General features: G+C 33.8%; 5 protein-coding genes across 10 annotated transcripts; all 5 read left to right on the top strand.

The window, feature by feature from the left end:
- The first annotated feature begins 780 nt into the window (after positions 1-780).
- Positions 781-5,963, top strand: LOC120251790. 3 transcript variants are annotated; one of them, XM_039260438.1, is made up of 13 exons: positions 781-918; positions 1,018-1,073; positions 1,165-1,212; positions 1,709-1,790; positions 2,133-2,203; positions 2,556-2,657; positions 3,367-3,456; positions 3,806-3,880; positions 3,979-4,011; positions 4,258-4,335; positions 4,580-4,642; positions 4,901-5,000; positions 5,730-5,963. In XM_039260438.1, the coding sequence occupies exons 1-13, from the start codon at positions 864-866 to the stop codon at positions 5,741-5,743; spliced, it is 867 nt and encodes a 288-aa protein (XP_039116372.1). In that variant the 5' UTR covers positions 781-863; the 3' UTR covers positions 5,744-5,963. The 3 variants fall into 3 exon arrangements, with proteins under 3 accessions (XP_039116372.1, XP_039116370.1, XP_039116371.1); XM_039260436.1 differs by having other exon boundaries at positions 4,568-4,642; XM_039260437.1 differs by having other exon boundaries at positions 4,568-4,642; positions 4,901-5,012.
- A 24,488-nt stretch (positions 5,964-30,451) lies between these two features.
- On the top strand, positions 30,452-42,662 carry LOC120251252 (DNA-directed RNA polymerase IV subunit 1). 3 transcript variants are annotated; one of them, XM_039259803.1, is made up of 20 exons: positions 30,452-30,518; positions 32,227-32,340; positions 32,455-32,575; positions 32,660-32,784; positions 33,349-33,531; positions 33,989-34,033; positions 34,168-34,395; positions 35,468-35,620; positions 35,750-35,887; positions 36,228-38,009; positions 38,533-38,702; positions 38,798-38,864; positions 38,964-39,082; positions 39,641-39,777; positions 40,518-40,765; positions 40,943-41,101; positions 41,181-41,318; positions 41,427-41,674; positions 41,894-42,005; positions 42,095-42,662. In XM_039259803.1, the coding sequence occupies exons 2-20, from the start codon at positions 32,248-32,250 to the stop codon at positions 42,296-42,298; spliced, it is 4,470 nt and encodes a 1,489-aa protein (XP_039115737.1). In that variant the 5' UTR covers positions 30,452-30,518; positions 32,227-32,247; the 3' UTR covers positions 42,299-42,662. The 3 variants fall into 3 exon arrangements, with proteins under 3 accessions (XP_039115737.1, XP_039115736.1, XP_039115738.1); XM_039259802.1 differs by lacking the exon at positions 30,452-30,518 and adding an exon at positions 30,543-30,691; XM_039259804.1 differs by lacking the exons at positions 30,452-30,518; positions 32,227-32,340 and having other exon boundaries at positions 32,660-32,789.
- Positions 42,663-44,946: 2,284 nt separating this feature from the next.
- LOC120251925 (plant cysteine oxidase 2-like) lies at positions 44,947-47,761 on the top strand. Its single transcript, XM_039260573.1, has 5 exons — positions 44,947-45,472; positions 46,355-46,473; positions 46,577-46,736; positions 46,822-47,040; positions 47,283-47,761. Exons 1-5 carry the CDS (start codon positions 45,277-45,279, stop codon positions 47,402-47,404), a joined length of 816 nt encoding a protein of 271 aa, XP_039116507.1. The 5' UTR covers positions 44,947-45,276; the 3' UTR covers positions 47,405-47,761.
- Positions 47,762-56,563: 8,802 nt separating this feature from the next.
- LOC120251738 (probable WRKY transcription factor 72) lies at positions 56,564-58,487 on the top strand. Of its 2 annotated transcripts, none has more exons than XM_039260376.1 (6): positions 56,564-56,604; positions 56,700-56,856; positions 56,949-56,990; positions 57,093-57,386; positions 57,489-57,602; positions 57,701-58,487. In XM_039260376.1, exons 2-6 carry the CDS (start codon positions 56,830-56,832, stop codon positions 58,277-58,279), a joined length of 1,056 nt encoding a protein of 351 aa, XP_039116310.1. In that variant the 5' UTR covers positions 56,564-56,604; positions 56,700-56,829; the 3' UTR covers positions 58,280-58,487. The 2 variants fall into 2 exon arrangements, with proteins under 2 accessions (XP_039116310.1, XP_039116309.1); XM_039260375.1 differs by having other exon boundaries at positions 57,078-57,386; positions 57,701-58,486.
- An 8,546-nt stretch (positions 58,488-67,033) lies between these two features.
- LOC120251407 (receptor kinase-like protein Xa21) lies at positions 67,034-70,508 on the top strand. Its single transcript, XM_039259933.1, has 2 exons — positions 67,034-69,699; positions 69,780-70,508. Exons 1-2 carry the CDS (start codon positions 67,053-67,055, stop codon positions 70,154-70,156), a joined length of 3,024 nt encoding a protein of 1,007 aa, XP_039115867.1. The 5' UTR covers positions 67,034-67,052; the 3' UTR covers positions 70,157-70,508.
- Positions 70,509-71,604: the final 1,096 nt, after the last annotated feature.

Raw genomic sequence — 71,604 nt, 5'->3', positions numbered from 1 at the left:
TTTATAAAAAAAAAGTATCAAATATATACTTTCAATGAATGTACCATGTGTGTAATTTAATCCACTCCTGCTAGAAATTAAGAGTTTGGCTCTTCTTGTGGCTTGTTACTTAACAGTTTTGAGAATGCGCACAGATAATTATCAAACCATGTTTATCTAAAGAATACAATTTGGGTTTGCACTAGAATCCCCTCAATTTTTTTAAAATATAAATAAATCATAATCCTCAAAAATTGTTGTAGAGATAAACTCTCAACTCTCATTAAAATTCTTTCAACTTTCTGATTAAGTCTAACTTATCTTTGAACCGCTCCACTTGAATAGTTCTATATTGAGTAGAACATGATTTATAAGAATTATGCATCCTTTATTGTTCATATATTTCAGTAAAAATCACTTAAAAGTCTCTATAAAAAACAAACCATATTTTTACAGTCGTATTCCATCAAATGCCAAATAATAATAATAAAAAAAAAATTGCTTTATATTTTTATAAAAACTGTCAACTAATTTTGATTATAAATAAATAAATAAAATTATAAGAGCATATAAGCAAAACTAGTTTGTATAAGACTATAAATAAATAATTTTTAAAATTTTCCATTAAATTATAATACTGTTCCGGATAAGTTTGGATTAACGGGTTGGGTTGAAGAATTAACGGGTAAGGATCCGGCCCGATTAGAGCCACAGCACTCTTTTGAGACTTCGGGTTCCCGCCTCCACTTAACGGGTCGAGTTTTTATACCACGAAGAACCTCATCGTGGATCCGATTTCGACTCTTCTCGGCCGCGGGTTTCATCGTCCCACTCTGAAGAAGAAGACGAAGAAGAGCAGCTAGGGTTTCTTCAAGCTCGATTCAATGGCCACACAAGTTGGGATGGGGCTCTCCAGGGCCCTGATCTTGATCGGAGCTGGTGAATTCCCAACCTTAATGCCTGTGTATTCTTTGATTTGTTCCCTATCTTGTTTCGATCTCCTTTCTTTCTAATTCATTGGTTTTTCTGGATTTCTAGGTTTTACTGGCTCACTTGTCTTCCGTAATGGCCGTGAATTTTTTGCTGATATCCAGGTTTTAATTGTTTCTGATAATTCCAATCTAGTTTTGGTTTTGTGTGAGGCTTTGGAAGGTTTTGATTTAGAGATGAGTTTTTGGTATGCAGGAGAAATCTGGAGATAAGTCGGGTGATTCTGATGTTATTGTTGCCCAGGTAATTAACATACTCTTTAATGGCGTGCTAGATTGAATATAAAACCAATTTTTAATTTTTCCAGCATAAACCATTAGTATGTTTTCATGATCCATACTGACAAATTTATAACCTTGAAGCTCTTCTCTCTGAATGGTTAGATCCAATTTAATAATTTAATGGTTTAGTTTAGTAACCAAACTTGCTTTTTGTGTGTCCCACTGTCCCCTATTAATTGTCCAAGCACCTGGGGATAAGGTAAGTGAGGAATTTACAAGTTGCTATGTGAGGTCCTATCTGTATCCCTGGTCCAACTCATAGAGGAAGTCAGAGCTATGCAATATGCATATGATTGCTTGGTTCAACGTGATTTTTCAATTCGTATGTTCTCTGCTTATTTATTTGTTGGATAATAATGATGAGTACTCTTGGAGGGAGCTGTCAAAGAACATGCTTGCTACATAAATTGTCTTTACTATTAATTGTACTGATATGTTTCTTTGGTGTGAGTTTATAGATGCGTCGGTTGGCTCAGGAGATCAGCGTGCTTGCTTCTTCTCATCCAGTAACTATTCTGAATGGAAATTCTGGCCAAGATGGTATTTCTTGTGACAATTCTTAAATTGTATTTTATAGCACAAACAGTGTTAGTTTGATATTCTCACATCACAGAAATTCTATTTGATTGTGCTTTATTGAATTTCAAAATGGAATCAATATCATCTTTTGCGGTTAACCTGCTCAAACATTATATGGACACTTGTGATTTGTGTATGACCTCATAATTACCAGATCTAGCACTGTCTGATCTTCTGTAGTAAATTAGCAGATTATAGTAATATGTTTTACAGAAAAGATGTTTGGCTATCTAATTGCTTCTTTTTATAACCATGTAAGTTTTTTTTGCACACAAATGACTTTTTCTTTTGATTTTCTATCAGGAAGCATAGCAGCACTCATTGTGCCAGCAGCAACTGTGGGGGCAGTAGGCTATGGGTACATGTGGTGGAAAGTAAGATTTTATAAGCAATAGCTGCCACATAGTTGTACAACTGTTTGATGCTCTTATTCTTCCTCTTCTTATTCTTTATTTTTTATTATTTTTATTTTTTTGAATTGCAGATGTTTTCTTTTTTCTTTCGGCATGCTTAATATTTACTAGCACGAAGTCTAGTTGTCAGTCTATCATCATTTTTTTTACAAGTCCTTTTGTTTATTTTATCTCTAAATAATTAAAATTTTGCAGAGAACTTGGTAGCTTTCATGAGTTATCCTCCTATCTGTATCTATTATATGTATTGTGATAATTGATGCAGAATTTTCTGGGGTACTCACGTTTCTATTGTAATCTTTCAAATGGTTAGGGCGTTTCCTTCTCTGATATGATGTATGTCACAAAGTGTAATATGGCCAATGCTGTTTCAAGCATGGCAAATCATTTGGAGAAAGTCTCTGCTGCTTTAGCTGTAAGCCTCACTCACTCAGTTTCTTCCATCACTTAATTTTGATCGTTTTTCACTCTGATTGTAAAAAAGTATTTAGCTGGATATCCTTCCACCTCCCATGATGCTGATATTGGCTGATTGGTTGTTGAAACTTGAAACTATGCAATTCTATGCATTTATCCTTGAGATTCTCATGGATTTGAAGTTTCCTGTTGTGAATGTTAAATAGATCAATCTTAATTTCTGAAAGCATGGTCATGATGTGCCCCTTAGCCAGTATTGTTGACAGGCTGCAGAGTACGAGAATATCAATTGTACATGCTAAGCATATCATTTCTCCTTTTGTACATTATAAAAAAGAGGAAAACAGATACACTGTATCTCTTGAACTAATGGTCTACTTGTTGCGACATAGGTGTAACTAAATAACAGGATTGTTTTGGATATTCATCACACGATGTTAAGTTATACGTGATCGCTATAAAATTGTTTCGTACTTATCCTTAGTATTCTTCCAGAGTGAGTGATTTTAGCCAATGCCACTACATGTAGATTTGAATTGAATTCTTGACCTAGCTTGTCTGTTATGTATCCACATTCTACCACTGGCCAACAAGTTGGAAATAAGCTCCCTTATACTTGTTTCATTTGATATTGATAAGGAAATTATTATTATTATTATTATTTTTATTATTATTTTTTTTTTTAATTTTATTTTTTGAATGTTTAGGCGACCAAAAAGCATCTGACACAGCGAATTCAGCTCTTGGATGACAAGTTGGATGAGCAAAAAGAGATGTCAACAGGAATAAAGCATGAGGTAACTTACAATTTCTTTTCTTTTTGTCTCTGGCTATTGAACCTCTGTTCAATATAGTTTTTAAAAAGGCAACCATTTAATCAGGTAGCTAAGCCAGGTAACATTACCCTACTGCAATTCCTAGACCAAGCTAATGTCAAAAACATTTCTGTGCTTCTTACTTAACTTCTTTACCTACTGCCATGAAGAATTTCTTGCAGCTTGGCAAATTTAAAAGTGAAGTGTCACTTTTTTGTTCATCGCAAGATAACTATATATTCAATTTTGATCATATGCAATTGGCATGCTTATTATATTAACAATGTGTGGAATTGATCTCCTAGAGTTTTTTGTCCTATTATCCAACCAGGTTTCTGATGCTTGCAGTAAATTAGAAACTATTGATTGTGAACTGAATACACTCCAGCAGCTTGTTCGGGGTCTGGTAAATATCTCATTCATAGTCTGTTATGTCTCCTTTGTGCTCTTCTAGGCACTTGAATTTACAGCCCCCTCATTTTGTTCTCCTTTCCACCAATGCAGAATGGAAAGGTGGACGCAATAGAGGACAAACAGGTCTGCTTTAGTCGCAATGAGTTTTAAATTATTTTTAAAATCTGTGTTACTGGACTATTTTGTCTGTGGATACTTCCAAAGTTGGATATCTTTTTCCGCTTTTAAACTCAATATTGCATAGTATAATGCAGAAAGAAATGGATGTTGAGCAACCCACAGCCACATGTTAAATAATTGATATATAGATTCAAAAATAACTTTTTTTAAGTTTCATTATTTAATTTCCTGACAAGGTTATGATCACAGGAATTTGCTAGTGCTGGAATCTCATATATCTGCAACTTCATAAGCCAAAGAGGAGCAAAATTGCCCGATTACCTTCAGGTCTGCATTCTTATTGAGTCATATCCTTTCTTCAAATGATAACATCAAAGAAATTATCAGGACTAATTAATAATGATGGTGGGTTCTCATAATTTCTTTTTGCATGAATGGGGGATTAAAGCATTCCCTGAGAATTCATGCAGAGAGATATTCTTTCACCTGTTTGTAACTTTGTATTTAGAGTTTAGCCGTTTCTGTCCTTTGCTTCGGCTTACCTATGACACAAATTTAGCTGATACTGCAGGATATGCCCAAGCCTAGTGGAAGGCGTTTTTACTTGAATTGTGTGGAGAGTGGAGGTTTGAAGGTCAGATATTAATTTGCAAATGCAAATTATAAGAAACATTTGCATAACTCATTCTTTTTAGAACGGACTGTTTTTATTGTCTTGCCATGCATAATTTCTTGGTAATTTAGAACCCTTTCATTTCCATGTTTTGCTTGATGAGATGTTCATGGTGTTTTTTGGACAGTCTTGAAATCTGAATGCTCATACCATTGGTTGCAAATCTTCGTTTGATGAGAAGTTCATAACTATAATAACCTATTCATGGCATTTTGACAGGGTCTGCAGTACGCAGCAGAAAGTGTGGTTTCAAGAAATCTGGATGGGCTCAAAACAGACACAACTTTGCAAGTTGTTCCAATTCCACAAACTATTGCACGTGTGTGACCAGGTTTCAACATTCCTTAATTCAATAAGATTGTCAAGCATGCATGTTAGATTATGAATGGGCAGTTTACACCATCATTATGCTTTGCTAATTTATACTGTGATGCAATGCATGATTGGTTAATCATTCACTTATCATGCTCAATCAAAATTTTATGATACAACTCGAAAGGTGGCTGTTGTGTTGCATGATAATGAACTTTTGAATCACTAACCAAGATCTCCATACCCTACAAATGAAAATCACAACTAGAGAAGATTCTGTTGCTTTAAAAAGGGACTTGGATTACAATTGTCAGGAATCTAATGTCCATGGTGTAAATACTGACATGTGTCACAACATCTTTAAAATAGCTTTACTTATTACACATTAAACATTTAAATAGGTTATCAACTAGTGACAAAGGATGGACTTCGCTTTCTCAGTTGTTTCCCATTTTTGTTTTGTTATTTTTTGTTTTTTGTTATTATTACTGAGATTTGCTTCGCCTCCAGTGACTGTGTTTTACCTCGTGTCTATTTTCTATTCTGTCTGTTCTTTAGTTTTTGTTGTTCTTCGTCTTTTTTGTTTGTTCTGTTTGTTCCATTTATCTTTTTATAATAATTCAGTAATTTATCTATTTTATTAAAAAAAAAACTTGTGAGGTTTCACTTCAGTAAAACTAGATACATTACCTTGATCTGTATCTCATTTGTTGATATGTTATATATTCACTTGCAGGGCTACCGTATTAGATGATGATTTGGTGATATAGAATCACAAGCTTAAACAAGCATGAAGATCATCCTTCTCCTCTCTCAATGTTTTGGGCAAGAATTACTTTTTTTTTTTTTTTGGGTAGTCTGTCATTATTTAACTGTTACTATAATTAATATGCTCAACCGAGTTGCTTGTAGGATTGAAATACCAAATAACTAGAGTGATTGAAAAGTCACTATTATGCAGCACTCTAATTTCTGACGCAGCTAATAACAGTCCACAGTAAATGAAAAACATATTTTATAATAAAAATTGAGATTTTTATTTTATTTTTTTTAATTTTATTTATCAAATATGGATAAATTAAATATTAGAGATGTGTACAAATATAAAATTAATATGTTAATGTATTTATATTTTTATATAAGATGGTTCAAACCTATCTTTTCCCGTGGAATATAAAAGATTTTTTTTTAAAAAAATACAAATAAAATAATGAAAAAGTATGAAAAAAAAAAAGTTTAAAAGGCATTCATTGCTGATCTTTATAGTTCTCAATTCTCAAGGCACACTTTTTGTTTGCATATCTCTACAGCAGTTGCTAGCACACGGCATATGTCATAACTGAAATGACCCACAGCCTGATGCTTTCCTTTTTTCTTACTTTTCTTGATTTTATCCTGCCAGTTTTCACATGAAAAAGTTTATTTTGACATCATTTCAGCAGGGGTGAAATGGTCACTTTCTTACTAAAATAATCCTTTTAGATCACGGTAATTTTAAAAGTCTCATCATCAGTTTTTTAATAATACTTTTTAAAGTCTAAAAATCATAAAGATCTCTCAATAATTACTTATTATAATATGTTTGTTATAAACAAATATTTTAATGGATGCCTAATGTAGCAATTTCACTGTAGCAGACGACATTATTATAGCAACTGCTAGAGATTACTGTATCAGTCACAACACTGTAGCAGCCGCCGGTACTGTTACTATTCTACCAACCAGGGTATTTTGGACCGTCGGATCGAATCGATCCTGGCCGTTCATTCAACTCTTGTATCCCTATAAATACCCCCTCATTTTGTATACTTTGGGATATAGAGAAGAGAAGGAAAAGAGAGAAATAAAAGAAGAAAGAAGAAGAAGAAGTTAATTCTTCAGGGTTTTTCGGTTTTTGGTAAATACTCTGGCTCTCTATTCTTATTACTATCTTTACATTTATAACATATATTCTTAACAATGTTAAGATTTTAAAAATTTTCCTTTTATGCTTATCAACGTTATATAATTTCAATAATTTTTTTATTTAGAATAAAAAAATTAAAAAAATAAATATTTTAATTAATCTTTTAAGTAATTCCACATAGTTCCTCAATTAAAATGTATTGGTCAAAAGTAAAAAAAAAGGGTTCATTCTTTAGGCCTTGTTTGGGTTGGCTTCTCAAAAAAGCACTTTTTTTTAGTTTAGTAGAAGTGCTTCTGGAAAAAGTGCTTTTCCATAATAAGTTAAGCATTTTTTTTATATTTTGTGTTTGTATTAGCTTTTCTGTAAAAGCAGAAGCTGTAAAAATAAGCTAAAAAACAGTTTTTTTTTAGAAGCTGCTCATGACTAGCTTCTGAAAAAAACTGTTTTTCAGCTTTTTTTTACAGCTTCTGCTTTTGCAGAAAAGCCAATACAAACAACTTTTTTTGAACCCAGAAGTGCTTAACTTATAAAAAAGCACTTCTGGGTTTTCCAAAAGCTCATCCAAACAAGCCCTTATTTAAATAATCAAATTTTACCGATAGAAAAAAAAATTAAAGGTTATTTGATAAACCTCATATATATATATATAGTATAATTTATCAATTATATTCTTAATATAAACTAAGATTATATAACAAATTAAAAAATAAAGGGTATTATAGGTTTTAAAAAAAAAATTATAATTTTTTCTTGGATGTTTTCTCCCTCCATGGCACCCCAAATCAATGAGGTTTTTGACTAATCCTATCTCCCTCTATTAAATAAAAAAAATTATTCAAAAAAAAAAACAATTATCTAGACCCTTTTAACTCTCTTTTACTTAACCTTACCATCTTTCTAAACCTTTAGGGGCCGTTTGATTCGCGGTAATATAGAAAGATTACCACATGTTACGTGATAATCTGAAAATATTACCACGTTTGGCATTGCACTAGTGGTAATGTGGATGGTAATATCACATTACCAACTTATAAATATTACCAAGAAAGTGGTAATTCTATTACCACTAAATTTGGTGTCTATCTTGGATTACCATGGTAATCTTATAACTTTTTATATTTTAACAAATTGATTACCATGACAACCAAACACAGTAATGAACTATTCCCGGTAATAAGAGTTCCCAACCAAACATGGTTATATTAAATTACCGCAATATTCCCAACCATATAACATTCCCACTCATATTACGATGGTAATCTCATTACGTGCTAATATGTCATTACCACGAACCAAACGACCCCTTAATCTTAACACACTATTGGGTTCCCAATTTATCTCTTTTATCTAAGGGCCCGTTTGGAAGGGGGTAATGGAGACCTAGGTATAGAAAACATTACCCCCATCCATCTAAACCCATGTTTGGGTACCTCTAGCCATGTTCAGAATTCCAAGGAGAAGGGTATGTGATGGGGGTCAATTAGTTCTTGTCATTACCCTGCAAATTGGGGTAATGCTTGGATTGAGGTGGGAATCGACATTTTTGGCCTTCTTGCTTTATCATCAAATCTCCTGTCTGGTTTGCTTCATCCCTCCTCAACTCGCCCTTTGCGCCTACCTCGACGTCGTCGACCTCCACTCCAACCTCCTCACTGGCCCCATCCTCGACCAACTCGGTCTCCTCATCCGCCTCTCCACCTTCAACGTCTCCAACAATCGTCTCCAAGGGCCAGCTCTTTCATCGGAAACCAAGGCCTTTACGGTTTCACTTTACCACCCTTGAGAAACCGAGGCCTTTCCGTGCTCGCCATCGTCGAAATTGGCCTTGGCTGCGGCTTGCTGAGCTTGGTTCTTAGCTTAACCGCCGTTTGCATTTGGCTTTGGGTCAATGAGAAGGAAGGGATGATGCCTGGTGAGGATGGTAAGATCTCTCATCTCATGCCTGCCTATTGATTTCCATCCCTTCTCTCCTAAAAATCTCATCTTTCTTCTTCTTCTCCTCCTCTAACAATTTCTACTTTTTTTTTCAGGTTTTTAAAACAAGCTTCTTATTAATGCATATGTATACCAACTACAATGAAAGCTAATCCAGTTGCTTGGTTTGTGATTTTCAGAGCTTCTTATTGAGTTCTTGTTCTTTGATTTTTCTTTCCTATTTCTTCTTTTTTTTTCTTAAATATTCATCTTTGCGGAGCATCAAGGCAGTCATCAGCCAATCGAAACATACCAAAATTGAGGACCAATAACCCTGGGAGGAGAACTGCCATATCGGGAGAAACAGATCTGGTAAATCTTCTTCACCATTTCCTTTCTTCATGATTTTGCAAATCAATTTACATCGTCTCACACCCTTCATTAGAAGCCAACCTAACAAATGGTCATCGGAGAAAAAATGATACCGAGGAAGAAGCAGATCTGGTTGAAAAAGTTTAGGTATGTGCTCTTTATCCATTTCATCTCATCGTCTCATCTTTTCTCTTTTTTTCCCTTCTCCATTTATCTGTTGATTTTTTATTTTTTCATGCTATTCACATTATTCATGTTTTATCTTTTCTAGATTGCTAAAACAGATATGTATGTTTGTTGAAATTTTGTGCTTGGTTGTTCATCTGATTAGGAAAGAAGAAGATAATATATTTATCAGTTGACAATTCTAGTTGGACAAACAAAATTAATTTAATAAAATGTCTTTTGCCATAGAGTTGTTCTTTTTGCCATCTCTATAAACAAGATAGGATAGTCACTATTGACTGTGTTTCATGTCTTTGCACATTAGTAGTAGGGAGTGTGTTTCATGTTTTTATACATTTTCCATAATCTTATTGTGTTCTTTTTTTTAAAAAAAAAACATATACTCATAGCTTATATGGACAATATGGAAGGACTCAGACTATATTATTTAATATCCATATGTTATATTTTCCTACTGAACGTCATGATTGCTGTATATGCAATAAAATGGAGCAATATACGAAATAGTATGGTATAACACGAGATTGAGGCCCTGTTTGGATGGTCCTACATTGCACAGGAATAGTGTTCATTCCTATGAAATTTAATATTACATAGGAATTTATAGTAATGGGTGTTTGGACATTGTTTTCATAGGGCAAAATTACTATGTAAACATAGAATTCCATAGGAATATTTTAAAGTGGTGAGACCAAAATATTTTGTCCCTTTGTTTTTCGAGTTGAGGTTTGGGGCTGCTACCTTGCTGCTTGGGCCATCGACTTTGGAAAAGGGTAGGGCTGGCCGGTACGTCTTCGATCCGGTGACGACGCTTCCAGTCCGGTGACGACGCCTCCAGTCCGGTGACGACACCTCCGGCCCGGTCACCGCTCACCAGGCTGTTCTTTTGCCTCCTTGGATTAGGGCTTGCATCCCCACTCCCTTGCTCCGATCATTGGCGACGATCTCTCTATCTCCTCTTCAATTTAATTCAGGGCCTTTGGTACTTCTCTTTCCTCCTCTCTCTAGAGTTTTTATGCTGGGAATTCCATGTTATAGTGTTGTGATTTTGTTTTGATTTGAGTTTCTCTACATATCTACTTTCTTTGGTTTGGACTTTGTTAAGATGGGTGTGTTCAGGATTACGTCTGTGCCATTCATGATTTATGTTAATTATATTTGTTGAACCCCTGCGAATGAAGGAAAGTAGAGAAAAAGTGAAATTTGCTTGATGGAGTTTTTTTCATATGTCATATCGCCTTTTTAGGAGTGTGCATAGTTTGGATAAGCCAAGCTAAGCAAATGAACTATGATCAAATTTAGCTACTACTAGTAAGGTTTATTTATTTATTTATCCATATATATTTTTGTGTTACTTTTTATCGAAAAACCGCTTATTCCATTTAGTTGTCTGCTTTTAGCATATTAAAAAACCAATCAAATAATGAGACAAACAATATAGCTACATGTGTTATGCCTTATCTATGTATAACAGACAATTATATTTCTAGATTAATTGTGCTTATGAATTTGGCACATTAGTCAGAATTTGTTAAAAGTTATAGTTTAGATTTAATTTGGCTAACAGAGATTACTAATTCAACCAAAAATTTAATAAGCCAGCCTCTCACACAACCAAATAACATGCCTTATTATTGATTAGTTGAATACCTGAGGAATGACAATAGCAAGTAACTTAACACCCCAATATCCAATCCTGCAAAACAGTGAATGTCATGTCAAGACAAAATAGTGTGTTTGGATGAACAGTATATGCATGTTCAGTGAATGCAATTTCATTTTATTAATCAAAAACTAATTTTTTTTGTAAAAAAACAGAGAATTTAAGTAATATTCTGATCAATTATCATGCATGGAGTGTGAGTAATGTAATAGATTTTGTCATACTATTATCTGCAAATATTCTTTATTATTTAGCATAAAGAATAACTTATCTTCTTCTGGGAATAGCCTCTAGTCTTAGTTGAACTGGTCTATCTCATTCCAACCATCAACATCACAACTTCCATCTTAGAGAATGTTTTAAAAATATTTTTTTATCGTTATGTAATTTTTTAATCTAGAATGTTGTGAGCTTACACTTTAATGAGTTGTGTATTTAAATACAGAAATTATAGAGGCTTTCTTTTCAATGGAAGAAGGAGACGCTTTAAGTACAAAGATCATTGATCCATTCATAATAATACCCAATTAGGTCAAACAGATAGCATGACTACCTCGTCGGGAAAACTTTTGAAAGAAATGTAGCATATACTCATTCAGTCTGAAGATCAGGAGAACCATCATTCATACTTTAATTAATAGTCAGTGCAAAACTTTTGAAAGAAATGTAGCATATACTTAACCTGAGTACTAGAACAAAATACATGATCAACCTTGGCACATGTAACTGATGTAAACCTTTAAAGAGAAGACCACAAAACATTCTCTAACTTATTTTTATTTTATTTTACTAATCAAATTCTTATTATTTGTATTGCTTTGTATAGATGGCAAATCAAGAGAAGACCGACACAAGGGCCAAATGGAATGAAAATCATAGGGCTCATCTAGTGAAATTATTAGGTGATTATAATGTTCCCGCATACCGCTCACAAAATGGATGGACTAAAGAGGCATGGAATAGAATATTGCGTGACATGCTAACGAAATTCCCTAATTTAAAATGCACTGTTGTACAAGTTAAAACACTAGAGCAAGAGTTGAAAAAAATTTACAAGCTTCTAAAGGGTTTTACCGAATTGAGTGGCTTTGGATGGGATTATGAAAAAAATATGGTCGAAGCCACTGAAGAAGTTTGGGCACCACTACTTGAGGTATATATTTTTATTACATAATTTATAAACTTTGTGCAATAATTTATTTTAATCAAAATCACCAAAATATACAGAGAAATAAAGAAGCTAGAAGATGGCATCAAAAACCCTTTCCATATTTCACGGCCCTGCAGGAGATTTATGAGGGTAAGAAAGTGTTGTTTATTAATGTTCGCTTTAAAGATTTGTTCATATATTTTATAATAATTTATACATTTATTACACAAGGAGATATGCAGAAGGAAGACGTTCTCGTGATGTAGACTATTATGCAAATATGCCAATGGACACTCCATCTCCAAGCATTCCGGCTCCAAATGATCCCATCCAATCATTGTCTACACCCGAAATAGAGATAGAGGATCCTGATTTTGCACAAGTGGAGCCTCCATGCAGTCAACCAAATATTTCACAACCCCAAAACTCATGTAGTGCTAGCCGGCAAAGGTTAGGGGATGAAGTGCAAAGAAGGAAAAAGGACCGAAAGCGAAAAAATGTTCAAGAGTCATTCCTAGAACAATATATAGATATGCGTCGAGCTGAGACGGATAGATATATTGATGCTATAAAAATGAACCGAGTAGAGGAGAAGTACACCATTGGAGAATGCATGGCGGCATTTAATGTGTTGTGTGATCAATTTCCAGATGAAGATTTTGTTAAAATTACAACATTGTTTAAAGATAAGGATAATCGTGAAATCTTCTTGAGTCTCATCAATGAAGAACGGAAAGTATTGTGGATTCGGCAAATGATTAATTAAAAATAATGTTATGTTTTATGTTTTTAATATTTAGTTACATGTAAAAACATTATGTTTTATGTAAGACGTTATGTTTAAATGACTTGCATCTTTTTATCTAAGACATTATGTTTATGACATGTATTTATTTATTTGAGATATACTTGCTTATTTGTCGATAGGTAAATGAATTATTTGTGGCTATCCTATCCCTTTATAACAAGAAAGAGGATTTTTATAAATAATGCAACATTGATAAAGTTACATCACGATAATTGCGACTCTAAAAATAAAACAACATCGATAAACTTACACATCAATTAAGTTACATTTCTACGATAGTTCAGATGAATCATTCCACATTTGCATTGCTATTTCATCTCTTTTTGCGAGCACTCATGTACGATCGTAGTTCAAGATGCCGACATCATTTTTGATATATATCATCTCCATTTGGAACAAGAATCTCGTCAACTGCATTATCGATTTCTTCGATTTCATCCGTGCCATTGTGTATACGTATGAAATTATGCAAGACACATGCAAAGCAACTACTATATCGGTTTGGGGAATCTATTGGATGAAAGGTCGCAACTTTAAGTATAGGAATTCTCATCTTCAAGACACCAATAATGCGTTCAACATGATTTCTCAATGAAGCATGTCGCAAATTAAATAGTTCTTTGTAATTACTTGGTCTACATCCCCTGCCTGTCCTTGCTCCCCATGAAGTGATAACGCACACCCTCGGTATGGAGCAATAAAAACTTGAGTATTTGCATATCCTACATCTACTAGGTAATATTTATTGGGGGGGGACATGGAAGCCTTGGTCAATTGAATACTGAAGTACTCTAGCATCAGAAGCAGAACCTTCCCAACCAGCCCGAACATATACAAAACGTAGGTTAAAATCGCATGCAACCATGACATTCTGGGATAATGTTTGTTTTCTATTTCTATAAGGATCTTGCAAAGCCAAAGAAATAGTGATTGGAACATGTGTTCCATCAATAGCACCAATACAATCCTAAAATAAAAAAACCCATAAGATTTGTTAAAAGAATATATAAAAAACGTAAATAATAAATAAAAAGTATGTGTAAAGATTTCTAACCTTGAAATATGGAAAAAAATGTCTATTATTCTGGATAACTGGTGATGTAGTTGTTGGTGGCAATTCTATATATGTAGTCGCAAGAGTAATAATAGCTTCAAGCACTTTTTTAAAATAACGGCTAACTGTTTCTGCTGAATGTTGAAAACGTTCTTGCACGTCACGATTACTAGCGTTGTGAGCAAGAGTGTACATGAACATTGCTAGTTGTTCCTTGATTGTAACCCTTTTCGAGCTTCGAAGAAGAAATCTTTCTCTTAAACAATTAGCAAGTGCTTGAAATATACGAGGCTCCATACGAAATTCACGCTTACAACGTACCTCGTGACCTTGAAGAATTTCTTGAACATATGTATCGTCTGTTAATATTGATGTATGACAAGGCCTACTTTCTGAACTTACAGAAAATAAACTTGGTAAAATGGTGAACATGAATTCGTCATCATCTTCATTAAGCTTTTTCCATTGATCCAGATCCATATTGAAACAAAAGAGTTTTAGACGTAAAATTTAAGATGAAGAGAGATAAGTTTACAAATGGCATAAGAGTGTTGGCTTTAAATAGAGAGATTGGTAACGGCTAGTTTTCAAAAAACTCCAACGCTAGTTTTTCAAAAAATCCAACGGCTAGTTTTTTTTTAAAAAACTCTAACGGATAGTTTTATTTTCAAAATTAAAAATTCATATAGAAAAATTCCTTCACACATCCAAACACTGATTCTATAGGAATTTTTCCTGCAATAAATTGCGTAGGAATCATTTCTGAATCCTGTGAAATAAAATTCCTACAGAAAAATTTACTATGCATCCAAACAGGTCCTGAGACAAACCTCTGCTAGGCGACGCAAACAATATGAATACTTTCATCGTGTGGTATATGAAAGTGATATTTAGTGTATAAATAAACTACGCATGGATCACCATTGTTTCCATAGTTATGCCAATTGCTGATCATTACTAGTGGTTTGTGTAGTACAAGAAATGTTTTGTAGGGATTGTTGAGAAAGCTAGGTTTGTATGTTTAGTGTCAGTATTTCTTTAATTATACTAGATGCATTTGCACTACCAATGCTTGCAACTTCCTGCTAACAAATAATTGTATTGTTCTATTAATTTGAATACAATTTTGCTGTTTATGACATACTTTTTAAAAAATAAATAAATTGTGACTTACTTTTTTTTTCCTTTATTATTAATCAAAGCTATTTTCATGGACCATGATGGATAGTAATATTCATGTTTTTTGATAAATTGAGACATGAAGATTGGACTGAATAATGTCTACATAGCATTTTTTAATCCTGAGGACTGTAATCAGTTTATTATGATTTTTTTTAATATTGGATTAACATTTTTTATTATGATTTGTTAATGCATGCAGTGGGCATTTTCATACTTTATTGTTTTCAGGCTTTTCAAGGATGGATATTGGAGAATCACAACATAGGGGAAGAGGATAAAACAAACATTATTAGACTACAGAAGAAGATAAGGCCCTAATTGACGCCTTCGTTGAGCTATCCACAGATGCTTTGTGGTGGAGTGAGAATGGATTTCGAAATGGGTACTTATTTCAGTTGGAGAGAATGATTAAGGCAAAAATTCCACGGACTACACTGAAGGCCATGCCAGACATTGAGTCTCGAGCGAAACTATTAAGGAGACATACTACAGCTATTGTCGATCTTTTATGCATTAGTGGCTTTGTTTAGAACCACGAAAATAGCACAATTGTGTGTGAGAAAAGCTCATATGACGAATATGCCAAGGTAATTAGAATTAAATTTCATATTAAGTAAAGGCCTTTATTTGTTACTTTTGATGTTAACTTTCTTTATTATTGTAATGTAGAATCACAAAGAAGCTGCTAGGCTTTATGGGAAATCTTTTCCTTTTTTCGATGAACTTGCCCCGGTCTTCACAAAAGATCGAGCGCATGGTAATGCAAGGGGTGACTTGGGGGATGGTGCAACTCACTATATGCATGAAAACACTAGTTTTGAGGAGAATACAGGGCCCTCTCAACTTCCAAGTGATGATTTTTTTGTATTTATGCAAGAACTTGTTGACCCCTCATCACCCATGAGTTCAGAAAATAATGCCTCGACAGCATCTAAACGGCGAAAAAAAGGTCTTGCCAATGACCCAACTCTTGAGGTAATTTCTGAAAAAAATAGCACAATTTATAGAGGTAGTTGGGCCTGGACTTAAGGCGATAGCAGATTGTGCTGTTCGGATTGCCGAGACTGTTGCTCTCATGGAAGCATCCCACGGAGAGGCTGATGAAAAGAAGAAAGAGTTTGAAGAAAGGAAAAAATTGTTAAATGAAGTTGTTTTCAACATTGATGGTTTATCGGAGGATGAATCACTAGTTGTAATACAATTTTCGGAAGAGATGAAAATGAACTAGACATGTTTTGGGACTTGCCGAATGATAAGAAGCTATGTTTTTGTCGTTTGACTTTAGCGAGGATGTCATTTCACCCACCTAATATGTAAGCCACATTTGCATACATGTTGTCTTAGGTTTGGTAATTGTGTGGTTATGGACTTTTGATTATGGACTTTGTTAGTACTTGGCTTATGTGGAACTTATTTTTCTTGTTAAATTTGTTAGATAGCAAGTTTGTATTAGAATATTAAACAAAAAAAATTGTTTGTAATACAATTGTATTATGAGTATTTGGTATTAGTGATGTATTGTTTTATGACTTCTAGGTAATGGAGTTGAATTATGATATTTTGTACTATGGAAAGTTGTTATTGTGGGCAATAGTTATTGTTAAATCATGTGATTGTTTTTTTTTCTCCATTCACAAATGTACTAGTAAATGAGAAAATATTTACAATTGTCAAGGTTTATTCATGCCAAAATCCCACTTAGAATCTATGGGAGTGATATTCATCATGTCTATTATATATAAAACATTTAATTATATTAATAATTTTATATGAGCAATAGTTGTGAAAATAAACTTGGTTAAAATGAAATATATTGATAGACAACATTAAAATAATTTCAACAATAATAAAATTGTAAAATAATTAATTCTAATAATTAAAGTGAATAATGATAAATTGAAATTATTTCTAAATAATTAATTATAAAAATTATAAAATATAAATATTTATTTATATGTACTTATATAAGATATCATTAATATATGATAATTAATATATAAGATATCATTATTTATATTGAGGGCTTTAAAGTAATGTACATACAATTTTCTATCCCACTTTTCTCATTCCCAATATTTTATTCTTTTCAACCAAATAACTTTTCCATTCTCATTCACATTTCTATTACCATTATCATTCCTTAAAGTCTATTTTAAAAGTAGCAATGATTTTTTTTAATGAATAAATTACGTTCATCTAATAAATAAAAAGAAAGTACAAAAAGGAAAAAAAGTATAATGGTGGGTATAGTTTGAGATATCTGAGTTGAGGTATAAGAGAAAAACATGATAACAGAAAAATATGAAATAATTTCCATTAACAGTGGAATCAAAGCTACATACAATCTTTTCAAAAAACAAAAACTCAAGTGTGCTATATAGCATCTCCACAAGACCAAAGTATCTTCCTCCACAAGATCCCATGAACTCAATTAATCTAATATTAAATTTTTTTTTAAGCTATAAATAACTAAGTGGATAAATTACAACTTTATTGAAAAAAAATGAGCAGAAACAGAAAGAACAAACAACAACAGGAAGAAAAGAAACAATAACAACCGGGTTAGAAGGCTATCACCAGAAGTAATAGGCTCCTAATAGCACAACGAAACCAAGAAAAAACAAAGTAAACATGACACAAGGAACAAGTGAACATAGGAGAAGATGAAGTTCCCTAAGAGGAAGCAAAGGTCTTCAACTACTGCTAAAGATCCGGGGGTGAACTACTCCCGAGTCGGTGAATCTGCGGTATTGCGCTTGAGTTTATGGGAGGAATCCGATGGAAGGTGTTGAAGCTGCGGATCCCTAGCTGTAGAAAATCAGGCGAGAACCATATGAATGAATTTAATAAAATAACTAACTTTTAAATTTATTTATATTGTTAATTTTTTCATTACACTTGAGATTTTGTTTACAAATTTAAAATATATCCATTTATTATAGTATTAGCTTGAAAATATTACTCCCTCCATTTATTTTTATCTGTCACAAATCTATGTTCCTTTTTATCTATCATTTTCTAAAATCAAGTAGCATTTATTATTTTTTTTCCAAAATTACCCTTAACATTCTATTCAACTCTCTTGTTGTAATTTAATATGAGAGGTAAATGTGAAGATATAAATTAAGCGCAATTTTGGAAAAATAATTAATTTTTTATAAAATTTTATGAAATAAATAAAAAGGAATGAAGGGAGTAACAAACATCTCATCCCATATGAGCAATCGTTACAATAAATTTAAATAAAGTTTAGTTTTTGTTAAATAATTTTCTTGCTCAATTTTGAAAAGTGACTTTAGACCTTTAATTACCTTACACTACCCTTGATTTTACGGAAAATTTAAAATAAAAATGGAAAAACATTCATATTTGAAAATTATTTAGTAATCTAGCCGACCAAGAAAAGTTATCTTCCATGTTGATTCATGAATTTAAAAATAATAATAACTAGTGGGGTGGTCCATGCTAACATTGCAAATATCTTTAAATATATAGATTTTTTTCATAAATTAGAGTAAATAAATATAAATAATGTCTAATAATAATAAAATTTGGCATTGATTGTATTTTAAAATAAATTTACATATAAAGTTTTTGCATAAGTAGTTTCCAAAATAATATTGGAAAAGAAAATTCAAACATTGTAATAATTTACAAAATATTACATAAAAAACTATATTTGCATTTTCCATGAAGATAATCAAACAAAAAATATATCTTGAATTCCTATTCACATATTGCTTTCAATATTCTTCTTCTCTACATTTAAATAGTACAAACTAAAAAACAACAAACTCAAATTTTACATTAAAATTCAAGCAAATATATGTAAATTTTTTAAAAAAAGAAAAATAGTACTTCAACTCTTCTTCTTTAAAACGTAATATTTGTTAACAAAAACAAAACAACAATATCAAATATTCAATCCAAATTCAATTTGGGGGAAAAAAAATTGAGTTATTCTTTTCTTTAGTCTCATACCTCTCATTAAAAAAAATTTAAATAAAAAATCAAGTGAAATTAATGAAAGAAAATATCACCATCTCTAATTCTCCATAATCTTTTCCTTATTCTTACATTTATACCTTCTTGAAATAAATTTTCTACTCCTACTTTTTTCTTATCACTTGAGATATATTTTTTTCACATTAGTAAATTAAAAATATAATAATTTTTTAGATGCACTACACTGGCATACTTATTGGTGGCTCTAGATATATTGAAGCTCCAACTTAGGAATTGATTCTAGCTCTGATTGATATACTGATTCTAGCTTGAAGTCAACATAGCCTACGGGATCTTTTGTGATGATGACAATGATGAAAGCGGAGAGAGTGATCATGGCGAGATAGGGGGCCGATCAGAAGAAGTCAGGATTAGAGGAGAAGATATCAGAGACATTGAATGTGCGGACACCATCAGCGATGGCAAAGCCAACGCACAGGGGGAGGTTGATGTTCTAGTGGAGTTTCTTGCATTTGTTCTTGTATTTGTTTTTTTATCCAATTTTGCTTTTATTTGGAATTATGAATAATAGGGTCGACATCATCACATGCATTAATTGCATTATTATATATCAATAATAATAATAACAATAATAATAATAGAAAATCATATAGTGGAAGAGATGCAGTTGTGCATGCTTGATGAATATGTGATTGTTAAATTATTTGTTTTAAAAATTTATTTAAAAATTCTTACAAAAAACTTATTAAATTATAACATAATAAAAAAAATAACTAACACTATATTATAACAATCATGGTGTTGATGGAAAGTTTGAGAAAAATACAACTATTATTGCATTTATAAGACAACTATTATGAGCATTAATTTTTTATAATGATTGTCTTCACCACAGAAAAAATGTTATTTACATAAACACTTTTTTCAAGTGAGACAAATAAAACATCTTTTCTCCACTTACATCCATCCAAATCATAGATCATGTGTTAGTCTATAAATTAATTGAATATCTATAATATGTTACTCTATTTGGTAGGTATTAATAGATAACTTATATTAATATTTAAACATTTACCTATTATGATAACATAGTAACTTATGATAAAAAAAGCTTTATTAAAAGAACAATAAGATAAATTTTAATTTTTTATATAATTATGATTTTATTATTTATTTAAGTGACAAAAACAAAAGACGGGCAAGATTTTATTATTTATTTAATTAACAAAAACAAAAGACGGGCAAGAAATATTTTGTTGCAAGTTGTGAAAGTTCTAAACTTGCATTAAAGGAGAGATTTGAAACATTGCAATATTTGTCAAAATATTGAAGTAAAAAAACCAAAATTTACATTTTCCTTTGAATAAATTAAACAAAAATTACTACAAAATTATTTTTTAATAAAAAATAATTATGAATCCCTATCCGTACATATTTTTCAATTTTCTTCTCCTTTGCATCTAAAACAAATGCCAAAAACCAAAAAATTCAAAGCTTGAATTAAAATTCAAGCAAAGACATTTAAATGAAAAGGAAAAAAAAAATGGTACTCAAGCTCTTATTCTATCCAATCTAATAATTGTCAACAAAAATAAAACAAACAAAATCAAATGTTGAATCAAAATTTAATGGGAAAAAAATAAAACAAAAAATCCTAAAAATTTGAAAGAAAGTGGTACCTTTCTTGAGCTCTTCTCTCTAATCTTATATCCCTTGTGAACAAAACCATAACAATATATATATATATATATATATTCAAACTTTTAATCAAAATTCAAGAAAATTAAATGAAGAAAAATAATACCTTTCTTGATCTCATGATTGCTTCCCCGCAAGTGCACGGGATCGCCAAGTAATACCTTGTGCAAGTGCGCAAGGATCATATTCCACTGGGCTAAGGAGCTCCTATTACTCCTCCATCACTTATTATCTAACCTCACAACTTAAACATGGTGAACTACTCTAATACATGCAAGAAAGTAAACAAATACAAGTATATAAATCATAGAGCAAGACAAGTGATTACAAGAGCAACAATGAGATACATAGGCCTATGGATGAGGATCCCCTTGAGGGGTCATCATGATATATGGATGCACGATAAAAGCATAGCAACGGTGATTTAGACTGAGGGATCTCAAGATTAGACCAACCCCAATTTCTTGGCAATCGGACCCTAATCCCATACGAATGCTGATAGGAATCTCTCTCTAACCAACATCCCTATGATTGCATTAAGTACAAGGAGATTCCGAAATAAGAATATACTAACCCTAAGTCTATCCTCAAGATTTGGAGGGCTACCGGCATCCAATTTCTCAGCATGTCGATACAAGCAAACCCCTTTTAGTTCATTAAGGATCTAATACACGCGAGTAGGTCACATCTACATGTACAACTCAATAAAGAACTACGAATCTCTCCATTTAGTAGTTCTAGGCATGAAGAACAATGAACTAAACCATAAATCAACCTAATACATTTCAATTAAAGACAAAGCATCCAAAATACATGATGAACCCCCCAAGGTTCACCTACATCCGTTGGCTTTGGGGGTCTAGTATGCCATCATACAAACAAGCATAATAAAGTCAAGAAAAGTAAGAAACAAGCTCATAAATGACACTCCATAGTCCAAATGATGAGGAAGAAGAGCAAGGCCAGCCGAATAACGCTTCCTCTAGCCAAATAAGTGCCGAATGACCCTTGACTCCTCCTCCCTTGGTGGTGAATCTCTCCCCTTGAAGTTCAAGCTCTTGGTCACCTCTCTAGCCTCAAGAATCTCCTTCTTCAAGATGTCTTCGTTCTCCTCTATCCTCTCCCAAGTAATGGCTGCGAAGAATCCCCTTTCTTTCATGCCCTAAAATGTTCTTTTTATACCCCTCATGTATCCCCTCCGTATAGGGGTCAAAAAGAGGCACAATCACTCCCAAAACGAGCCATCCCGAGGTCTATCCCGGGGTCAATGAGGCCCTCATTGAGGCCGTATGTATTGAGCCAAACACTTGCTTCTTCATGCCCTACAATACGATATAGTGATCTGCTACAGTAAATGCGCTATAGTACCATGACCTGGTTTTCTTCTCTTTTTCGCCCAAAATCGTATCCTCGTGTCCTCCATGGCTTCTTCATGCCCTACAATGCGAATAATACACGATTAAGCACAAAACGGGCATCCATTCTTACAAAAAATACATGCTAAGTGTATAAAATACATACATTTAGATACTTATCATCTCACATTCTCCATATTTTTATCTCTTATGAAATAAAATTTCCATAATGAATATACAAAAAATATATATATATATATATATATACAGAATCAATTCTTTTTGGATGAACTACGACGAGATACTTTGCCCTAGAGAACCTAGACATGTTAGATCTCTAACTAAGAAGATATTTCAACTTCAATGTGTTGATCGAGGAACAACGAAATCTCTTAAGACCTTTGTTGAAAGCTTCAATCGTGACAGTGGCAAAGGCCTATATATTTTTTTAATGAAATTGAAAGAGAAGTTTGAGAGTTATTGATTGATAATATAACATAACAATATAATGTATGATTGCACTACCTATATAATAAAACAATGATATCAAAAAGATGTGGAGCCCTTGGAAAAAAAATCCAAGTAAAACCCAATTGCAAAGTCACATTTGCGGCATTTGCCTCTTTTAATAGCATTTAATAATTATCATAACAATAGTGACAATGAGAAAGACTTATATATTTTTCTAATAAAAGGGAAAGAAAAGTGAGAGAGTTATTTGAATGAACTTGCAGAACACCACACCTTTTGTTAAGAATGCACCACATATCAATTAATAAGAATATTAGAGGATTCATATATGTTTAACTTGTTCTCAGCTTTTTATTTGATAAAATCATTCACCATCGATTCTTTTTTTTTTTAAAAAAAAATTATAGGATATTTTGCTCATAATCAAAACTAAATTATTAATAATCAAAATTAATATTTTTAATGGATAAATATTGATTCTTGTGATTTTAAAAAATAAAACAATTGTTTATTAACAAAAAAAAATTCAAGTATTTGTACTTTCATTTAATATATTTAAATATTTTATTTTAGACTAAGTTATGTAATAAATAAAGCCATTGGTGTAAATACAAGTCTTTACTTGCATTTGAGAACATGAAAAAACAGTAATAAATAAAGAAAAAAAACTATCAAGCATGTGAAGACCATCAAATATAGAATTAACATGAATTAACTCTATTTAAAAAAAATATATAATATGTCACATGTTGAATCCTAACATCAAGGGATAGAATTAATATATAGTATAGATAATTTTTTTATTTTTAAAATTAGAAAAAACAAATAAATGACATGAAGTTTGTCAACAGCGTCTTAATTCTTTTTAATAATAAAATTAGATAATAAGCTTCTTCCATTTTTTTTTTAAAAAATCTTTTTATTTCAGTGATATTGCAAGCAAGATGATAAGTTATACCGGATATAGATAAGTAATGGTTTATGAAGATAATTTTTCTTTAACTTTTCCTTCTCTCACCTCCCAAAATTTTTGATTTTAATATATATATATATATATATATAATTTTAAAAGAACATTATGACTCAACATCAAGCTGAAATCTGAAGCTCTGGTCCCTTGCTAATATTATCCACATATCATGAAGGCGCCCTTGAGTAGCCAAATATCTTCTAAAGACTGACACCATGTTTGATTTTTTTATAAAAATCAAATAATCAGCATTATTTCAATTAATTCAAAATATTTTTTTAAAATATATTTAATAATTGAAATGTAAATTTATTAACATTTATATATATATGTGTGTGTAATTGTTGTTTTCAAAATAAATTTTATTTTAAAATATTTAATTTTTACTTTTTAGTAAATGTTAATTAAATCAAACTCCATATCTATTTAAAAAAATATTTCAACTCCACGTCTATATCCTCAACCAAAAATCCTCAAAATTTTTCTCAACAAAAATATATAAATAATAACAAAATTAGTTGAAATTGGTAGAAATTTAAATTGCTTGCAAACCTCACCGCCGGCTTGAAGGTTAGCTATTAAATAAATAAATAAACAAAAAAAATAATAATTATTAATTTTAAAAAATATACCCCTAAATAAGGAAACAAATAAATACTAACAAAATTTATCGAAATGATAAAAATTTGAATTGCTTAGACAATCTCACCCCTCGTTGAAGATAGCGACCAAATAAATAAATAAATAAAAACCTAATTTAAAAAAATATGCTAATTTAGTATTTTGCATTGATTGGGGAGATGTAAATGGAGATAATGACATCGTATAACAAAAATATACCAAAAATAGTAATGCTATGTTAAAGGACAATTCAAAATCAATAGATAACTACCAAAATAGTTCTGCCAATATCCATTAATGAATCAAACCATTATTTAAATATAAAATATATCCACTTGTCTCGTTAAAAAAAACACACACAAGTCTTCACATATTCAATAATTGTAAAGATATTTTAAATCTCTTAAAATAGCACTTTGCCAAGAATCAAGGATTCAATCATCACTACTATCCTTTTATATAATTCTGCTTTAATAATCACTTAATCTTTTCTGATTTTTTATTTTCTCCCATTTGTCAAATATCACCATAACAAAATCATAAACAAAATATCACATTTAGATTTTTTAATTGAAAGTGGACAAAATAGGTACTTAAGTTATAAGTTCGGCATAATTGTGCCCTCGTCTCACTTGTATATACGAAGATTTGACACTAAGATTTGAGCCCATCTTGTTACAATCTAGAGATACGGTGCCAATAATTTAAGAAATTATTGATACATTTAATATAATTTATTAATTAAAAAAATGAGATCTAATAATTATAATTAATAAATTAGTGTAATTTCATACATAATCCTTATTTTCCCAAACAAAGTCTTCTTATCCTAATTGTAATTTTAATCATGCTATATTTTAATTAAAAAATTTCAGTTTTTCTTTATACGAGTTTATTTGTCATTTGGTAATATATGACATAAATGGCATTCCAAATGACATGTACGTAATCCCTTCGTTCTTTTTTATTTGTCACAAATTCATGTTTTTTTTATCTGTTATTTTTTAACATAAAAAATATTTATTATTATTTTTTCTAAAATTATTTTTAGCAATTTATTTAATTTTTTAATTAAAATTAAATATGAGAGAAAAATGTAAAAATATAAATTAAGAATAATTTTAAAAAATAATAATTTTTTTATAAAATTTTATAAAATAAATATGAGTAATCACTATAGCAAAAAAAAAGGGACAACTAGATAGACTAAAAAGTTATAATTTAAATACAACGACTAAAATAATACGTTTGGGAAAGTAAAAGGACAATAGGATTATACCTTCATAAATAGCATTATATAAAAATTTATTACAGGTGAAGGACAACACCAAATCATATTGACCAGCAGTTATGGAATCTTCGGACCCGCTTTTCAATCATACTTTTCTCCAACCGTACAATTTACTTTGGGATCGATGTTCATCAAGATCTTTCTCTCAATCTCGAAGTATATCTATCCATAGGGTTTTTGTTTTTATTTATTTATTTATTTATGAGAATATTTATTTATTCAATTTTTTTGAAACTTTTATTTATAAATTGAACATACTTCTTTTGTCTTTTTTTTTTCTATTAAATTATGCTTAATAAATAAGTACTACAATTTATTAGAAGTGTATTTTTTTATAATATTTAAATGTATAAGTTAGGAAATTATTTCTGTGATAAAATCCAAAACAATAATTGCTTCTTTGACAAATTTACACCTGGTTCACATGTGACTCATGTTGTGGCAAACAAAGTTCAAATTAAAACAAAATAAAAAATGAAATGAAGGGCAAAGTATAATAAGATATATTTTTTCTATTTTTATTTATTTATTTATTTTATCTTACAACTATAAGTTTCTTAAAAATTACCTCCCTTTGCTAGTCTGAAGTGAGGTGTTGGGAATCCTTTAATAAAGTAAAAAAATAATAATTAAAACTTAAAATCATTTATTTAAACAACATAAATATTTATGAGTTTAACCATGTGAACGTTGTGAAGAGAAGGGAGAGCGCGGGAGTTGTTCTGGCGCCAACTAAATTGAATAGGAGAAGGCGCAAGGGAGTGTGGGAGCTAATGGGGATAAGTTTGCTGAGGTGGAAATATCTACATCATTAATCCGCAGAAGCATCAGGGAGAGGCGCAAGAACATCAGACTCGCGGGTTATCGTACTCCGGAGGAATGGCAGTTGGAAATGCATAATTGGTTGAGAAGATGAGTTAGTTACGTTGACATGACAGTTAATAAAAAGGCTATTGGTGGTGAAGCATAGTTAGTTATGACAGCCTGAAGGTGTATATAAAGAAGAGAAGCAAGGCAATGAGAGATCAGAGAAAGATTAGAGAAGAAGCGTGGGCCTGACTGTCACGCCCCGAACCTAACCGGGCACGTGGCAATCGCCACGACGACAAGAAGTGGGTCCCACAGCGACCCCACATTCAGGTCGCCGTAAGGCTCAATATAAACCTGTTATCACAATTATATAACTGAAAGACAACATAATAAAATATCACAAATAGGGTTCCCTAGTACTTAGGAACCCTAAACACAAGTAGCAACAATAATAAGACAAACCGGGGTTTTTAAGATACAACCCGAAAATATAAATACAAGAACCACATATAAGGTCAAGTCTAGTGGATCCATAGAGGGTACATGCATACTATAACAAACCTAAATAAGAATGCAGATAAACCTCTCATCGCAGACAGACAACTCGTCCAACGTCGCAGATCGAAAAAGATAAAAGGGGAGTGGTGAGTACGAGAGGTTACCCAGATGAGTGGTGTCAACATAGATATAACAGAGTGATAAAGTATTTCAAATGGTAATTCAAAGAAATAATAATAGCATATAAAAATCGGGTTCCAAGTATTCAACATATTAACAAATAACACAAGATTCATCAATAGTAAAATCAAATAACATTTTAAAACATAATGAACATAGCTCCAAAAAAATACTAGGTCGTCCTAAAAGCAGTTCCCACACTAATCGTGGTCGCGACTAGTCGTGGGACCACCAAGGGAGTTTTTAAAACTTTTTAAAAATTTAAAAAGGGTGCCTTTCCTTGGTGTTGCACATCGAGATCCCCGTGTGGTGACCCCGGGTTTCTCACATACGTAACCCCCGTCAATGGCTCCGCACCTCTTGACCGGGGTAAACCCGGGGGTTAACCACGCCCGCCTCCCATCGTGCCGGACCATGGAACCCCACATCTGCAGTGTCGGGACTAAAGTCCACTGTCACCATTAAAAACTAAATGCCACAACATAATTCTTTCTAACTTCCAATTCAAATAATCCATCATACAATGTTTAAATACTGAAATGTACATCAAACCATATCTCATTTGCATATAAATACGAATGCAAGTAAACATGTTTCTTTCAAATAAATAGGTATAAGCATTCTAGTTTTAACCATTTCAAGTAAATTCGTACTCAATATATATATATATATATATATATCAAAGGAAGTCAATTTATCATCAAGTTTATGTGATAAAACACATGAAGAAATACTTTAGTACTCTTATTAAATCTATGCAATTATAAATTTAACCACTCACAGAACCCGGTCGTCTCGTCCCCGAGGCGCACTCCATCGATCGGCGAGCTCGTTCCCCTTGGAGGACGCCTCGCCACCTAGATACAAGCAGGGAATTCAAATTTTAATGAACATAAGAATGATAATCACAAGAAAATGTATAAAAATACGATTATACATGTCTAATACAAAAATATTAGGGTTTTAAGGCAAAAACATCGTCATTTTGGATCCAAAGCGATCTCGAATGGAGTAAAAACTAGTTCCAATGAGTTCGAGGGTAAGAAGAGCTTCAATGTGGACCAAAAGAAATACGGAAAAAGGCTCAAAAATTTTTCGGTGCTACGGTAATTTCGAAATTACTACAGAATCTGAACCTTATACTATGGATTTTTCTCCCAATTTACAACTCTAAATCGAAAAATTTTTCTTCTACAACATCCTCATACATGCATTATAAATCATTGGCTTCAATTTAAGCCTATGGATCATCATATTCATGGAGAAATCAAAAATTTTTTTATATTTCTAAAAAAACAAGGAAATACGGGTGAAATACAAAAACAAAAAAACATTGGATATAAGGCTTACGGATTCGGGAGTGAGAGAGGAATGAGTTTGGTATTGAAGTTCGCGGAAATTCTCGCGGAAAAATTTTTTTCTTCTAGGGGTATGCTCGGCCGAACAAGAAGAACAAGAAGCAAGGAAGCAAGAAGTGAAGAAGGAAAAAGAAGGTTCCAGGTTTTTTTCTCATTCATTTCATTTTTAAATAGGAAATGACCTAATTGCCTTCTTAATAGAAAAAAATCATATAAAAATGGATCCAAATGACGGAATTGCCCCGATTTTTTTCACATAAAAAGCTACCATGCAAACATGCAAAAATGCCACTACTACTTAAATGACCATTTTATCCCTAATGCAAGCATAAAAAAATCTAAATAGGCAGAGGTCTAAATCGGGGACAGATTCATAACATCGACAGATCTCCGCCCGATCTCTCTGGCGAGTGGTTAGGAGGGAAGTCATTCCCACCTTATCTTGTTGTTTTCCTTCGTTGATCACTCCGATCTACAGTTCTGTGAGCTCATTTACTGTTTTCTTGAAAACATTCTAGTTGCTGGTTGTTGTTGTTAAAGAATGAGATCATCTTCTTATTCGGACAAGATATCACGATTACAGATCTGTTGTTGATTGAATACTTTGAGAAGTATTAGTTGATTGAAGGCTGTGAATTCTTCATCATATTGTCAAATTGAGTTGTCAAATTGAGTTGTGATTGAATTAATTCATTACAGTGAACAATTTCGGTTGAGATATTTATTTATTTATTTATTTATTTTTAAAACTATAAATTTTTTACAAGCTACATATCTTGGCATGAGATATTCCGAATTCTTTAAAAAAATCAATATCTTTTAACATATTATATATATATATATATATAAATTAAAATTTAAAATTACTTGTTTAATATAAGTTAAACTATCATTGGGATTTTGGTATTCATTTTATTTATTTAATATATGAGGCTAGAATGTGGTAAACAAGTATTCTTTGCCTAAGTTACCTAGAAGTAATAATAAAACATAAAAAGAAGAGGATATTGGACACTATCCATTGTCCTATTAAAGGAATAAGATATATGTTGGAAAATGGGTGTGAGACTGTGATTGATGATTATAATACTGATTTTTTTTTAATTTTTTTTGGGCTTCAAATATAATTGATAATTTCATTTAAAATAAAAATCTAAAAATATTAGATATTGATCATATATGACGGTATGTCAAACATGTGTATGATTACTGTGTTCATTCAAATGTTTATAGAAATATCAAGCTATTCCTTATTTTTTTTACAAAATATTAAAAAAACGTAAATAAATGTGAAACAACATCAATACATATGTGTTTTCTTTAACAAAAACACAAACACTTTTTTTAAAAAACCTAATGTCAATAGACCGTGCTTGTACAATATACATAAAATTATGTAAAAATTATTTATTTCATTAAATTACCTTATTTTTCCCCTTAAATTTCAAATACTATCAAAAACCTCATATTAGATAGTAATTATACACACATATATCTGCTATATATTGTTACTTTATTTAGTTTTACTAATTACATATCATAGAGCCTTGACTAATATAATATGCCTTTTAATGTGAAAAAAAAAGCAAGAAAAAACTATTAAACAATTATTATAGACATTTAAAAGGGATGGTAAAAAAAAAAAAAAAAAAAAAAAAAAAAACTATGACCATAAAATAAATATTTGCTTTTTTAGTGCCCCTTCCCAAAAAACCCAACCTAGCCCAAAAAGCGAATTCCACCCAAGTACAAGGGTTTCCTCGCAAAAGTTTCATGACACGCTACTTCTACAGTGGCAACCATGTAAATAAATGCTTAAACTTGGGCAGTTGGGAACCAGTCAGGCACTGAATGCGGGTGGGGCCCGCCTGTGCTGACGCTCATGTTTCGAGTTCCGTGATGGCATTACCGTAATAAAGTGCAAAACCAAGGGCACACTCAAACATCGCAAAGGTTATAAGTTCGGTTTTCGAGTCAGAGGTCGTCAAAGAGTTTGAGAGCCGGCGACGGTGAAGTACGCCGCCGGCGACGTTGAATTACTTCTTTGCCCTCGTTTCCCTTCGCGTTTCCTGGTTCGGTCTCTGTTCCCACTGTCTCTATCTTAATTTGTATCTCTTTCTCTTTTTCTTAGTGCGTTCGTTCTTTGTTTGCGTATCCTTTCCCTTTTCTCTCGATCTCTCTCTTCGCGGCGGAGAAGAGAAAGGGACCGGGGGGGAGAGAAAGGTTGCATCTTGGGCCCTCTCTGGTGAGAAAAATCCTTTCTTTTTAGTCCGCCAACACTGTTTTTTTCCTGGGGTTTTGTCATCTGATTTGATCTTTTCCGTGTTTTGCGTATTGGTTGTTGGCATAGATTAATGTACTGTACGCGAGTGATCGTGGATTGTGTTAAAGTTGGTTCCTTTTTTTTTTTTTGTGGTGGGTTTTTTTTTAATGTGGGTTTGTGGTTTGGGGTTGTGGAATTCTTGGTTTTGATCAGAGTTTTGTTTCTTGGTTTTTGTTCTTGATGTTTTTCCTTCTGGTCTTTTAGAACAATGTGTTTGGATTATAGGCGTGATTTGGATCGATTTTCTTTAGTAGTATGAATTTTTTGCGTGAAAATTAAGCACATTATTCCATTGAGGATGATTTAGGTTTTTTTCATCATTGTAGGAAGGATTCTATGTTTTCTTATGTGCACGTGCATTGTTATGGGATTAGTCCCCTTTCTGTGTTATTTAAAGTGGATGTTTTTTCTCTAATTCTAGTACTTTTGATCTGTTACTTTGAAGGGCTCAATGCTTTTTCTCTGTTGTACGCTCTTCATTTTGGAGTTTGGCCAACCTTCATATGTTTATTTAGTGTAAAGTGCAAATCGAATGCCTGTGTCTTAAATTTTTTTTTGCTTTAATGTTACTATAGTGCTTTTGCCTTTTTCACTAAAGGCCTGTCTTGGTCGGGGGATGTGTATTGAGTATCATGATACATCTGGATAGCAGAGTAGGCGAAACTAAACTGTTTGTTAGCATAAATATCTGAATGCCATAGTCTCAAATTGTGGTAATGATCTATGATTAGGAAAGGCTTGCGCTTTCTTCTCTTATACGTTAGTGTAAATTTAGAAAAAAAAATGATGCTGTTGCCTTAAATTTTGGTTGTGATGTCATGTTCTTCTTTTGACACTTGTATTTAGTGTTACTTGAATTGTGAAGTCTCTCTATTGGTTAATGGCATCTGGGAACACTTGTATTTTGTATTCTTGGTACACTGTAATAATACAAGATTGAGGTTTTAGCAACCATTTACAATTTAGCATTCTATGTGCCTTGTCATGTCTGCAATGTGTTAATGGGATTCATTCTCATTCTAGCATCTATTGCAATTTAGATTTGTTCTGTGTTGTGTATTAATCATCATGCCTGTGACCATAGAATTGGGACATGATCTTGGCATGCAGTGATGATGACATTGAGAACATGTATATTATAAAACATGATAGTGTTTCAACAACATTAAAGAGAAAAGAAAAGTTACTAATTTGGTTGGTCAAAATTAGTAATTGAATTGTTTTTATGGCAGATTTATTTTAATTGGCTGTGCACTGCCAATAGGTGGTTTTAGTTTGCTATGAAATGCAACTGACTTCTATACGTGTTATTTTCTGATATATTATTTATCCTGTTTTCTTTAATTTATGTTCTGCATGATCTTAAGTTCTTATCATTGATCTCATATTATTTCAATATCTTTATATATTATTCTTGCAAGCTATTTTATGGTAATTTGATGATTTCCATGTTTTAGGCCTGTAATTTGGAGTTCACTATGGCATCCGACTCTACAGCAGAGCAATGCCAAATGGTGCCATCAGGATTATTGACTGGCATCAAGTTTGACATTTTATCTGGACGTGATATGGTACGAATTCCCTTCTTCATTTATATTGGAGTAAAACAATGCTATTGTGATGCATAAACACTTGCTTAACTTGTGTTCTTCTTGATCTGTATTGATCTGTCATAATTGTTTCAGGAGAAGTTCAGCACTACAACTATTATTGAAACTGCTGATTTAACTGATGCTAAATTGGGCCTGCCTAATGCATCAAATCAATGTGCAAATTGTGGATCCGGCAGCATTAGAGACTGTGATGGTGAGCCCTAATGACTAGCACTGCTTTCTACTTTGTCTTTGGCGCTTCTGTGGGCAAAAATTAATCAGGGGGAATTTTTTCTAGGTCATTTTGGGCTCATCAAATTGCCAGTAGTCACTTATCATCCCTATTTTGTCCCTGAAATTGTTCACATTCTCAATCAAATTTGTCCTGGATGCAAATCAGCAAAGCAGGATATCAGAAGGAAGGTCAGGTACCCCATAGTGTGAGCTGAAGTTGTGTCAAATAGCAGCTTGCCATTCACATTTTTTTCTGCATTTTGAATTGCTTGTATTACTTTCTGTTTGAACCAACTGTGCAACATGTTTGGATTCATTTTTATTTAGTCATGTTTAGCCTTTATCAGATTATAAAATTTGCTTGCCTATTAACCTTAAGAATTCAGAAGGCATTCTTGGTGCTTTACTTTTGGGATTTGTTATATGTTCTTCTATATTTTGTGGTGACCTAAATTATAACATTCAGACGAACATTACGTGTATCATTCTACATTGATCATTTATATCAGTTAATAATAGGCTTATCTGATTGCTATTATGGCTTTTGCTGCTGGTAATTTTAGAAGGTGATTAGAATCTGTATCTTCAACATTATTCGAAACTCAAATAAAGACAATGAAAATTTCCTTTGTTTACAGAGTTTTTAGTTAGTTTAATCCAAAGGCATCTTTAAGTGCATAAAAAACATTTATGTTTCATTGAGGTGGCCTTTTTCAGCTTGTTTTATAATGTTCTTTTATCTCATTTATACAGGTTGCTTCAAGTTTACAAAACAACAAGAAATTTATCGGTGATGATGCATGTGATTTGGATGCTATTTACAAAAGCCTAAGGGGCGCTGAGAGAAAGTTATTGAAAATAATTAGATTAAAACTGTCGCTTCCAAAAGGGGTTCTTTCTGTTGCCTGCTTTAAAAGGCGTGCGAAGCGCAAAAAGGTGAATTTTCTTTTTAATATATGCATATATGTATGTATATATCAGCTTAAAAATTTGGGTTGCATGGCTCATGGGATATCTGTTTAGTTTGAATTAATATGCTTGAGATAGAATATGTTAAGTGTAAAAGAATGGAGACTATGTCTATATTGTGAAGAGTGGAATTTCACATAGCTTGTCCTGGTTGCCTTGGTGCCTCGCTTTTTAGAGGATTGTTTTGTTCTTGTGCAAGAACTACCAATATGATGTGAACCCTGAAGTACTCAAGCCTTGCATAAATATGAGAACATTGGAGTGGGAAACAGAACATTCCAATGATTCTGTCCTGTTTCCTCTTTAAATCTTCTCACTTTGTGAAGTTATTGCTTCATTTCAATTTATTTGAATGGTCTTATATTTTTCTGGATTTTAATAATATGGGTCTTTCAACATGTGATGCATGTGGTTTATTGAAAAGAGGCCAGCAGCAGCGAGTATTCAAGCTGGTTGCAAGTATTGTGCTGTAAGTTCTACTGGATTTTCATTTGTACGAACTGTATCATTTTATTGAAGCGGGTTTCAACATTTTTTTTTTAAATTCTAATAATGCATTGCTGCATAAACTGTATTAATTATGCAACCTTTGTTTGTTGGCAGAGGAGTCCAGATTTGTGGTATCCTCATATGAAATTTAAGATTTTACCAGTCAAAATAAATGGGAAGAGAAGCTTTTCGATAATTGCTGAGATTAATGAAAAGCCACCAAGGAGATTTCGAAATCGAAATCTGAGTGATGTTTTACCAAAAGATTATTGGAATTTTGTCCCTGAGGATCCACAGCAGCAAGGAGCACCTGTGAGCAGAATGATTATGTCACCTTCCCAGGTAACTTCCTTTTGGTGGTTCTGCAAATAACAATTCCATTTGTTTATTGTTGAGCCCATGGTTGTTCACGTTGTATTTATTCTCTAGTTCCTAAGATATCTTGTACACATGTCCTTGAATCTGATATAAAATTGCTGTTTGATACCGTGGTTTGCTGACATATTACTTTCTAGAAACTATCTATGCAGTGGTTTTTAAATCAGATGCACTAAGCTTAGGTAGAGGTAATTTGTTTACTTATTAATCAAGCTTTAATGTGGGAAATGAATACATTATGAAGATCTTCCTACAGGTATTTAGGAGCTTAAACCAACTTGATCTTTTGTTTTCCAAAGATCATTTGCATAACAAAAACCCAATCTTGAGTTGAAATTGATTATTAAATAGTCGAGATTAAATAGAAGTTGGCTAGTCCAAGGTTTGCAGTTAAAGCTTGATCTTTTAAGTATATAATTATCATAATCTCTTATTATTTTGGCTCTCAGATCCATAAGTCAATAACCGGTATATTATTTTAGGTTTGTGCATTTTCTTAGATATGTTTGTTATCTTGTAATATTAGTAGTTTACTTAAGGCCACATAAGAGCTCAAGCTAAACAAGCTAGCCTTAAGCTAGTTCTTCCAGTCAAGCTTGACCCGAGCTGGGTTCAGGGTCAGCCATGATTGATCCAACACAAAATCGGGCTTGAGCTTAATTCCGCAAAGCGCAGCTTATTGAAACCTTTATATGTCATTTTATATATGATTTATGTTATCAGATAACATAAATTCAGTGCTATATGAATCTCATTTGGAAGAAATTATTTGATGAACATAAGAGATGTGTTTCCTTTGTCCTGAGTTGCAGGAATTATGCCCCAAAAAAATACGACAATTATATTTATGTGCAATACTATCTACTTTTATAGGAATTGTACCCTCCAAGGTTGAGGACTTCTGGCTGTACTTGTGATGAATATTGAAACAAATATTGTATGAGTTTCTTGAGATTTATGTTCAAACTATTGCTCTATAAGTATGCCAGTTTTTACACTTTGTTACATTATTTCATCTTCAAATTCTTATGTTCAGGTATTTTATCTATTGAAACAACTTGATCGAGAATATATTAAACGGTTTGTTTCAAGGAGGGAGTTGCTATTTCTTCCTTGCCTTACAGTTACTCCCAATAGTCATCGTGTGATGGAAGTACACTCTTATAATGATGGTCCGCGATTAGTTTTTGTAAGTCAATCATCTACAGACCTCACTTTCTACTTTTTTGTGTATGATTGTGGGATTACATATGGTGTCTAAACTAAGATGGTCCTTTCTTTTTTCCATATAATAATTATATATCTCAATTGGCTGCAGGATGAACGTACCAAGGCTTTCAAGAGGCTTTCTGACTTGAACAGGAAGTTTGATGAGTGTCAGCACAATCAAGAATTTGGAGTTCTTCCTTCAACTCATGTTACTAGCCGCGTTCTTGACTGCTTAAACATGTCCCGGGCAAGCTTTTCTTGAACCTCATTGCTTGGTTTTCCTTTTACATTATCCATGGAGAAAAGAAGCTATAAAGTATAAACACATATAATAAAACTAGTCACAGTCAATTACATATTTGTTTCCAATGTACAAAATAAAGCAAATTGTTGTTACTGTTCTCCATGTGTACTAGCTTGCTTATTACATGCCTTTTCTATAGCTTTGGCTATCATCTGATGGAAGTCTCATGTTTTCTGATGCAAAAACTTTTATGGTTTTTCCGTCTGATTATGATTTAGTGCTTCATATTTATTGATCTCTTATATACAACTTATCTGTCTGATTCACATTTGTTCAATTGCAGCTGCATACGCATCAATCATTAAATGAAGATTCACCATCTTCTAAGTCTGGGCTCAGATGGCTCAAAGAAATTTTTCTCAGTAAGAGGACAGATAATGCGTTCCGGATGACTGTTGTGGGTGATCCAAAGTTACGATTGGATGAAATTGGTGTGCCCTGGGATATAGCTGAAAACATGCTTATCTGTGAGCATGTTAATGCTTACAACTTACAGAAGCTCAACAGGATTTTTACAATGCAGCTTCTTTCGAAGGAACAAATCTATGTTAGAAGAAAAGGGAAACTGGTCCACCTTCGTAAAGCAAATCAACTCCAAGTGGGTGATACTTTCTACAGACCATTAGAAGATGGTGATGTCGTGCTCATAAATAGAAATCCATCTGTGCATCAACATTCACTCATTGCATTTTCTGTCAAGGTCCTGCCAAGTCAGTCTGTCTTTTCAATTAATCCCTTGTGCTGTGCCCCTTTCAATGGAGATTTTGATGGAGACTGTCTCCATGGGTTTGTCCCACAGTCCTTGCGATGTAGAGTAGAACTTGGACAGTTAGTTGCTCTGGACTGTCAGTTATTAAATAGCCAAGATGGGCAGAGCCTTCTTTCTTTAACCCATGATAGCTTAACTGCTGCACATTTGATAACTGGCCAAGACCGTGTTATTTTCTTCAACAAGTTTGAGATGCAGCAATTGGCGATGTTATGTCCTTTCCCATTGCCACTTCCAGCAATTCTCAAAGCTCCAGGGCTTCAGGGTCCTCTCTGGACTGGCCAACAACTATTTAGTATGCTTCTCCCTGAAATGACCCAAAATGGTAATGGAGGTCTTTATTTTCCTGATAATTCAAGGTGGCTCCAGAATGGCTCCTCTGGCATATTTTCTAACATGTTCAGATGTTATGGTAAAAAAGCTCTGGATTTTGTTTTTGCTGCGCAAGATGCTCTGTGTGAATGTTTATCAATGAGTGGCTTTAGTGTCAGTTTAAGTGATCTCTATCTGTCTCCTGATTTTTATTCACGATGTAAGATGATTGATGAAGTTAGTTTGGGGTTGGAAGAAGCAAAGGTTGCCGCTCATATTAAAAAGCTTCTATTGGATCTGGAACTGGGAATTTACCTGACAGGTTATGATGAGAGTGAAGATTCATTTGATCCTATGGAGTATGACTCTTCAACACTAAATTCAACGCAAATGATCCAGGCATCAATTTCTGCATTCAAAGATGTATTTCATGATATTCAACATGTTGTGCATCAACATATCAGCAATGACAATTCCATGTTAGCCATGGTGCACGCAGGAAGCAAGGGCAGTTTGCTGAAACTAGTTCAACAAGGTGCCTGTGTAGGCCTGCAGGTTTTCCCAAGTTCTCGTGATAAAAATTTTGATGTGGTTAGAGCTTCTTTTCTTGATGGTTTAAATCCTTTAGAATGTTTTTCACATGCTTTATCAAGCCGTGGAAATATGTTTAGTGCACATGCAGAGCTTCCTGGAACTTTAACTCGGAAGCTAATGTTTTATATGCGTGATCTCTATGTTGCCTATGATGGAACAGTGAGAAATGCTTTTGACCAGCAAATTGTACAGTTTTCCTATGATATTCCTGGTGATACATCCACAAAAAATGATGGATATTATGAAAGTTGGGAAGAAGACATTCAAAAGAATGCTTTAGGTGGTCATGCTGTGGGTTCTGTAGCTGCTTGTGCCGTTTCAGAAGCTGCATATGGAGCTTTGGACCACCCAATTAATAGTCTGGAATCTTCTCCATTGATGAACTTAAAGGTATTTTCTTACATCATTTTTTCCTGGGAGATAAAAGTTTGCTTTTATTGAAAGTGACTATACTCTTTGATTTGAATGTACAATTACTTGAACTAAAATTCTCTTGCTTTTCTTTGCAATTTTTAAAAACATGCATATGGAACTATGGATTGTTGTCTGATTTAATTCATCATGAGGGTGTAATTTACATGTTAAATGTTCACGCAAAAGGTTTATATCACATTTAAGTGCCCTTTTATGCTGTCGACGTTGGTCTATCTCTCATGTCTTTTATGCTGCGCATAGTTTGTACACAGACATATCACATTACATGCAAACACACAGAAAACCCTCTGGTTATCGTATAAAATTCGATATAGAGTTCACATGGAAATTTTATTTGTTATATGTCTTACTTTTGAATGTTGATGATCGGCTAGTGTAGTGATGCGCAATAGAGTAGCTGGCTTGACATTGTCTGAATTTTCTGTTTAAGAGTGTTTTTTGTATACAAATTCCTGATCAGATGTCATTCTGTTTGCAGAAAGTATTAGAGTGCAGTCGGAGTAGTGCAGTAACAGGCTGTAGTATATCAGTAATTCTATCTGATAAACTCAGGCGTAGGGCTTATGGTTTTGAATATGGAGCCTTGGAAGTTAAGAAACATCTGGAACCGGTTATCTTTTCTGATGTGGTGAATACTGTGATGATTGTGTAAGTATACCATCATGCCCATTTATATACATTTTTCTTGTTAATTTTATGATTATGTAAGATGCAATTAAGATTTTGTTTCATGTGAAGGTTAGTTATGCTGGGTGTGACCCTCAATTCAAAAATTGTAGCCCTTGGGCTGTGTATTTTCATGTCAATAAGGTGGGAGGCACTCTCTGATTTTTGTTTATTTATTTATTTATTTAAATATTGTTATAAATTTAGACATAATGGTGTGATACTCTTTTCTGCCTCTTGCAGGACAAGATGATGAGGAAGGGCTTGACATTGAATAAAATAATAAATGAGCTGCTGGGAAATTATGAAATTGCAAGACAAAGGGCAAAGATAACCCTTCCATCATTGTGTATAATACCTGCGTAAGTCTTTAAGTCTTTTATTTTTGATTAATTCTGGGTATTTGATCTTTCCCCATGCATTTGTTTTTCCTGCCATTTCAGCATGGATTGGTGTATGACACATCTTATAGAAGATCTTATAGTTATCATTAATAACTAATATGATTATAGTTAGGAGAGTTGATACATCTGCGAGAAGCTCTGCCATAGCTCTTTGCTTATCCGTATCAGAGCAAGATCTGGGATGAGCTTTAGGTGTTATTTGACATTACTTGGAGTTCTATCACAAAGGTCTAATCTATTTGGACATTCCTTTGATCATACTTTATAGTAATTAATGTTTCTAATCATCTAGCATTTTTACTTCAAGTATATTGATGACCTCTAATACAGAATATCAAATTCAACTTGTTTTTCCCTAATTCTGAAATTACATTGAATGACATTCATCTTGTCTTGCTTGTAAAAAATTGATTGCTTTTGATTTTTTATCACCTTCATTTATGTCTGTGCTTGATAAATATATTGGGGGCTTCCTATTGTCCTTTTTAATTTGCGGCATTTATGACCTATTTTCAGGGATTCTATGGTAATGGATGAAGAGAAGGAATATGATGATGCAATCCCGATAGCTGTTAAATTATCTGACGCAGACATACAGTTGGATACCATAAGAGATGCTTTGATACCAATGTTGCTTCAGACACTCGTTAAAGGTAATCATTCCTCAAGATGATTTTATTTCCTTAATAACTTCTTTGGATGAGTGCCAAACTCCTTTTCTTTACGAGTTTCAAATGCATCCTTTGCTTTGAGAATGGTTTTATAAAGCCTTACATATTACTGGCTATAATAGAATTCCGCTTAACTTATGCTAGTAAAGGTAGGTTGTTGCACACTCCACAGGGTGAGGTCTAGGGAGTATCTAGTATACTCTGGTTTAGCTGTACATCCTATCTTGTTGTTTCTCACGTCAACCATCTCTTCCTCATTGCTTAGTTGCTATAAACAGTATTACTGGTACATCAAGGTCCACTGTTTAACATTAAAGAATAATGAGTGGGAAAAATGATTTATAGTAGCTGGGTAGATTTACATGTTCTAAATCTAGTTTTGTTCAAGGAAATGCATATTTATTTCAATTTTAAAGAGTTGTTCCTTTTTCTATTCGCTTGAATTATATGTGTGCAAGTCGCTAGGAAAAGTTTAAATTGCTTTGATGTAAGCTCTGTAGGTTATTTACCCTTCGCTCTTTTTCGATAAAATATCTTAAGTATTCTTTAGTATTTCTCACTGTCAGCTCTGTAGATTTTGTTGCTTTGTCCTGTTAGTTCTTTCGTTAGGATGTTCGTTATCCAATTATATCAAATGCTCTTATATGTTTGAAATGTGTAATTTTGGAATTTATTCCTTATCAGCCTATAAGATGATTTATGCAATATGTTGATTGTTTCAGGACTCTTGGAGTTTAAGCGAGTTGATATTTTGTGGGATTATCAACTGGGTTCACGTAATCCAGATGGTGAACTTTTTGTCAAAGTTTTTATGTCGGAGCATTGTGTGCCAGGAATGTTATGGAGCACTCTTGTGAATGCCTGTCTGCCCATAATGGAACTGATTGATTGGACTCGTAGCCATCCAGATAACGTGCATGATGTTTCTGACGTGAATGGGATAGACACAGCATGGAAATATTTTTTTGGAGTAAGATTCTCCCCTTTTCTGATTCTGACTTTATCTTTTTCTTTTCAAGTAATTTCATTTGCTCAAATCTTGATCTTCATTTTTGTGAATTGTAGAGCTTAAAATAAGCAATTCTGAATTTTTTTAAGTGATTTTTATGTTTGCTCAAATCTTGGTCTTCATTTTTGTGAATTGCAGAGCTTAAAATCAGCAATGTCCGATACAGGTAGAAAAGTGCATCAAGAACACTTGAGAGTTGTTGCTGATCGCCTTTCAGTAACTGGACAGTTTAGTGGATTAAGTCGCAAAGGGCTGAAGCTAAAAAATCCAACACCTTTCAATCAAGCCGCCTTTTCTGTTAGTATCATTTGTGTTGTGATTTATATTGTTTGGTTCATGCATCAAATATCAAAAAGTTGGGTGTGTTTTTTCACAGAATCCATCTAATTCCTTCATTAAAGCTGCCAAAGAAGGCTCAGTTGATCATCTTTGTGGCACCATTGATGCAATGGCTTGGGGGAAGGAGGCTCCAATAGGAACAGGCGGACCATTTGAAATCATGTATTCTGGGGAGGTAGAGGTTTACCTTTTACCATTCGTACTGTATATTACTCTTTTATAGCATGATTGTCCTGTCTATGATTTATTGATATTGCGTATTATTTGTCCTGTTTACATCTAGGTTCCTAATATCAAGCCGAGTGAGAATATATACGAGACATTGAGTTCTCTTCGGATAAATAAATCTCAGAATGCCGTTGCAGGCATGGCTAATTGTGATTATCATCCAAACAAACATTCAAATACGCAGAGGTTTATGCCAAATAGTCAGACACATCTCGACTATGAGCTTAATTCTTCTCTAAATGCTGACTCTTCCTTCGCAAATCTGGTGGACATGTCCTCTTCTTTGCGGAGAATATTGCATGAGTAAGTCCCTAATTTGCTATGTTTCTTTCCGAGCTCATTGATATTCCGCTTTGTTTTTCCCTCAACTCATTTGTTTCTTTCTGCTCTTTTTATACCATATGATAGCCTGTTTTGAAAATTTCTTTTGTTCTACACAAACTTCATTATTTCTTGGTTGCTTGTACTAAATTTTGAGGAAGAAATTTGAGCATTCTTTTGACTGAGGGAAATGACATGCAGATATCCAATTGGTGGATACCTTAATGAGGCAGACAAGTCACGTTTGATAGAAGCCATACATTATCATCCCAGAAGAGATGAGAAAATGGGAAGTGGAATTCAAGATATCACGGTAATAAATGCGACTTTCGTAGTACACATGAGAATATGGTTTTTGTTTAGTCGAGTCCCTTGCTGATTTTTCGGTATCAATAAATGTAGGTTGGTCATCATCCGTCACACCAGGGCAGTAGATGTTTTTTCCTGGCCAGAACAGACGGAACATCAGAGGATATTTCGTACCGCAAATGTGTTCTTGGCGCAGCAATGCAAATTTCACCCAAGTGCGCGAGGATCGTCGGCCGGAAGCTGTACAACAACGATCACACAATTCCGTACTCTGAGCAGAAGTGGCTGTCTACATGACTGTGCTCCGTTGGTTTGTATATAATGGCGCCGGAGATTGACAGTGGATGACGATGCGGCGGAGGGTATCTCTTTTGGAGATCATGGTGGTGAAACTTTTGTGGCTGAAAGAAGATAAAGTTAACAGATTCATTGAAGCAAACAAGTCTTTTCTTAGTCATAAATTGTAATTTCATATTTAAGACAATTAGTTTAGTTGCAAAACAAGCTGTACATGCACCAATTTTGGCATTAACATAGATTAACAGGTGCTTCATAATGTAATAAGTTTTTATTCTATTTCATTTTCAAAGCAATGATGTAAATGTTTGGATTCATTCTCAAGCTAATCAATTCTTTTTCGGAATAAGAAAGTACATGGTTTGCAACTTTGAATACAAGCATTGGCAAAAACAAAGGTGAAATAAAAGCTCTGGTTGCTTCTAAGGATGAGATTTCTGGTATTCTCTTTATTTATATTTTAAAGTCTTTATTTTTATCTTTTGGGTAGAATACGGTGCATCCTTGTTGTTGCTTGTTGACTTTGCATGCACGCGTGGTTCACTTTGCTTGTATAACTTTTGTTTTTGTTTTTGTTTTTCTTTTAATCTCATTTTTAAAATATATATATATATATATATATTGGCCTCTCTTGATTCTGAAATATTATTAAGAAAATTGAATAATACGAAGAAAAAGTAATGTTTTATTCACAAAACCAGTAACATTAAATTAAAACCATTCTTTTGAATACCCACGTTTAATTTGAATTGAACACGAGAATCAATACGGTAAAAAATATCAAATTTTTTTTTTTTATAAATAAATATTAGAGTGTGTACAAATATAAAATTAATATTTCAATACACATATGTCTTCATCCTATATGAACTAAAGTTTGAATCCTTTTTTTCGATTAAATACGAACAACTCACATAAATAACCCGATACTAATAATCTGATACCAAAAACCCGATACCAATAATCCGATACCAATAGATTAACTAGGAATTTGAAAAAAAAAAAAATATTTATTTTAATAATATATAAATATATATAGTTGGTAAGAAAGAAGACAAAGTCAGAGAACAACATAAATCAATTAAGAAAAGTGGACACGTTAATAATTAATGAAAGCTTGTTATAGTTGATTAGATGATAAGATTTAATCGTTTAATGTAATACTTAACTTTTATTTATGTTATAAATTCAATAGCTTGAGTGCCAAATATGCATTTGAATTGAACCGGTCCTTTTGCATCTAAAACTTTCTTTGGTGCTCTTAGACTAGTCTTCTTTTGATTATTTGTTTTTCGGGCCTCTTTCTACTCCTTTGCATGCTTTTATATCTTCATCATCATCCATATCAATTTTTTAATATATAACCTTTATGAATATGTATGTATGTGTGTATAGATATATATATATATATGATGGTGCTCTTAGACCAGCCTACTTTTGATTCTTTGTTTTTCTGGTCTCTCTCTACTCATTTGCATACTTTTAAATCGTCATCCTCCATTTCAATTTTGTATATGTATGTATGAATATATATATATATATATATATATGAAGGTTAATTATCTATATACTTCTCTAGATTTAAAATATAAGATATTTGCACAGTGATAATCGTAATTAGATTTGATCTAATCTAATTGTGCGGGCTTTTTTACTCTGGTAAGTGTGTTTTTTTAAATCCGAGAATATATTTTTTTATTATAAAAAAATCTGACTTTATGAGAAGAGAGAGAGAGCCACATTAAAAACTATTAAATGATAATCTAATATCTGCTCAATGAAAATTTTTATATTTGGTTAAACAAAGTTTTTAGATGATGAATTGCTTATATATACATTTGTTTCTTTTCGATATAACTACTTGAAATCTTTCTAATTTACCGAGTAGCTTTAATTTCATAGTTTGTTATTACATGTGACACCGTAATAATATATATATATATATATCTCCATGACATAATTAAAGATCTTAGTGGATAGTTAATATTAGTCACCAATAACCCCAATATTAACACCCACCAGAGAGTTATTATCATATATTATTATTTTCATGATTACTTTTATTTTAATTTTTTCAAATAGACACCCCACCACACAAGTAATAATAATAATAATAATTAATAAACATATCTTGTGTATAAAAAACCACCACGTACCACACACACGAGGACACATAATTTAGTGAAATTCATCCCACTATATATCATATACCATGATTGAATACTGTCATTCTAAACATACAATATTAAATAATATTAAATAGTATTAAGCAACAATTATGCATAATAAATAACAATAATTTTATATAATATTTTATACAAATAATAACCATCACATCATTATTTAATAATTATCATCAAATACTCTAATAATTATCAATAACATTCCAAAAGAACAGTAACTCTACAGAGTTAAAAATTATTCCAGAGAAATGAAAGTCATGGAAACACCATTCTAATTTCTAAATATATATATATATATATATATGAGAAAAATATAATTGTTAAATTTTGAGGGTGTTATATGAAAAGAGAAAGAAGGAAAAAGAAAAAAAAGGGAAAAAGAGAGGGTGGAAATCATAAAAAAAGCAAGGCAGTTTGGGTGGATGGAGAGTAAGAGTAAGCGCCCACAGGAAAGCAAAGGCAGAGTAGTACTAGTGTTCCTTGGCATGGCTTCTGCCCCTGGTTTTCCATCCAAACAGGATATTTATCCACCACCATTGCCATTTGCCATTTGCCATTTGCCATCATACCATGCTGCTCTGCCATTCCTTCAATCTCTCACCACATCCATCCACCCTTTTGTACCCATCCAATCCACCATTCACATCTCAATCTTCACCAACGCACATGTATCATAGTTTCCCAATATAAAGGTCCCATCTTTGTCCTTCGCTTCCATCCTCTACCATCGAAAGCAACGATTTTTTATTGGTTTTTGGTGTTTTTGGTGTGGTGGGGGATTTCTTTGTTTGTTTCATGAGGGTCGACGGGCAGCTGGTTGAGAAGCCTTATAAATCCTCGTCTAAGAAGATTAGGCGGCGGCAGAAGAAGGCGGGATCCATGCAGAGTGCTGTTCAGAGGCTTTATGATGTTTGCAAGGATGTTTTCGCTGATGGCGGCGCCGGTGTTGTGCCGCCACCTGAGGATGTTGAGCGGATTCGATCCGTTCTTGGTATGTTGTACTCCCGAACCCTAAAGTTCTCATTTTTTTTTTTTTTTAAATTCAAGCTTCTTATTTGTTTGTTTGGTTATCCTAATTCTGATATTCATTATTGATTGAATTCCTATATGTGGTAGATTGTGTCTTAAAACTCTTTCCTTTTTATGCTTAATGCTTGTCCTGCTTTCAGAATTGATTAATTTCATTGCTTGTTTGAGTTGGTTGAAGAAGAAATATTGCATCTTGGTTGTAAATTTAGTTGCTCATAGATTGGCAGCTTCAAAGTTATCTAATTTTTTCCTTTTTGATTTCCTGGAGGACTTGCCCTTGTGATCGCGGATCTGATAAATCCTTTTGTAATTTGAGTATATGTCTTCTGATATTATTACATACTTCTTCTTTTCTTATTTGTTTGCATGGAGTATGTCACATGGTTGGTTCAAATCTTCAATTTGATGAATCCATGAAAAGATTTAAATGACAATGACTTTGAGCAGTGGAATCAAGTCTGCTCATCTTTTCCCTGCTAAATCTGATTAGTGGTTGCTGAATTCTGGTGTGTTTTTATAGAGTATTCATTTGTTAATCTCTATTCTATTAGATACATCATAACTTTAGTTTCCGCATTCATTCGATGTTTCGTCATCGGATCATTATATTGTATCACCTGAAGAAGAAAGCATTTTTTTCATAAAGGGTCACATGATGAACTTTCATGTGTGTTTGTATTTGTGTTCTTTACATGCGAGCAGCCATTCATTTATTTATATAGCTACATTCCGCATATTTGAGTTTGCAGTTCAATTTAGGCGAACATGAGCATCCTTACAAGAAGAATGCTGTTTTAATGTCATAATTTCTTTCATCGATTTCATTCTATCTTCTCTTCTTCAGATAGTTTGACTCCGGCGGATGTGGGGCTTTCGCCGAACTTGCCCTTTTTCAAGAAAACTGAATACAAAGGGCCTCCTGCCGTGCGATATCTTCACCTTTACGACTGCCCCAGATTCTCGGTATCATACATCCTGATTTAATAAACCTTTTTTGTAGTATTGTACTGTGAACTAACATTTTGTAGTATAGCTGTCGGCTGAATGTCTCTTGTTCTCCTTGCAGATTGGCATTTTTTGTTTACCTCCAACTAGTTGCATCCCTCTCCATAATCATCCAGGAATGACTGTTTTCAGCAAACTTTTATTCGGTTCGATGCACATAAAGTCCTACGACTGGGTAGATGTTCCTGAAAACTTTAATCAGCCATTAAAATCTGGACATTGTGAGATTTCAAGTTATTTTTCACTTAATGGCTCAATTGGTTACTGGTTTGTCTGCTTATTCTCATGTATATGCATGCATAACAGTTCAACCACCGGGGATGCGGTTGGCTAAACTTCACCGGGATGCTGTTTTTACTACACCCTGCGAGACCTCCATTTTGTATCCATTGGCAGGAGGCAACATGCATCGTTTTACTGCAGTGACCTCCTGTGCTGTTCTTGATGTGCTCGGGCCACCTTATTCCGATGCGGAAGGAAGGCCCTGTATGTACTACAATGATTTCCCGTATGCGAGTTTTTCTGGTATGCTTCATTATATCATTCATCTCTCACAGAGTTTCAGTAATGTTTTATTGAAAATGTTGGTTTTGTTCACATATGCTATTAAATCATAGTCGGCTCATTTTTCTCTAAAATCACAATATTGGCAACCTAACACCAACTACTCTTCTAAAAATTTGTCTAGAAAGATTCTGAAAAATCAATTAAACAAGTGATGAATGCGATAAACGTTTAATCTCATCGAACTCAAATTTCTATTCCAGGAGACACTGATTCTGTGCCCGGGAACGGTGACGAGTATGCATGGCTTGAAGAAAAGGCTAAACCCGATGAATTCTTTGTACTTGGAGCAAAGTACACCGGACCGAAAATCATTGAGCGCTGATTCTATTATCATCATGATTTTGCCGTCTTCGCTGCGCCGGCACCCATCCTTTGAAATCTGCTTGTGTAAATACCTGAATTGAAAGTCTCAACAAAAGGAAGTTCACAGAGAAGAGTTTTCTGCCATTGCTGTAGCATGTTTAGAACTCTTAAGTCAAACAGTTGTTCTTTGTATAAAAAATCTTCAGTCAGAGTAGTTCTAGATGTACAATCAAACGGTCAACCATGCTTTTAGTCTTTTTCTTAAATCTTTGTATACTTGATAACAAAGCAATTGTTCTTTCATTGTCTCTGAGATCTTGCTTCCTTCAAGCACACTGAATGAAAAGTGAAAACAGAAACAGAATAAAGTTTGTCATGCGCTGTGGACTATTGTTTGCACGCCAAATATTCATCATTGCCTTTTCTATTATTTGATTGAAATATATATATATATATATAGATGATGATTTTTTCATAATTTTATTGAGTAAAATTTAGATATGAACTGAAAATTGCAAAACAGCTTTTCAAATACCAGTGGGTCATTTAACTTTTCCACAAATGACAACGTAAGAGGTTGCTTGATATGGTCATTGTGGAACTTGATGTTGTTTTGAAAAGTATGAGTTGCATGGGCCAATAATTCTCATGGCGTTATTGAAAAAAAATATTTGAATGTCTTCTTCTTTCTTTCTTTTAGGTATTATGAACATAATTTTTATTTTTTTTTTTCTTTCTCAGGATTGAGATAGGAAACCAATCCTTGTATTAAGAATTTTCTTGGAAAGTTTGAATTATTGAAAATATAAAATAATTTTTTTATTTAAATTATTGATAGTTGAATCCTTACCACTTGTATAATGCCCTCATTGACTGACTGGGGATAGCCTACCCTCTCTTTCAAATTAAGAGTCCAAAACCATGAAAACATTGATCCAAATCTATAGAATAAGAGCCAACAAAACAAAAAGAAAGAAAGGAAAATAAACATTATTATTATTATTATTATTATTATTATTGTTATTATTATTATTGACAATATGAACAAGCGCCAACGACCTTGTGATCCATTGGTACTAGGTCTCCTGTGTTGAGTATTTGTGTTTTTATCAAAAGTTGGTTCGAAGCATCCTTTTGCCTGAGCGTCTCCATTCTGCCTCTTTCTCAAGTTTTACATTTGGATCCCCTCTCCCCCTCTTGCCATGGCAAGTGGGGGACAACCTCCTCAGGTCTCCTTTGTGAATAAGTCTTGGGCGGATGTTGCAGCTGCGGCTAAGAGAACTCCCCCTACCTCACTGCTTGTCGAAGGTCCGATGCTATCCAAACTGAAAGCAAGCACCACGGAGTTTCTTCGTCTGGACGGAGATACTATTCAAAGGGCGAAGATGCGTTTTCAGACATCGTTGTATGGAAAATTCTTCGGAAAGTCACCTCCGTTCGAACAAGTTAAAGAAATACTGGGTTCTAAATGGTCGGAGCTTGGTGCTTTCCAGATCTCTGATTTGCCGAACGGTTATCTGCTTATTCGTTGTGGAACGATGGATGCTATGAATCGGCTGTTATTCGAAGGTCCCTGGGCGGTGAATGGTGTCGTTCTGCAACTGACCCCGTGGCAGCCTTTCTTCGAGCCAACGTTCACCAAACTATCTACGGCTGTCATTTGGGTCCAGTTACACAACCTCCCCGTCGAGCTGTGGGACGGCGAGGCGCTGGAAACAGTATCCTCTTTATTGGGTCGTCTGCTCAAAATTGATGAAGTTACTTCTTCTTTGTCCAGGTCCAAATTCGCGAGGATTTGCATCGAGATTGACCTAGCTAAACCATTGAAACAAGGTTTTTGGGTGGGAGACGATGAGCACCAGGTCTTTGTTGTCGTCCTTTATGAGCGTCTTCCTACATTTTGCTATAAGTGCGCGGTCGTCGGGCATGGGTCTAATAATTGCAGCCGCCTGAGCCTGGTGGATTCGCGACATCCTTCTCCACCCCGTTTCTCCGATCAGTCTGATCGGCAGAGGCAGGAGGTCAAGGATAGTTACAATCCCGAGGGTGATGGCATGGAGGCAGACATGGAACCCCAGTCGACAGACCCGCAGGCTAATCTCGGTGCTGAGGGCGATTCCTCAAGCCCGGATTACGGACCATGGATGTTGGTGACGAGGAGAAAGGGCCGCGGTGGTGCTCGCGGTGGTGCTGGTCGTCTCGGAGGTCCAGGATCACGTGCGTTACTCGAGAAATCACGTGCGCCCAGCTCTTCGCCTCCCAACGTCTCGAATGTCAGGAACCAGGCTGCATGGTCGACACGTGGCGGTAGTAGTCTGAGGGGCAGAGGCGGCTCCAGCACGCGTAGAGCACAGGACTCTAGGAACAGTGACGTTGTTTCAACTGCTCCTTTTGAAAATGTCTTATTGCCTGGTTCTAAAGATAATCCTACTATGCATGTAGAATATTTGCAGGTGGGAATGGAGTGCGGCATGGTGTCTCCTGGCAGCGCCCCAACGGCTCCCGAGGAGGCATTAAATGCTGTGCTTGTATCGAGTCCCTTGGATGATGTACCGCCTGACAGGCCCATCAACTTTTCTCCTTCGGCTTTGGACAAAGGAAAGGGGGTTAAGACATGTGAGACACAAGGACTATCAGCTCCTCATCCTACTCTTCGAATATCTAGCAATTTCTCTGAAGAACAGGTCTATGAGGGTATTCCAGGGCCGCATCAAGTGACTGTTGAGAGGGTTTCTTCAGTCCTTACAAATCCCTCCCAATCTGCTGAGGATTCAGACCAATATATGAGTGATTCAGAAGTTAGCACTGAGGAATCTTCAGAGGGCGGAGATATTATGGAACCAGAGGATTCGATGACATTAGTGCAATACCAGAATAGCAACCGGAAGGAGACGCTGTCGCGAAAAGGCAAACAAATACAGAAGAAATCACCCAAGAAGGGGAGGGTGGTAACTGGAGGAGAAAATCTTTGATTTCTTGGTCCCTTTTGTTCTCAGCTTGATGCTTTTTATCAATCCATTCTGGTGTTATTTAAGTTTGCGTAATATGTTTTTCCTGGTTCTTCTTAATATTATATATTTTACTATGTTTAACGAAGTTACTAAACTGGTGTGTTGGAACTGTAGGGGAGTATCAAGTACTGATACCACCTCTAGAATCTTATATCTTCTGAAGAAGCTCAAACCGGCTATCTTTTGTCTAGTAGAAACTAGAGCTAATGACGACCGTCTCCAAAGATTTTGTTCGAAAATCAAAGATCCTTGGAAGTGGGCAGCGGTGCTTGCAGAAGGATTCTCTGGAGGCATCATCATAATTTGGAATAAAAACATTGGGGAGGTAACCCCACTGGTAAGTTCCAGGTATGCACTACATTTAGTTGTCACTGCGAGTAGCACTAACAGCTGGATTCTTTCAACTATTTATAACTCAAACGTCATCCATAACCAACGCCTACTCTGGAAAGAGCTCTCTGGTATGAATTCTCTAAACTTACCCTGGGTTATCATGGGTGATTTCAATTCGGTTATTTCTAATGATGAACATCGGGGTGGTTCTAACTATTACTATAGTAGAAAGGCCTCTGTTTTTGCTGAATTTATTGCCTCTAATAACTTGTTGGATGTTAACTTTATTGGTTCTTCTTACACTTGGTGTAATAATCAACATGGCCTTGCTAGACGTTGGGCCCGCTTGGACCGATGTCTAGTTAATTTGTTGTGGTCTAACAGTTTTGATTCTTGTCTTGTTCGACATCTTCCTAGGTTTCTTTCGGATCATTCGCCCCTTCTTATGACTGTTGTTCCCAGGGAAGTTGGTAAAAAGAAAATATTTAGGTTTGAAAACTTCTGGATGGAGTACTTGGGTTGCCATGAGAGTGTTAGAAAGGCTTGGAATTTCTTGCCTCATTCTAACCCTATGCAGGCTGTAACTCATCTTCTCTCTCGAACCAGATATTTTCTGTTGGATTGGAAAAAGAAAGGTCTTCACCCACTTGAGGTAGGTATTGAGAAACTGGAGAAATCCATTGAGGAAGCTGAAGGTAAGGATGGTTCAGATATTTCAAATGATTTCTCCCCTCAATCCCTTGCAGCTATGTATAATAATCTTTCAGCTTTGCATAGACAGAACAACACTAAATGGGCCCAAAGGGCTAGACTTATGTGGGTTCAAAATGGTGATATTAACTCCTCTTTCTTTTTTAATTCTGTTCGCTACCGCAATCACTACAATGCTATCACTAATATTACAGATTTGAATGGTAATGTGTATACTGACATTCCGAGTATTAGTCGGAATCTTATGAATTTTTTCTCAGATCTTTGGAATGATCCAGAAAGTAGGCAGGTACATGAGATTACAATGGAGCTTCCGGATGATCTTCCGAAGATCTCAGAGAATGAAGGTGAGGATCTTATCAAAGAAGTAACAAAAAAAGAAGTATTTGAGGCTTTGCAATCATTACCTGCTGGTAAGAGCCCTGGTCCAGACGGTTTCAACGTAGAGTTCTATCGTTTTTACTGGTCTGAGATAGGAGATGCCATCTTCTCAGCAGTCAGGTTTTTTTTTAGTCACTCAATCATGCCTAATAATTGGGGTAAGACATTTATTGCTTTAATTCCTAAAAAACCTAATCCTAAGTTTGCTGCTGATTACCGTCCAATTTCCCTTTGCAATGTTTGCTACAAGATTATCTCTAAAATTCTTGCTAATCGTCTGAAATTGATCCTCCCTAATTTGATCGGTAAAGTACAGTGTGGTTTTGTGAATGGTAGATCTCCCTTTGATAACATCATAACTCTTCAAGAAGTGGCTCATTCTATTGATAATGAAGCTTCCCCCCCTAGGATGTTGATTAAGCTAGATATAGCCAAGGCTTATGACACGCTGAGTTGGTCTGCAATTCTTGCTACTATGTCCAAAATGGGGTTCCCTGGTAGATGGGTTAGCTGGATTAAGACATGTATTTGTAATGTCTCTTATGCCTTGTTGATCAACAAAACTCACACTTCTTGGTTCACTGCTAGTAGGGGCATTAGACAGGGAGACCCTCTTTCCCCCTACTTATTTATTCTTGTTGCTCAAAACTTGACTACTATGCTCAATTATGCTCTGCAAATCAATGCCATTCCTGGCTTTAACTCCAACCTTCAAAGTAATTTCAACCATTTGATGTATGCGGATGATATTATTCTTGTCTCGAATGCTTCTAGAAAAGCTGCTAGGAATATCAAGAGCTGTCTTGCATTTTATGGTAACTTGACGGGGCAAAGAGTCAATAATTTGAAATCTGAAGTCATCTTCCCTAGCCGCTTCAACAAACACCTTTCTTGTAAAATTTCTGAAATTCTTAATTATAAAGTTGGTTTTTTTCCTTTCTCCTATCTGGGAATTTTAATTTCACCTAAACGATTGGCACTCTCTTGTTTTTCCTCTATGGTTGACAAGATTGAGAAGTCAATTGCTTTTTGGCGGAAATCTAAAATCACCCCAGCAGGGAAAACCATTCTTATAAATGCTTCTATCATGACTGCGCCTCTGTACTACATGTCGGTTTATCCTATTCCAAAATCTATTCTTGATCAGATCAATAAGGCTGCCAGGGCCCTATTTTGGTCTAAGGATAGCAATAGAAAGGGCATCAACTCAGTCGGTTGGAATGAAATTATGCTTGATCGATCTGAGGGGGGATTGTCAATTAGAAATATGGGTCATTCTAAAATTGCTCTTATGGCCAAGAATGTTATGAGTTTGCTGAACAATATTAACAAGTGGTGGGTTGACATTATGAAAGACAAATATGGCAAAATGGATGTCTGGAAAGGTAATATTCCCATAAAATGTTCTTGGATTTATCGAGGTATGTTTCGCACTGCCCTAGTCATCAGACCTTTTCTCTGGATAAATTCTTTTAATCCGAATTTGACTTCTCTTCTTAGTGATCCTTGGTATTTTGAGATACCGTTAGCTCTTAAACCTACTTACCTTAATATGGATCTAGATTATGAGCATTTGCATATTTTTGAGTTATTGGTTGATATTCACTGGAATATTTCTCGTTTGCATTTTGTCTTTGGTATGCACTTGAATGGTAATGTTTTGAGTCATAGCCGTATTGATTATGAATCAGGCAATAATTGGGTGTGGTTACCCAAATCTAAAGGTTCTAAATTGTCCACTATGGTTTATTCTTTTTTGAATCATGATAAGAGTTTTGGTAATTTTTAGGAGGGTTGGAAGAATTTATGGCAGCTCAAGGTTGCTCCAAAGGTAAAACATTTTATCTGGTTACTATTTCATGATGCTATTAAAACAAATGATTATTTACATCGACTGAATTTAGGTCCTCAAACATTGTGCACATTTTGCAACTTACACACTGAATCTGTGGAGCACTTGTTTTTAAACTGTGATAAAATTCAGGATATTTGGAATATCACTTGCTCTAAAGTTGGTAAGCCTATTAACCTCTCTGATGGGATTTCTTCTGGCATGTGGCTGAACCAAGCGGTGTCTGGTAATGATCGGTTTATTCAGTCGCTTATTGCTTCTACTTTGTGGTTCATTTGGAAAGCTCGTTGTAATAAAATTTTTAACAATAGCCAGCTGGATGGTGCTATGATTTCCCAATGGGCAATCGGGCATGCCAGGGAGTTTTCTTGTGCCTCATATCCTCTTTTGGGGAGGAATCTTATTTTAAACAATTATACATTTGCTGATTGCCCAGTTCTGCTTACTGCCTCTGTTCTGGATGAAAATAAGTCAATAGCTGGGATAGGTTTCTTAGTTGCTGATTTCAAAGCTAATTTGTTAAATTTTGGATGTTGTAGGTGCTCTGCAAATTCTCACATGGAGGCAGCAGCCAAAGCTATCTGTTTTGCTCTTCAGGATGAGATAAACAAGGGACTGAACATCAGAACTGTCCTCTCTTCTAGTGCAGATTTAATAGATGCTGTATCGGCTGATGCCAGGACTGATTTGTGGAGACTCTACTCGCAGATCACTCTCTTGAAAGGTCTTCTTGATGAGGCAAATGGTCCTAAGTTGGGTGTTATTCCCATGCTCTGGAACAGGCCTACAATCTCTTTAGCTACTTATGGCCTTACTCATCATGAAATTTCTCTGTTTCACTCTGGCAGGGACCTTCCCAAATGGCTGATGAAGACTTTTAGACTTAGTGGTTTTTTGTATTAATTTGCTTTCCGTTTTCTTTCAGTTTGTTCTGGTTGTTGTTTAGTTGTCAGTTTTTGTTTTGAGTTATTGTAACTTAAACTCTTTTGTACCTTTTTTTTCTATTAATAAAATAGCTCTCATGAGCTCTTTCCCTCAAAAAAAAAAAAAAAAGTTGGTTCGAATCTCAATTAATGTATTGTGAGAGTACAAGCGTATTTTGTATTAACTTCATGTTTGTGCATGTTTCTGAAGTGGCTCGCCCATATTTCGGTAAAAAAAAAATGTAGACAAACGAATACATATACACTTTGCTTATATAGTTATATCATAATCATATATTGGGATATAGTTATATCATAATCATATATTGGGAGGGAGTTGAATGTTGAATAGCACACCCTTATTCTTATACCTCATTGTGTTTATTTTATTTTAATTTCTAATATTTTATTCAAATATTAAAACAATGTTTTTAAGGTACTAGAAGATATGATTACATCAAAGCAAGATCTTTTTCTTTTTTATTATTTTATTTATTATGGTCAAGAGACCTCTTATGGAGTGTCTAATTAGATTCCCTTCTCTTGAGGCTATTTGACAAGACCATTGAAAACTTCAAGCTCTTAATTGAAAAAAGATTATGGTGGACAATCTTGAAAAGATCTATGTCAACTTTAATTCTTTCTCTTCTATAATTATATTAGAGCTAATTAAGTTCAAGTTGCTTCTTGACTCCATTTATATGGATTTCATTTTAACAACAACCAATCTTCATATTTATGATAGAATAAATGCGATGAAATAATCAAAATGTGAAAATAAAAACAAAATAAATTGATTTTTATTTGTCATGCACTGCAGAAAATCTTAAAAGCATATATATATATATATATATTGATTATTGAGTAACCCTAATTTTATTATTTTTTTTAAAAATGTGGATAAGCCATAATTATTAAGCAAAAAGAGTCGACTTATTTCATATGTATATATATATATATATATATATATTAGTGGTATATCATAACAAAATTTAGAAATTCATTAATTTATCAAAATAGGTTTTTGATATTGTAAAATAGACATGACCAAAAATTTAAAAATTCTAAATTAATATATCATTTTGATTTTATTTATGATAAGTTAATTTTCAAATTTTCATTAACTTTCTCAAATTTATTATTATAACAAAATTCAAAAATTCATTAATATATGAAAATCTGTTTTTTGATATTATAAAATAGACATAACGGAAATTTCAGAAATTCTACATTAATATGTCAATTCTAATCGTCATTTTGATAGGAAAATTTTCAAATTTTCATTAATTTTCATTAATTTTCATTATTTTATGAAAATCGGGTTTTGATATTATAAAATAGACATGACGGGAATTTAAGAAATTCTATATTAAATGTCAATTCTAACCATCTTTCTAGTAGGTTAATTTTCAAATTTTCATTAACTTTGTCAAATTTAGTGTTAGTTTAACTATATCAATTATGACTTTTCAATTGTAAAATAGATGACACAAAAATTTTGAAAAATAAAAATTAAAAGAAAAATACTTCTCAAACTCCTATTAGGGTTATATTTTCACTAAAAGCAATGAACTTAATGATAATCTCTAGATAAAAAAAAAAAATCTAGGAAGTAACTCCTTGTTCTCTTAATGTTATAATCAACTATATTAAAGTAATTTTCAACTCTTTAGATGGAGATGAACCTAATAAACTAATCATCCTAGAGACATTTTAAAATTTAATTTTATAACTAATTAAACGGTTCTTCCAGGTAAGATGAACATTTAATACATTTACTATTGCCCACATTTAAATAAGCTCTTCAAACCCAGCTCTATCCATTATTTTATTTTCTAGATCTTTTTTATCATATATATATATATATATATATAACTGATGTGGTTCAAATAAATTAGCATGACAATGTCAACAAGTTGTCAACTTCTTATAAACTGTATTAATGGAGTTGATCAGTTTGACAAAAGATGAGAACCACATGAGCTCTGACCCTGCAGCCATGGAACATGTCAGACTATTCTATACCCTAATTTATCTTTTATTTACTGCAACCCATTTGCTATTTGACATAGCATTAATGTTTGAATTTTTACAAAGTCCCAGGCTTTCAGGTTTGAAGTTTTAGAGTAAAGTCAGCAATGTAAGGCTAGTCTTTAAAAGAGGAGTGCAAGTTTGGAGAAAAGTTCAGAAGTTGAGGAGAAGAGAGCTTGGTTTTATATTTCTTTGTGAAGAAATGGCTGAAGAATTTAGAAATTTTAAGGTTCATACATGTTATATTCTTCATCATCCATATACTTGTCAATCAGTTTCTTGCTGTTTGAGTTCTTATGGAATGATTTTATCATTTTGCAGATCGAAAAAGAAGCCGGTATTCATCGGAGCATGGAAGAACAGGTATAAATAAAACTACAAACTTGGTTTAATTCATTTAGTTTGATATGTATATATATGTATATATGTATGTATGTTGATGATGATCAGCTTGAATCATTGAAGACACACTTGTTCGATATCATTAATCGAGAGCAAGCGAAAAGGCCTTTCGAGGCATCGTTGAAGGATCCCGATGTCGAAGATGCGGAACTTCTGTCTCTCAACTTAGGAACAAGTTACAGTGGAATTAAGAAGGAAGAGAAGACAAGTGCATGCATGAAGAACAAAGAAGATGGCCTTAGTTTAGGTTTAGAACTAATTAAATCTGAACAAGAGCCTATACAAGCATGGAATTCACAACAGACTTGTGCTAAGAGAGCCAGGGTTTCAGTGAGAGCAAGATGTGATGCTCCAGTGGTACATACCTACATCCATATGCTAAAACCCTAATTTTATTAGCATGCATGAACTGGAACACATGATTGTTAATTTAGTGAGTTAAGCTTATTCTGCATGTAGATGAATGATGGATGCCAATGGAGAAAATACGGCCAGAAGACCGCGAAAGGAAACCCCTGCCCTCGAGCTTATTACCGATGTGCCGGTGCACCAGGATGTTCAGTGAGGAAACAAGTATACTAAAATTTTTTGAATTTTTTTTTTCAATTGAAACATATATAATATATAGCACTATATGAAGATTGAATTTGGCATTGATTATTAAATTTTAGGTTCAGAGATGTGCTGAAGATATGTCGATACTGATCTCGACCTATGAAGGCACTCACAACCATCCGCTTCCAGTCTCGGCGGCGACCATTGCATCTACTACCTCAGCGGCTGCCTCCATGCTCATGTCTGGTTCATCGGCTTCCTCCCCGGCCTTTGATACATGTTTTAGCAACTTAAACTTCAGTTCATTGGATAATTTAAGATCATCACCACAGCTTTCACTTGCTAGACCCTCATTCTCTTCCAATCCTACAATCACATTAGATCTCACTGCACCACAATCCACCTTAAGTTCTACAAAGCCATTCTTTGAGAACCAAATTGGAACTTTAAGCCTTGGTGTGCAGAATCAAAATTTGTTTACTGAATCTACTACGAAGAGTATTATGTCGAGTCCGAGCTTTCGATCAGCATTGGCAACTGCAATCGCTTCATATGTTGGTGCTCATGGTTCTGATAAGCTTCTGAATAGCAGCAGGAATACGAACTCGATGATTCTCCAGCCACAACCGATGACGTTGTTCGGTGCTAAGTGTGCCTCTGCTTCTCCTTTGGACTCCATGGAAAACACCATTTGAAGGAAGAAGCTTAAAAAAAATTTTATAGCATGAGGTTTCTGTATGTTAAATAATTATTGCCTGTGTGATATATTTGTTTGATACTGAAGATAGAGGTTCATTCAGGCATTTCATCAAACACTTTCTCCTAGCACGTTCTGCAGCTGTTTGACGAAATGCTTCCACTGCTAGTGCAGTTTCTAGTTATTATTATTATTATTATTATTATTATTATTATTATTATTATTTGAGATAAACCATGCTATCATTCAAACAAAAAGTTAACAAGAGAAAACGTTTGATTTTCTTTGGCTCTAAAGCTGCGTGATTATTTTTATTTCCCTGTATTTTCTATCATTTCAAAGAAAAATCATGCTTATAAAACTTTTTTTTAAAGCACAATTTAGTGAGGGAAAGTGTTTTTCACACAAACATTATCGTACATGGGTTCTGCGTCTTGAGAGTTGAGAGATTCAAACTCGAGATCTTTCAAATTTAATATTAGATAAGTACAGTTAAATTTTATCCATATTTTTATATTAAATTTTTTGAATCAATATAACTAATGTTTGAAATATTTTATTATTTTAATAAATATCAAACAAGTTTTAAATTATATGGTAGGGAGTTTATTTTTAATAAATGTGAATAAGCTACGGGATTGAATCTTTCAATCTGAGTTGTAAGAAAGACGAATCTTCAATCTATGAGTTGTGAGAGAGACGAAATATTAACTCTTTTATTGCATGGGTGGTTGATGATTGAGTCAATTGGATAAGTTTTTTTGCTTTCTTAGCGTAAACTACACTAGATTGGAACTTATTGATGTGAAAACATATGTTCATTTTGTTGAATTTTCACAATCATCCTGGTCCTTCATTATTTATTGCTAAGGTTCAAAGAGTCCTCTTCTTTTGCAGTGGTATCATGGTGAGAGCGACATATATCTATATTTTTTTAAACAAAGATAACAAATACATGTTAATTAATTTCTCTATTTATTACTTTGAAATATTAAAACCATCACTGTTCAACTAACTATTTAAACCAAGTGGCTTTGACAGTGATAGAGACACTAATCAAATCAAAGATAACATAGACAAAAAAAAAATTGTATGGCGTAGAAAAATAATTTTGAGAAAAAAATAGAAATATTTAGTTATATTCGTCTTTGTGTTTTTTACAAAGACTATAAGCATCGTCAAAGATATAGGATGTGTAATACCCTGAAACTTTAGATACCTATTGGAAATTATATTTAGAGTATCACTACAGTTACAGTAAGATTTTCCTGCAGAGTAATTTTGTAAAGAAACCCAAAGTAGAAAACACAAGGACCTAAGTGTGAAAGTTTATAAAAGATTTTGGGTTAAAGAGTAATAGAAAAAGATTTTACATGAAATGTTGCTAGAAACCAAAGACTGAAAGGAAAGGCAGAAGGGACTTTTTTGAAATACTGTGCTATAATTCAGGGACCGTTGGATAGTTTTAAAAAACCTTTTGGCAATACTATTTCATAATTCAGAGATCATTGGTTAATTATTTAGGGACTGGTTTGTAAGAAATTATATTATCAGGGACTAACAGTAAATTTAAGAGAAAACTTAAGTTGAGAGGAAACTCCAGAATTGAACGGTTTCTTCTCCTTCTTCTCCATAGATGCTACAGTAATCCGAGAGGGAAAAGAAAAAGAAGAAATGAGATGAAAAATGGGAGGTTTGAGGTGAGGAGTTGGAGATCGCCGGAGAGAGTTCGCCGAAGAGCTTGGTAAGAGTTATTTTGGTTTGAATGATGCATTATATTTAGTTGAAAACTTGGGCAAGCATGCTAAATTCTTTAACATGTCTTTGTAAGTTTTGACTTAGTTTTGGTGTGGTAAAAACATGTTTGATTGTTGTGGATTATTGTTGTTTCATTTGGAAAAATCTTGTATTTGTGATGAATCTAGCTTGAAATGGAGATGAGATTTTCGGTTTTACTGTAGTACCGAGATTAGGGTTTGGTTTGGTTAATTAAGTTGATGATGATGATGATTAAGATGTTAATGATGTTGGTTGGATTGGAATTAGTTGAGTTAGCCAAGTTGATTTGGTTGGATCAAACCAAGTTGGAGTAAATTGGTTGAGTTGGGTTTGATTTGGTTGAGTTGGGCTTGATCAAATCAAGTGAAGAGAGCTTGATCTAGTTTAGTCAAGTTCACTTAAATAAATTGGAATTGGGTTTGGATAAGAATTAGAGTTGGTTCAAGGCTGGTTGGCTAGATTGAGTTTGGTTCAGTGAATTTGAGCTTGGTTCAGTGGAATTGAGGTTGGTTCAGGTTGGTCCAAGATGGGCTAGCCCAAATTGAGTTGGTTTAAGTGCAATTGAAGGCTAGTTGGATTATGCAAGATCAGGTTTGAACCGATTGGAGTGAGTTGACCCAATTAGAGAGTCTGTTATTGTTTCTTATATTTTCTTTTAGGTTTAATTGTGGTCATTACCCGGTTATATTTATTTATTTTTATTCTTTTCTCATATTAGGTGTTGATTAGGCTTAGGAGGGAGTTCTAGGTCTAGCAAGAAACCTAAGGGAGACTAGGTGAATTTGCTAGATTGAGTTTGGTTCAGTGAATTTGAGCTTGGTTCAATGGAATTGAGGTTGGTTCAGGTTGGTCCAAGATGGTCTAGCCCAAATTGAGTTGGTTTAAGTGCAATTGAATGCTAGTTGGATTATGCAAGATCAGGTTTGAACCGATTGGAGTGAGTTGGCCCAATTAGAGAGTTTGTTATTATTGTTTCTTGTATTTTGCCTAGGTAGTCAGAACCGGACCGGACCTTTGAACCGGAGGAGGCCAAGGTTCAAGGGTCAAGAGGGCCAACCGCGGTCGAACCAGGTCGAACCGGATTTAATAAATAAAAATATAAAATATAATACATTAAATATTATATTAATTTTTAAATCAAATACACAACCTATATTAATTTTTAAATACAACCTATCAAACAAAAGTTACAAAACAAGTCTTGATTCCAATCATTCCACATTCAAAACACAACATTTAACAACATTTAATTAAACTAAATCCATATAAAAGTATAAAACACTAAATAAAATTAATCTCATCAAGTTTTTCTCAAACACTAAAATCAAATCCATAAAATTAAATACATAGCTCATAATTCTCAACAAAAGATACATTTAGATAATACTATACAATAAGCATGGTAAGAAAATTCAAAATGCATAGTTTCATACACAAAAAGTTTTCCACATTGAAATGAAATCCACACATGGGCCATGGCCCATTGGCATGTTTTTTTTTTTAATTCACTGTTGAAACCGGATGAACCGGTCCGGTTCACGGTTAAACCGGCCGGTTCATCCGGTTCAACAACGGTTTTTCCTCTGCCCGGTTTTATAGGCTGAACCGGACCGGCCTAATGCCCGGGTCCGGTCCAACCCGGTTCTGACTACCTGGGTATTTTCTTTTTGGTTTAATTGTGGTCCCGGTTGTATTTATTTATTTTGTTCTTTTTTCATGTTAGGTGTTGATTAGGTTTAGGAGGGATATCCAGGTCTAGTAAGAAATCCAAGGGAGACCAGGTAAGTTGGTAGTTGCTATTATTTAAAATAATTGGTTAATTATTATTATTTTAAAATAATTATTTAATAGCTAGTATTTTGGAAATAATGGTTTATTTATTTCATTTTATTATGTTTAAATATGTATAATGTTAAAATATACTTATATTTATTTGTCGTTGATGTACCATGACAATCGTATTGATACATGTGTTTTGTATAAATATATGTATTTTCAAATAGTGGAAATACATGTATATATTATTTAATTATTCAATTCATGTATTTATTTTTCTATGGTTACATATGCTTTGATTTGTGAAACCATGTGCGCATATTAGATTGTTTTACTAGTAATGTTTGTGGAATTGATTTTCATTACTGGTATAGGAATAGTATCATGGATCTGGACTTTACTGATATTATGCATGTATTGTACTATGGATCTTTTACCGATTTTGATGGTGATTACGGACTTTAGTCCGACTCTGCAGTGTGGGGTTCCACGGTCCGGCCTGATGGGAGGCGGCGTGGTTAACCCTGAGTTTACCCTGGTCAAGAGGTGCACGGAGCCATTGATAGGGAGTTCTTTATGTGAGACACCCGGGGTCATCACACGGGAATCTCAATGCCCAACGTCAAAATTAGGAAGACCTTGGTGGCTCCCAACCTAGTCGCGACAGTGGCTAAGTCGGGGAGAGCTTTTCAGGCTATGGATTTGAGGACGGTTTTTATATTACCTGTTATTTTGAATTGTGATGAGAGGGCGAAGCCCAGCTGTCGCTCTTAGGAGGGGCAGTCTCTCACGAAAATTTTGATTTTTTGCGAAAATTGATTTGATGTTGATTTATGATGAATTTATGTTTCAAAAGCTTTTTAAAGTTGTATTTTGCTAAAATTATGATCTTTGTGAAAGTTTGGAAGCTATCTGTGAAAATGGATCTTTATATACTTATGTATGTTACATTTGATTATTTGAAATTATTGAGCAACTATCGACCAACTGAATGTGCTGTAGTTGCAGGAGCAAAACCCTACTAGATTTCATGTTCAAGTATAGAGCTAGTCAGGGTTGAGTCCAAGATTTCAGTGGGTCCCCTTTTTTTCTTTTTGTTGGTGTCGTGATCTTGTAGCGGTTGTACCTACAAATTTGAGTTATTATATTTGTTGTATTTATGTACTTGAACCTGTAGTTGGTGTAAAGTTGTAAATTGAGATTTGTAAGTCTGATTTTGTTCTTTGACAGGGATGTCAGTTTCCAGTTAAAATGAATTTTTAATTGATGGGTGCCACATTTACCTCAGTAGAAGGGGTGGGTGTGACAGGAAGGTATGAAGGTGCACTAGTTATAATAGCTTAATGATCCTATAGGGATTTACCATATTTGTCACGCCCCGAACCTAACCGGGCACGTGGCAATCGCCACGACGAAAAGAAGTGGGTCCCACAATGACCACATCTTCAGGTCGCCGTAAGGCTCAATATAAACCTGTTATCACAATTACATAACTAGATGACAAAATAATAATAATAAGATCACAAAAGGGTTCCCTGATACTAGGGTCCCTAAACACAAGTAACATCAACAACAGTACAAACCAAGGTTTCAGATACAACCAGAAAATACAAATAATGAACAACATATAAAGGTCAAGTCTAGTGGATCCATAAGTTTTACATGCATACTATAACAAACCTAAACAAGAAGTACAGATAAATCACCCTACTGCTGCACAGCACAACTCTGTCCAACGTCGCAGTCTGAAAAGATAAAAGAAAGGGAGTGGTGAGTAACAGAGGTTACCCAGTGAGTGGTGTCAGCATAGATGTAATAGAGTGATAAAGTATTTCAAATAGTAATTCCACATGAATAGTAACATATAAAATCCATTCCAAGTATTCAACATATTAATAAATAACATAAGGTTCATCAAAAGCAAATAACATTTTAAAACACAATGAACATAGCTCCAAAACACAGGCTGGCCTAAAACAATTCCCACGCTAATCGTGGTCTCAACTAGCTATGAGACCACTAAGGAGTTTTTAAAACTTTTAAAAAAATTTTAAAAAAAATTTGCCTTTCCTTGGTGTTGGCCACTGAGATCCCCGTGTGGTGACCTCGGGTTTCTCACATAAAATAACCCCCTGTCAATGGCTCCGCGCACCTCTTGACCAGGGTAAACCAGGATTAACCACGCCGCTTTCCATCAGGCCGGACCGTGGAACCCCACACTGCAGTGTCGGACTAAAGTCCACCGTCACCATCAAAACTGAATGCCACAATATAATTCTTTCCAATTTCCAATTCAAAGAATCCATCATACAATGTTTAAACCAAGAAATGTACATCAAACCATGTAACATTTGCATATAAATACGGAAATATACATCAACCATATTCCATTTGCATATAAATACGGAAATATACATCAAATCATATTTCATTTGCATATAAATACGGGAATGCAAGTAAACATGTTTCTTTCAAAATAAATAAGTATAAGCATTCTAGGTTTAACCATTTCAAGTAAATTCGTTCTCAAAATATATATCAAGGAAACCAATTTATCATCAAATTTATGTGATAAAACACATGAAGAAATACTTTAGTACTCTTATTAAATCTATGCAATTATAAATTTAACCACTCACAGAACCAGTCGTCTCGTCTTGAAACGCGCTCACTGTTCGGCGAGTTCCTTCCCCTTAGAGGATGCTTCGCCACCTAAATACAAGCAGGGAATCCAAATTCTAATGAACATAAGAATGATGGCCAAAAGAAAATGCATGAAAATATAATTATACATGTCTAATACAAAACCTTAGGGTTTTAGGGCAAAACATTGTCATTTTGGACCCAAACGACTTCAGAATGGAATAAACCTAGTTCCAATGAGTTCAAGGCAAGGAGAGCTTCAATGTGGACCAAAGAAATACCAGAAAAGGCTCAAAATTTTTGGTGATACAGTAACTTCGAGGTTACTACAGTAAAACCGAACCTTATACCATGGTTTTCTCCCAATTTACAACACTAAATCAAAAAATTTCTTCAACAACATTCTCATATATGAATTATAAATCATTGGCTTCAATTTGAGCCTATAAATCATCAAATCCATGGAGAATTCAAAGTTTTTATACATTTCTAAAAACAAGGAAATATGGGAGAAATACAAAATAAAAACATTGGATCTAAAGCTCACTAAGTTCAGGAGAATGAGAGGAAGAGGAGAGAAGCGATGATTCGCCGAAAAAGCTCGCCGACGAATTTTGTTTCCAAAGTTTTCTCTCGTCCGAAGAAAGAAAACAAGAAGGAAAGGCTTAGAAGAAAGAAAAGAATGGGATAGAAGCAAGTTTGCCACGTGCCCCTGGTTTTCGGCTGGTTTTCACACACAACCTACAGTGCAGGCATGCAAAGATGCCACTAGTGCAAAATGACTATTTTACCCCTAATGCAAGTATAAAAATATAAATAGGCCCGAGGTCTAGATCAGGACAGGGTACAACAATATTGGGTGGGGTGATACACAGAGCAATAACGACCTATCACATTCACCCAAGATGAAATATCATGGACCATAACCCTATAATGATAAGACAATTCAAGAAGTATGCAGAATACAACTCCTCTCATTGAGTACCCACATTAGGAACCAGAAAACGAAGAATAAACAATGCTCTATACTAATGTAAGCTTAATGAATAGTGATGAACACTACCCCAGCCTAATGAATAGTGATGAACACTACCCCTTGTTTGGTTTACAGGGGGAGGGAATGATGTGTTTGAAAAAATTTTATGTTTGGTTCAATAGAAAAGTGTGGAGGGGTAATATATTTTTTTGTTTAGTTATGAATGAGGAGAAATGTAATGTATATTTTACCAATTTGCCTTTTTATATAAAATTAATCATGGTAATTTTTTTTATACATATCTAACATTATTTTGTACAAACTTTGTTAATATTAATATCAATATTAGCAATAATATTATTTGTGTAACAATAATAATATTACACAAACATAATAATATTTTTAAACTAATACTATAGTTACTTGATTATTTATATTTGTTTATTATTTTTATATTATTATTATAATTTTAAAAAATATATTATTAATCTTCAAATAACACATTAATAATAATAATAATAATAATAATATAAAAGATGAAATTAGATTTTAAATGGATATTATGATAATTTTTTAAATTAATAAAGGGTAATTTAGTTTTTTCATAAAAGGTTAAATATTAATTTTTTTTTTAATAATCCCTGGAATGTGAGGGGTTTGAAAGGGGTAAAGCACCCCTCCAAACTTTTCTTTTTTACTCCTCCAATCAAACACAAATCACACCTCCCAACTTCTCACCCCTCCAAAATCCCCCAATCAAATAAAGGGTACATAACTAGAATATGTGAGGGCAAGTTTTAACTAGACACATAGCCGGACATTGCCTAATTGCCTAATCACTTGCACTGAGTAAGTGTTAGCCTCTCTGTGCCTGCCTATAATTATTAATAATTTAATTGATTTATCTACTTTTCATTTTCTTTAAAAAAGTTTAGTAATAATATGTAAGATAACAAGTAAGAGATAACTCCATTATTACTAAACTTAATTTTCATGTTACTCAATTACAAATTGTCTTGGTCTCAAAATTTAATTCACATCAATAAATGTCTACTTCATTTAATTAAATTCTCCCAAAATTTAACTCACACCAATATTATATTACATAGTTATTTTTTAAGATAATAAATTGAGTAGTCCTTCTTTTATTATAATTTTATTTGTTTTTCCTGTCTTTGCATGACCCGACTTTTTTAAAATGGTCATTTGTTGTTTATTTGTAAAAATATATATATATATAATAATAAATAAAATAAAAATTGTTTATCTTATATCTCTGCTAAGTATCATAGTTAATTATGTATATTTTAACAGAAATTTCCAGATTTCCAAGTCAATCAATGGTTCAAAGTCTTTTGAGCCAGAAAATAGGAACTTAAACAAAATCAATGTTGAGTTTTCCCTGCAATTGAACTCATTCACACCTCAAATTCCAACCATGAAAACTGAACACAACCTAAGCCTTCAAAGTTCAAACTCTTAAATTTGAATGCTTACCAATGACTGAATTCCCAGATATTTGGCTACTTTTCTAAAATATTACATTATATAACAAACCCATCCATGCATATGCTTCAACAAATCCATTCCATTCACAATGAACACCAGAAACCAGACTCATCTCCACTGTTTCATCTTTCTATTCTGCATGGCCACCTTTGCATGTTCTTCAACCTCTCAGAACAACACAGACCTTGAAGCTCTCTTATCTTTCAAGAACTCCATTTCTGGAGGCTTGTCCTCATGGAATGACTCCCTCCATTACTGCCAATGGCCTGGTGTTGCTTGTGATAATAATGGCAAAGAATTTAGAAGAAGAAGAAGAAGAAGAAGAAGAAGAAGAGTCATTTCCTTGCAGCTAAGCTCACTTAGCTTGACAGGAAACATATCTCCATACTTGACTAATCTCATCTTCCTCCAAACTCTCAATCTCAGCAACAATGAACTCCAAGGTACACTTCCTGAAAACCTCAGCAACTGGACTTACATTCAAAGCATAGACCTGAAGAGCAACAAGCTTGAAGGAGAGATCCCTGAACAGTTTGGGTCTCTTCAGAGTCTCAAGGTTTTATCTCTTGGCACTAATAATCTCAGAGGAAGCATCCCTTCATCCTTTGGTAATCTCTCTCTTCTCACTGATCTTGATCTCTCTTTCAATGATCTTTCAGGAAGTATACCATCTCAGTTGGGTGGTCTCTCTAGTCTCACTTATCTTAATCTTTCTAATAACACTCTTGAAGGAACCATACCATCTTCAGTATGGAACCTCTCTGCTTTAGTGTACTTAAATTTGGGTTGGAATTTCAAGCTTTCTGGAACTCTTCCAAAGGAAATGGGCCACCTTGTGTCTAATCTTCAGTTCATCTCCTTGTCCACCAATTCTTTTCATGGCTCCATTCCTGCATCTTTGTCCAATGCTTCCAGTCTTCAATCTGTTGAATTTAAGAGCAATTTTTTCACTGGAAAGATCCCTGCAAGTCTGGGAACTTTGCAGAAAATGACCAATCTCAATCTTGTTTATAACCATTTGGAAGCAAAGGAAGACTCTGATTGGAGTTTCCTCCATGCTCTGACCAACAACACTAATCTGAAGAAATTAGAGCTTAGTTGCAATGAATTTGAAGGTCTGCTACCAAACTCCATTGTTAACCTTTCAACAGGACTGGAGGTTCTGTCAATGGGGTATAGCTTGTTGTCTGGCAGTATACCTGAAGGGATTGGAAATCTGATAGGTTTGGAAGTGATTATCATGGGTCCAAATCTTTTCACTGGTTCTATACCTTCATCCATTGGAAAGCTTAAAAATCTTAATATTTTGGCCTTGGATTTCAACTATCTCTCTGGGATAATCCCAGCCAGCATTGGCAACTTCACTCATTTGTATAGATTGTTTTTGGAATCCAATCAACTCAGTGGAAGCATTCCTGTAACCATTGGGAATTGCCAGAAGATGGAGTACATCACCTTATCTGATAATCATCTTAATGGTAGCATACCCAAAGAGATTTTCAGTATCCCTTCTATCACTATAGGTATTGAATTGTTCAACAATTCATTGACAGGGCCAATTCCAGTGGAGATTGGAACTTTGCAAAATTTAGGCAAGTTTGATGTCTCTCTGAATAAACTCTCTGGTGAAATCCCAACTTCTCTTGGCCAATGCAAGAGTTTGGAGTACTTGTACATGAATGGGAACTCATTCACTGGAGCCATTCCATCAACTTTGTCTTCATTGAAAGGCTTGCAAGAATTAGATCTTTCTCATAATAACTTTTCAGGTCCTGTTCCAAGTTTCTTGGAGGAATTCAAAGGTTTATCTTCTTTGAATCTCTCATTCAATGGCTTTGAAGGAGAACTGCCTAAACATGGGGTCTTTGCCAATGTGAATAAAATCTCAGTCCTTGGAAATTTTCGGCTCTGTGGAGGGATTCAAGAGTTGAAGTTACCACCATGCCCTTTCCATGCTCAAGCTTCTCGGAAAAAACATCAGTTTCCTACACTTGCGGTGATCCTTCCAATAACAATCGGTGCATTGATCTGTTTCATCGTGTTTTGTTGTTTGATTGCTAGAAAGAAACTATCAATGAGTTCATTGTTAAAAGAACAGCATATGAAGATCTCTTGCTTTCTAATGAGGGTCTCTTATGCCGAGCTTTTCAAAGCAACCGATGGTTTCGCCGTGGCTAACTTGGTAGGGACTGGTAGCTTTGGGTCTGTATACAGAGGATTGCTGGCCATTGATGATGAAAACAAGGTTGTTGCTGTGAAAGTACTTGACTTGAATCAAAGAGGAGCATCCAAGAGTTTCATGTATGAATGCGAAGCTTTGAAGAACATCCGACACCGAAATCTAGTCAGGATTATAACAGCATGTGCTAGTGTGGACATCAGAGGAAATGATTTCAAAGCCATAGTTTATGAGTTCATGCCTAATGGAAACTTAGACCAATGGATGCATCATGAAGACGTTGAGCAGGACCAGCCGAAGAAATTGAATCTGATGCAGAGGTTGAATGTTGCTGTTGATGTGGCTTCTGCACTGGAATATCTTCATGATCATCAAGGACAAACACCAATTGTTCATTGTGATCTGAAGCCAAGCAATGTGCTGCTTGACAGTGATTTGGTTGCTCATTTGAGTGACTTCGGGTTATCGAGATTTTCAATAACAAGTGTTAGCAAGTCCTCTGAGAAATCAAGCAGTTCTTTTGGTTTGAGAGGATCAATTGGTTATGTTGCTCCAGGTGAGGAAATTTTCAAGTTTTGTTCATATTTTTTTTTTCCTGCTGATCTAACATTCCTGGTAAACTTTGAAATAAAACAGAGTATGGAGTTGCCAACAAAGTATCTATTCATGGAGATGTGTATAGCTATGGAATACTTCTGCTAGAGATGTTTACAGGAAAGAGGCCAACTGATGATGATTTCAAGGATGGAAGAAGTCTCCATAAATTTGTCGAAATGGCGTTTCCTAATAAGGTTATGGATATTATCGACTCATGTTTGATCGAAGAGGCAATTGAGAATGATGAAAGAAATATGAGAAACAGAGGCTCTGCTCTTGATTGCATGGTTTCAGTAATTAGAATTGGCCTTCTGTGTTCAAAGGAATCACCTCTGGAGAGGATGCCAATGAGAGATGTCTCCAAGGAAATGCATGCAATCAGAGATGCCTTTCTCCGGAGTTGCCGAATAATATAACCATTTGCATTGCAATATTCATTGTTTTACAGAGAGAAACAACATCAAATATAAAAGATTGTAAGTTATCAATGAATTACAGAAAAAGAGATTGTGTGTTCTTGATGAACTGCAAGAAAAAAGATGAAAAATGTTTACTCTGTTTTGTTTCTGTATTTCCATTAAATGTTCAATGTTTTACAGAGAAAAAATAAAATAAAATACAAAGAAGAGATTGTGAGCTTTTGATTAATTGCAGAAAAAAAAAGCATTCACTCCATTTTATTTCTGCATTTAAATTATAATGTTCAATGTTTAACAGAGAAAACAAATAAAAAGTAGAGATTGCTAGTTTTTTATCATTTGCCAAAAAGTGCTTACTCTGTTTTATTTCTGCATTGTTCTCCTCTGCAACAGTATTGAATGATCAGTATTACAACACTAAATGAAAAGAAAATCAAATCAATTGTCAAATTACTTTGAATTGAACACTATATCAATCTTCATCCATAACAGAAAAAGAAAAAGTAAAAACTAACCAAGAATTAATACTCCACCTTACATTCAAATGATCATAAAAGCATTCAAGCACTGAAAAACAGAAAAAGAAAAGAAGAGGAAAGAGTGTTGGTACCTCACTCTACAATTCTAAATGAGTTGCATGATGGACATAAGAGTATAGAACAAGTCATTCACTGAGACTACTATAAATATATAGGTGTGCATATGAGTGGCCATGAAAAGGACTTCAATTAAGATACATGCAAGTGAGAAAGACTAATGGAAACACCTTTGTTTCAAGGAAATTTCCTTCAAAGGTTGCAAGAAGTTTCTCCCCTTCATTTATTTCAAATCTAATCACTTTTGAAGACTTGCATGTATCTGAACTGTATAATATGGTCATTTTCAAAGCTTTTAAACCACTTTGGTATTATCAACAAGTAAACTCTGACCAATGAAATAAAGAGCAAGTGGTCATACCTTCTAGATATGCCACTCCCTCAATAAGTACATTCTCTCTTTTTTTTCTTTTTTTTTTTAATGTATGCTTTTTTAAAAAAATTAAATATTTATCCAATAATTTTTTGGGTTATTAGTACCGATTCCCTACATAAAGTATTTATGTTTTGCTAAAAAAAGAGTTTAAACATCAGCTCACGAAAAGTGAAGGTACAAATACATCGAAAAAATAACTTGGTATTTATGTTGCACACCCTTGTGGCTTGTCCATTTTATTTAAAAAAACCTTAATTCACTTCTTCTATCTTAAAAAATTAGTATAAGTAAATAAAAATATTTGATAAAAATATATGAAAAATGATTTTTGAAGTAAAGTACATATTGGTGAAAAAGCTGATACTGGAAGTCTTGGATTTTTATTGTATTTGATTTAAGATAATGGATGATATTTGGTGGAGAATTGAAGTGATAGTATAATTATAATTAGATTCTGGATTTAGTTAGGCAAT

This window comes from Dioscorea cayenensis, chromosome 20, assembly GCF_009730915.1.
Source record: "Dioscorea cayenensis subsp. rotundata cultivar TDr96_F1 chromosome 20, TDr96_F1_v2_PseudoChromosome.rev07_lg8_w22 25.fasta, whole genome shotgun sequence".
Lineage (NCBI taxonomy): Eukaryota > Viridiplantae > Streptophyta > Magnoliopsida > Dioscoreales > Dioscoreaceae > Dioscorea > Dioscorea cayenensis.
This window is presented reverse-complemented; position numbering and strand designations above follow the sequence as displayed.

Bases quoted from the DNA above. Each gene is read 5' to 3' on its own strand.
- LOC120251252 (XM_039259803.1), top strand. From the start codon at position 32,248: ATGGCATCCGACTCTACAGCAGAGCAATGCCAAATGGTGCCATCAGGA. The intron at 38,865-38,963 runs GTGGGAGGCACT...TGCCTCTTGCAG, and splicing joins TGTATTTTCATGTCAATAAG to GACAAGATGATGAGGAAGGG. The intron at 40,766-40,942 runs GTAAGATTCTCC...TGTGAATTGCAG, and splicing joins CATGGAAATATTTTTTTGGA to AGCTTAAAATCAGCAATGTC.
- LOC120251790 (XM_039260436.1), top strand. From the start codon at position 864: ATGGCCACACAAGTTGGGATGGGGCTCTCCAGGGCCCTGATCTTGATC. The intron at 919-1,017 runs GTGAATTCCCAA...CTGGATTTCTAG, and splicing joins CCTGATCTTGATCGGAGCTG to GTTTTACTGGCTCACTTGTC. The intron at 1,213-1,708 runs GTAATTAACATA...GTGAGTTTATAG, and splicing joins CTGATGTTATTGTTGCCCAG to ATGCGTCGGTTGGCTCAGGA.
- LOC120251407 (XM_039259933.1), top strand. From the start codon at position 67,053: ATGAACACCAGAAACCAGACTCATCTCCACTGTTTCATCTTTCTATTC. The intron at 69,700-69,779 runs GTGAGGAAATTT...GAAATAAAACAG, and splicing joins AATTGGTTATGTTGCTCCAG to AGTATGGAGTTGCCAACAAA.
- LOC120251738 (XM_039260375.1), top strand. From the start codon at position 56,830: ATGGCTGAAGAATTTAGAAATTTTAAG. The intron at 56,991-57,077 runs GTATAAATAAAA...GATGATGATCAG, and splicing joins ATCGGAGCATGGAAGAACAG to CTTGAATCATTGAAGACACA. The intron at 57,387-57,488 runs GTACATACCTAC...TTCTGCATGTAG, and splicing joins CAAGATGTGATGCTCCAGTG to ATGAATGATGGATGCCAATG.
- LOC120251925 (XM_039260573.1), top strand. From the start codon at position 45,277: ATGAGGGTCGACGGGCAGCTGGTTGAGAAGCCTTATAAATCCTCGTCT. The intron at 46,737-46,821 runs GTGAGATTTCAA...CATGCATAACAG, and splicing joins GCCATTAAAATCTGGACATT to TTCAACCACCGGGGATGCGG. The intron at 47,041-47,282 runs GTATGCTTCATT...TTTCTATTCCAG, and splicing joins CCCGTATGCGAGTTTTTCTG to GAGACACTGATTCTGTGCCC.